At 43.5% G+C, this 72089-nt stretch overlaps 1 long non-coding RNA gene across 1 annotated transcript; it reads right to left on the bottom strand.

Annotated features, from left to right (window-relative positions):
- Nucleotides 1-54130: 54130 nt before the first annotated feature.
- On the bottom strand, nt 54131-61601 carry LOC115086223. The gene is made up of 4 exons (XR_003855171.1): nt 61440-61601; nt 61214-61271; nt 54964-55019; nt 54131-54843 (listed from the first exon to the last, which is right to left on the bottom strand). It is a non-coding gene; the product is annotated as an uncharacterized LOC115086223 (long non-coding RNA).
- Between the last annotated feature and the right edge of the window lie 10488 nt (nt 61602-72089).

The following is a 72089-nucleotide window of genomic DNA, read 5'->3' as shown; positions in this document are numbered from 1 at the left end:
TCCCTGTCCTCCAAAGCAATACAAAGCCAAAGAAATAGTCAAACTACCCTACTCTTAGTCCACTTCCATTCCTGTCTGGGATTTCCTCTCTGGGCAATCCACCTCCATATCCTCCTCCCCTTCCATGGGGCTGGTTGGTAATTTAAACTCCCCAACATCATTTTGAACTCCCTTCTCTATACTCAGGAGCTCATCTGTGTGTGACAAATCCCCCAAGGTTATGCCCCCTGGTGAATGGCTAGCCCTCTCTCTCTCTCTCTTCCCATTAGTCTCTCAGAGGCTCAAAGATCCTGGGAAATGTAGTTTCCCTCTTGGCTCTCTGAGGCCTTTGCTGTCTGGATTTGCATCTGGCTGTGCCTGGAGTCAGGTTTTCCCTGCTGGGCAAACTGTGAACATAAGAACATGCCATACTGGGTCAGACCAAGGGTCCATCAAGCCCAGCATCCTGTTTCCAACAGTGGCCAATCCAGGACATAAGAACCTGGCAAGTACCCAAAAACGAAGTCTATTCCATGTTATTGTTGCTAGTAATAGCAGTGGCTATTTTCTAAAGCCAACTTAGTTAATAGCAGGTAATGGACTTCTCTTCCAAGAACTTATCCAATCCTTTTTTAAACACAGCTGTACTAACTGCACTAACCACATCCTCTGGCAACAAATTCCAGAGTTTAATTGCGTGTTGAGTGAAAAAGAACTTTCTCCGATTAGTTTTAAATGTGCCACATGCTAACTTCATGCAAATGTAATAAAATGACCACATCCATACGTACGTACATGTGCACACACATGGCTGTTTCAAAGTTACTGTTCCTGTATGTAAATGAGCTTTTTAAAATTGTTACAATAATATGTTACATTTACATGTGGAATTCCTTTAAAAATTACTTCCATAATTTTTTTTACATTTATTTATTGAATTTTCAATGCTTACAAGTATCGCATCATTCAAAAACATGAAATACTATATGGGCCAACTGAAATATAGAAGAAAAAGAAAAAAATGTTAAAACAAGATAACAACAATTCGTTGGCGCAATGCATAGTTAATAATACAACTGAAAAGAGGACATAAACTTTGAGGAGAGAATCAAAAGGGAAACGTCAAATGAAAAGGCTTTACCTGCATGGAACTGCTATTGAATTAATTACTAGACACTTTGATACAATATTAGTAATATTGTATCAAATATATAATATTGTATCAAATATAGAGCCCAGTTGAGTAATATTAATATTACTCAACTGGGCTCTAGAATCTAAAAAAGCTCTTAGTTCTTCTTAGTTCTGGAATGAAGAAAATATAACAATCGTTATCTTTTTTGATGATATCTCAAAAGAAACATTGCACCTAAGTAAATTATTTCCTGTCTCATTGAAAGAAACTCTTTTCTCCTTTCCTGTGGTATCCTTGAAATATCAGGAAACTTTATTACAGTAGACCCATGAAAAGAAGAGTTTAAATGTCGGAAATAGTGAGGCATTAATTTATTAATATCATGTTCGGCTATCAAAGAAGCAAGTAGAGTAGGCTGGTCTATAACTTGCAGTCCAGATTGTCCAGGTTCTGCAAATCCAACGAAACCCCACTAGGATCCAGAGGAAAACACCTTTCTCCTGAAGAAATTGGTAAAAAGCAAACCTTATTTAGAGAAGGAAATTCAGCATCAGGCATAAGAAGGATCTCACACAGATATCTTTTAAAAGTGAACATAGGATTTTCCCCCATAAAAGGAGGTTCCCCTATAATTCTAGGAAAATTAGTAAGTCTGAGATTCAGATGACGTTTCCAGTTTTCCCAATGCTCAACCCTTCTGGATAATGCATTCCTGTCTTTGATAGTTGCCTCTTTAAACCCATGAAATTCCTGTATCTCTCCTTCCAATTTTCCAACAGAATTCTGAAAACTCTGTAAAAAGTTGTCACAAGGAAAACAATAGCCTGCACGAGTCAAGCAGTTAACTCCCATAAAATATCAAGTGTTACTACTGCTGGTTTGATAAGGGAGATGATAAGTTCACAGGGACTCCATCAGGAGGGGAAGTCATCGGGGGACCTCCATCGGCCACAAATCGATTTCCGGCATTCCTTCTCAGGCAGTATGAAGGACAAAACAGTTTCTTCCCTCTGTGCTCTCACTGTGTGCTCCCTCCTGCAGCGTCAAAGCGCTGACATCATTGGTCACCGAAGCTACGGTAGCAGCGAGCTTGGAGCAAAGTCCCTCCAAGCTGATGGCAGTCTAGTATTGGAGGGGCTGAGGAGAACTCATCCCCAGGTGAAGACAATGCTCCTCCATCACAATTAACAATGGGGTTAACCCCCTGAAATTTTCAGCTCCGGGAGCCAACGGTGGAAATCAGCAGCTGCTCTGCAATTTTTTTTTTTTTTTTAATCAAAAGTATGCATGTAAATCCCAGCCCTGCCCCAACTCTGCTCCCTGGAACACTTATCTTGTGCAAATAAAAATAAGCACATATCAGGTTTTTTGTGCATATTTATTTTTACATTATTATATTCTGCTACCTCCATTCAATTGTTTGAAGTGGATCACAAAATTCACACCACATGTTTAAAACACATATAAAGCTATTATACAATGAAACTAATAAAACAGTATAATAAGATTATAAAATCAGATGAGTCAACCTGTGCTTTATGTGCGTAAATAGTTTTGAAAATGACCCTCTAAGTGAATAGTATATTGTTTGTCATGCATGCACAATAACTGTTACGACTGTTAGTGAATCGGACCCAAAGAGATTGCCTTATACATTTTTCTTCCTCCTTCCTGCTTTGTCATGCTACTTCATTAAAATCCTTAAATTTGATTGCATTTTAGCATTTGATAAAAATGCTGTGCTGTATTCATTATATGAAGCAGACTTAATACAGGCATATTAAATATACAGAATCTTAGATTATGTTGAGAGGTGAATCAGAAAGGAGTGAAAAAGGGGATGGTGAAAATATTTTGTTACCTTCGCACAAAATATATCTTTAGCCACTGAAATTGTTTTGAAGCAACTTGTCTTGCAACTAATAGTGATTCCCATGATACATAATTTCCATAGCAACAATGCTTAGCATGAACAGTGAAGCCCAAATTGACTGAGCCATATGTAATAAATTATGATGCCAAAGGAAAGAGAGAAACCCATTGCCAGTAATATTTTTTTATATAATTACCAGCACAACCTATTTTAGTCTTTCTTAAAAAAGAGAGGATGACACCTATCATAACTTTCTAGTTTTGTTGTCTTAAAGTTTTGTTTTCTTAATTAAATTTAGAAATATGGTGTTCTTAAAAAAAACCCACCAACAAAAAAAAAAGAAAAGCAACTGATTCTCACATCTCTTTTATAGTATCCATAGTACAATATTAAGGCATAATGCTGATTAGAATGTTTATTGTTTTCAGTCCTTTGCCAATTATTGTATGCTTAGTTTGTATGCTTATTTTATCAAATTATGTATTTTCTTTCTCTGTAAATCACCTAGATCTTTATATAAGCAGTATATTAAGTCCAAATAAACATAAACATACATTGTAAACAATATTTTTAAAAATGTATTTTTTATCTATCCAAGCTATACATATCTTCTACAATAAAGCTTGGGATAAAATTCTTACTGTCTCATCAATAACATTTTTACATGCACATTAAAAAGTGACCTAACATGGCTGAATTGTAGAGAACAGTATTGGATATTCACATTATGCATGGTAGCAATTGGCATGAGGCTTTATAATAAAAGTCTGTCATTAGGGGCTTATGTTAGGATTGGCTGATTTAATATACTACAGCTGAAATGGTGTTGTTTCTTCTGCAAATCAAGAATATAATACTGGAGGAATATAATTGTCCCGAAAGTAGAGTAGTCTTCGAAACACTGGACAGTGTCGGGAATTATCAGTGATAAGAATGTTGAAGAGATAGGTTTACATTTTTTCATGATTTAATTTTGACTGAAAGAAAATTTTTCAAAAAAGAAAATATGATAAAGTCATAATTTATTTATTATTTATTTATTTCCTGGTTTTTCTAGACCGATGACGGTATAAACCTTCGCACCGGTTTACAATGTTTCTATACAATAAAATTCAACATAGCATACAATAATTCATAAAAACACTGAAAAGAATCATAAAATCTAACTTAAAACTAAATATACATTAAAACTCTAATTAAAAACTACACCAAGTATATGACTAATAACATAACATCTTAAAAATTAAAGTAAAATAACAATTTAAACATAATTAATAACATATTGTAATAGGTTACTAACTGGCTTCCACTTGGAATGCTTGTGTATATAGCCAGGTTTTCAGTGCTTTTTTGAACACTTTCATAATATTAAAAATACAGCCTTGCCCTTGAGAGCAGTGTGTGATTTGGTGGAGGATGGTCTCTTATTGGTCACAGTTAACTGTTCAAGAAGTTTGGTCTCTATACTGTTGCGCGTCCTGTCTGCGCTTGGCCCAAGCCTGGGACTGCTCACCTCACTAACTCATCCATGGGTCCTGGGTCGTCCTCTCCAGCTGCAGCTCCAGCTGCAGCAACGAGTACAGCCAGGGCGGTCGCCGGGCCTTCCACCTCCAGCCAGGCCTCACGGGCGGGGATCGGCGTCCTCCGTGGTGTCGGCCCTGCCATTAGGCACGTGCGTGCGAACTGCCCATTCCCTTAAAGGGCCAGGGCCATTCCCTTAAAGGGCCAGGGGCAGTTAACTGTGACCAATAAGAGACCATCCTCCACCAAATCATACACTGCTCTCAAGGGCAAGGCTGTATTATTAATATTATGAAAGTGTTCAAAAAAGCACTGAAAACCTGGCTATATACACAAGCATTCCAAGTGCCTGCCTGCACTTCCTTGCCTTGGCAATTGGGTCGATCACGTTGTGATATCAAGTTTGCCTCTGCATTTCCAGTCTTTGTCTCAGTCTCGTTTCAGCCTTGTTCCAATTTGTTCCAGTCCTGTTCCAGTCTCGTTCCAGTTCTTTTCCAGCATCCTTCTGTTCCTGCATCTCCCCAGGTAGTACCTCTCAGACTGTCCACTCGGTACTGACTTCTGCCTGTTCTTAACTATGTTTGATCGCCGCCTGGATTTGACCTTTGCCTGTTTCCTCGATCACATCTGCACACTGCCTAGAACCGACCTGTGCCTGACCCCTGACCATGTCTGACTGCTACCTGGAACCTGACCTCTGCTTTGGCTGACTACCCATGGACTGACCTTTGGAACTTGACCTCTGCTGTTGCTGACTATCCACGGACTGACCATTGGTGACTACGTTACTTTGACTCTGGCCTTGCCATATATTCAGAGACTCTTTTCTGGTCTGCTCTTGCTCCAAAGACTCAAAGCCTGAACATCAACCACGCACCCTTGATCGTGGTGGGTACACCCCTGAACTTTCTCTCAAGGAGATCCTATGACGCCCACCTAAGACCAGGCAGCCCAGGTAACCAAGGGCTTAACCCAATGGAACCTTAGGTTGCTAGTGGTGAAGCTCCAGCTAGCCTCTGTCTCCTCCTGTGCTCTGCCTCCTGGTGGCAGGCACTCTCTGGGTTCGACCAGGGAGCCTACCAATCCTGCACTAGGCCAAGGGTCCACCTCCCAGTGCAACAGGTTGCCAAGGCCATGGCTCGGCGGAGTCTCCCGCCTTACAGACCATTCTGGGCCTGGCTGTAACTATCCAAGAGCAACGACGAGCCATAGAGACTCTAGCCTCCTCTATAGTGAAACTCCGCTCTCAAAAATGCAGGATGCAGTGAGGCCTAATCCCACAAGCTTGACGTCTACCCTGTTACCAAGAGCATCACTGGCGCTGTCAGCTCCTCCCCACTTGAATGGGTATCCATGCCTCTGCCGAGGCTTCCTCAACCAGTGCAATTTGCCCTTCAGCCACCCTTGTTCCTGAAGGAATCAATGAAAATCACTTTCATCCTCTCTTGTCTAGAGGCAAAGGCCCTGGCATGGACTTCTCCACTTTGGGAGCGTTCCGACCCCATCCTCACTCAACTGTTCAAGTTCATCACTGCCTTCAAGCGGACCTTTGAAGATCCTGGTCATCAGGAGGTTGCAGGTCATCACCTTCTCCAGCTCCATAAAGGCTCAAAATCCCTCTTTGATTTTATGGTGGAGTTCTGGACCCTAGCCATGGAACTGGGATGGCAAGAGGACTGCCTCTGGGCACTCTAGAGGGTCTATCTCCCACTCTCAAAGATTAAATCACTGTCCGTGAGATTCCCATATCTCTAGAGGACCGGATTTCCCTCGCTGGGAAAATTGACCATCGCCTCTGGCAATAGCACCATGAAGTGAAAGCATCCCGGCCTCCTGCTCAACCCCCAGCTCATGCCCCAAGCCCTCAGCTGAAGGCTCTACTGGCACCACCTCCATCTATTGAAGAACCCATGCAAGTTAACCGTGGGCGGTTGTCTCCTGAAGAGCGTCTTCAGTGCAAAAAGCAGGGCCTTTGCCTTTACTGTGGTGCTTCGGGACACCTGAGGCAATCTTGTCCGGTCCGTCTGGAAAACTTCAAAGCCTAAGCCTGGCGGGGGTGCCGAGCTTGGGCGCTACTGTCATCAGCCCCCAACTGTTACTTCCAGTTTCCCTATCCATGGAATCCCATTCCTTTGCTACCATTGCTCTGATTAACACAGAAGCCAGTGACAGCTTCATCATGGACGACATCGTCAACCTCTTGAAAATTCCCATGCAACTCCTAGAGGTGCCTCTCCACATCGAACCCATCCAAGGGGAACATCTCCCCAGATGCATCACGCATCGCATGGTGGCCTTCCGCTGCACCGTGGGGACCCTCCACGAGGAAGAAATATCCTTGTATATTTTGAAACACTCTACACACCCAGTTATACTGGGCATCCCTTGGCTCCAAACGCATGGACCCCAATTCGACTGGCAATCACTCCAGCTGGTCCAGTGGGACCCAAAATGTCAGAAACATTGCTTAAAGCAAGTCTCCCCAACGGTATCCATCCTGAAGACTACTACCCTCACCAGCCTTCCGGCTCAGTACTCTGACTTCGAGGACGTCTTCTCAAAACAAAAGGTAGACACACTACCTCCACTCCGAAAGTATAATTGTCCTATCAAACTTCTCCCTGGCACTACACCTCCCAAGGGCAGGACCTATCCACTAGGGATGTGAATCGTTTATCTGACTATTGAAAATCTGACTATTGAAAATCTCGTCAGATATCGGGGGTTGCCCGATAGCGATAGGAAACCCATGATTAATTTTGTGGGTTCTCTTATCGTTATTGGGGGGAGTGGGAAGAAAGGGCACTTACAAAAACAGCCCAACCCTTTAAAATTAGTTCTTTAGTATCCCTCCACCCTCTGGACCCCTCCAATAAACCCCCCCCCCCAAAAAAATTTTTTAAGTACCTGGTGGTCCAGTGGGGGTCCCGGGAGCATTCTCCCGCTCGTGGGCTGTCGGCTGCCAGTAAACAAAATGGTGCCGATGGCCCTTTGCCCTTAGCATGTGACAGGGTATCCATGCCATTGGCCGGCCCCTGTCACATGGTAGGAGCACTGGCTGGCCCGCGCCATTTTTAAAGATGGCACCGGCCATCCATTGCTCCTACCATGTGACAGGGGTTATTTTTCCCTGCATGCATTACCTTGCACTTATCCACATTAAATTTCATCTACCATTTTGATGCCCAATTTTCCAGTCTTCCTGCAATTTATCACAATCTGCTTGTGAGTTAACTATTCTGAACAATTTTGTATCATCTGCAAATTTGATTACCTCACTTGTCGTATTTCTTTCCAGATCATTTATAAATATATTGAAAAATAAGGGTCCCAATACAGATCCCTGAGGCACTCCACTGTCCACTCCCTTCCACTAAGAAAATTGTCCATTTAATCCTACTCTCTGTTTCCTGTCTTTTAGCCAGTTTGTAATCCACAAAAGGACATCACCACCTATCCCAAGACTTTTTACTTTTCTTAAAAGCCTCTCATGAGGAACTTTGTCAAACATCTTCTAAAAATCCAAGTACAGTACATCCACCAGTTCACCTTTATCCACGTTTATTAACTCCTTCAAAAAAGTGAAGATTTGTGAGGCAAGACTTGCCTTGGGTAAAGCCATGCTGACTTTGTTCCATTAAACCATGTCTTTCTATATGTTCGGTGATTTTGATATTTAGAATACTTTCTACTAGGGATGTGAATCGTTTTTTGACGATTTAAAACAATCATCAGATATATTTAAATCGTCAAAAATCGTTAGAGTCGCGATACAATAACAATTCCCCCGATTTATCGTCAAAAATCGTAAATCGGGGGAGGGGGGAGGGCAGGAAAACCGGCACACCAAAACAACCCTAAAACCCACCCCGATCCTTTAAAAGAAATCCCCCACCCTCCCGACCCCCCCCCCAAATTGTTTTAAATTACCTGGGATCCAGTGGGGGGGTCCTGGCACGATCTCCCACTCTCGGGCCACGGCTGCGTTAAGAGAAATGGCGCCGGTGGCCCTTTTCCCTTACCATATGACAGGGCAAAGGTAGCGCCAGTGCCATTTTGGTTCCTGTGACCTGACGTCACGAGTGCAGGAGATCGCTCCCGGACCCCCGCTGGACCCCCAGGGACATTTGGCCAGCTTGGGGGGCCTCCTGACCCCCACAAGACTTGCGAAAAGTCCAGTGGGGGTCCGGGAGCGACCTTCTGCACTCGGGCCGATTTGCCAATATTCAAAATGGCGCCGGCGCTACCTTTGCCCTCACTATGTCGACATAGTAAGGGCAAAATGGCGCCGGCACTACCTTTGCCCTCACTATGTCGACATAGTGAGGGCAAAATGGCGCTGGCGCTACCTTTGCCCTCACTATGTCGACAGAAAGCCTGTGAGGGAGTCAGTTGGACCGTTACATGATCGAGGGGTTAAAGGGGCACTTAGAGAAGGTAAGGCCATCACAGAAAGATGAATTGATTTTTTTGCTTTGGTGTTTACTGAAGAGGATGTTGGGCAGGTACCCATACTGGAGAAGGTTTTCATGGGTAATGATTCATATGGACTGAACCAAATCACGGTGAACCTAGAAGATGTGGTAGACCTGATTGACAAACTGAAGAGTAGTAAATCACCTGGACCAGATGGTATACACTCCAGAGTTCTGAAGGAACTAAAAAATGAAATTTCAGACCTATTAGTAAAAAATTAAAATCATCCATTGTACCTGAAGACTGGAGGATAGCTAAAGTAACCCCAACATTTAAAAAGGGCTCCAGGGGCGATTCGGGAAACTACAGACCAGTTAGCCTGACTTCTGTGCCAGGAAAAATAGTAGAAAGTAGGGATGTGAATCGTGTGTTTTTGAGGGGGGTCTGGAGGGTGGGGGAAGCAAAGGGATTAGTTTTAAAGGGTCGGGGTGGGTTTTTTGTTTATCTACTCGGGTGCAGCCGATAAACAAAACCACGATTGGGCCCGATGGAAAAAAACCCACATGTGAATCGGAACCGGTATCCGAACCGATTCCGGTTCCGATTCACAACTCTAGTGCATTTAGTCTCATGCAGGATGTTTATCCTGTTGGACTCTATGCCATCCCAGACATAAAGCGCCACACCGCCTCCTGGGTGCTCCTCTCTGTCATTGCGATATAATTTGTACCCCGTTATAGCACTATCACATTGGTTGTCCTCCTTTCACCATGCCTCTGAGATGCCAATTAAGTCTATGTCATCATTCACTGCTAATTAATGTGCGGCAATCAATTAAACTGGACAATAATGTGGCATAAACAATTTAATAAGTGCACTCACCAATAGTGCACAAAATTTAGATACAAAACGTAAATACGTAGTTATACAAAGCCCCGATACGGCCGTGTTTCACGTCAGGCTGCGTCAGGGGGATGAATTCCAAAGTTCTTAAAAGGACTAAGGGTGAAGCTCTGGTTGCAGTGAAACCACTAAATATCAGATACTTCATAAACGGAGTCCCAAAATGTTTCATTCAGTAGCAAGCGTCTAAAGGATGAATTAAGTCCACCGGGGACATCGCGACAGGTTGTAGAAACTTCAAAGAATGGACCCGAAGGTCTCAAGCGCATGTAATTCTGCGAGGTACAAGCGCGGGTTGACAAGCGGTCAAAATATTCTGTGTTTGTGCTTGACATGGTGAAGGCGGCTTTACTTGAAGAAGTTGTAGACAGTGAAATCGCGATGGGGACATCTATATAAAAGAATCATTATTAAAATAAATAATATGTATGTGGCATGTTAAAAACAATGCCTACTAACTAAATAAAATAAACAAAATGAATCATATAAAAGAATCAAATAAAAATGTTGAAACAAGTAATGCACCTTAGTGTTGTGAATCAGAGAAAAAAAACCCTCCTATATCCCCAGTTGTGCTTAAATCAAAGTTAACTATAATCGCTTAAAAAGTGAAAGTGGGTGTCGGTTGTGAATTGTCAAAGGTGCACAGGCTAACAAATAGTAAGGTATTAATTATTTTATTTTATTTATTTATTTATTTAACATGTTTTGTATTCCGTCAGAAATTATGATTGAGTACCTTCTTTATGTAGCAGCCTGTGTGATCTGGACCATGTCAGTGCATTATCCAGCATGGGAAAATATGATCACATTATTTTGTTTCTATCTTCAGAGTTTAAATGCGTTTATGTTCCTTCTGATTGTTTGAGAAACTAAAAAATACGGGGTACATTTTAAAACATAGCGCGTGTGCGTACTTTTGTTCGCGCACCAGGAGCGAACAAAAGTACGCCGGATTTTAGAAGATACGCACGTAGCCGTGCATATCTTATAAAATCTGGGGTTGACGCGCGCAAGGGGGTGCAGATTTGTGCAACTCGCGTGTGCCGAGTCCTGCGCGCGCTGCCCGTTCCCTCCGAGGCCGCTCCGAATTCGGAGCGGCCTCGGAGGGAACTTTCCTTTCGCCTCCCCCCACCTTCCCCTCCCTTCCCCTACCTAACCCACCCCCCGGCCCTATCTAAACCCCCCCACCTCTGTCGCAAAAGTTACGCCTGCTCGAAGCAGGTGTTACTTTGCGTGTGCCAGGCCGGCTGCCGTGCGCCATGTTCCGGTCCGGGGGCTGGTCTGGAGGCCATGGCCATGCCCCTGGAATGCCCCAGGCCGAAACCCCGCCCGCGGCACCGCCCCCGGATGACGCGCCAGCCGTGTCACGCCCCCTGACATGCCCCCGATGATGCGTCGACTGCGTCATGCCCCCCCAACATGCCCACCCCAAGAAAGCCCCAGGACTTACACGCATCCCGGGGCTTTGCGCGTGCCGAAAGCCTATGCAATATAGGCTCGGCGCGCGCAGGGGCGTTTTAAAAGGGTTAAATGGTTACCTTATGCATGTAACCCTTTTAAAATCTGGCCCTAATTATGTGAAACGTTTACATAATAGATATATATTGAAGAATCTGTAATTAATTAAGTGGATAAATAAACCTAATGGTGGGAAAACATTGTGTAATGCTGTATACATTGTACACTCTCAGTGTTCAATAGAAATGACAACGGAATGCTGTGGAATTAATAAAAATATAAAAAAGTGAAGGTAAAACCGGACAGCTATAAAAAAACAACCAAATGAACTACTGTAGAAAAACCAGATTGAATATGAAATATATAGTGGAAAGAACCTCTACACTGATTGGGTAATGCTGTATACATTGTACACTCTCAGGGCCAGATTTTAAAAGGGTTACGCGCATAAGGTACATGCGCGGCTACGTGCGTATCTTATAAAATCCCGCGTACTTTTGTTCACGCCTGGTGGGCGAACAAAAGTACGCGCGCGCGTAGATTTGTAAAATCTACCCCTCAGTGTTCAATTGAAATGACACCGGAATGCTATGGAATTACCAAAAATATAAAAAAATGAAAGTAAAACCGGACTGCTATAAAAATACAACCACCCAAAAGGATCATTTTCAAAGGCTTATTGAGTAACGTTATCGTCCCCAGTAGCGCACCCAATAGCACCACCTTTCACGGTGTGGTTCACATGCGTTGAACCCCTGCATACACAATTCAGTTACTATGCTTGGATCTTTCCCCACGATTGAATTTAAGAGTTGATTTAGTTAGAGGTTGTTGGTATAGATATTTTATGTCCAAGCTGGCGACATGTAATATGTAGGTATTCGTCAACCCATTGGTGTTTATAGTAAGCATTTCCTGGCAGTTTTGCATTTTTGTAGCTTTGGTTTGGTTTTTATTAAAACAGTACAGAGGTTTCTTCCACTACATACTTCATATTCAATCTGGTTTTTCCACAGCAGTTGGGCCTGGATTCACCATTCTATCGCAGAATGGTGAATCCAGTGAAAATGGGGGGCGGGCCTACGAAAGCCGGCAGACTTCGCACCACCGCAGTGTTTTTGCTGCCAGCTTTTGCACCCAATAGCACCTTGGTTTGGTTGTATTTCACTTTTTATATTTTTAGTAATTCCATAGCGTTCTGGTGTCATTTCTATTGAACACTGAGAGTGTACAATGTATACAGCGTTACCCAATCAGTGTAGAGGTTCCTTCCACTACATATTTGATATTCAATATGGTTTTTCTCTAGTAGTTGGTTTGGTTGTATTTTTTATAGCAGTCTGGTTTTACCTTCACTTTTTTATATTTTAGTAATTCCATAGCGTTCCGGTGTCATTTCTATTGAACACTGAGAGTGTACAATGTATACAGCGTTACCCAGCAATGTAGAGGTTCCTTTCACTACATATTTCATATTCAATCCAGTTTTTCTACAGTAGTTGGTTTGGTTGTATTTTTTATAGCAGTCTGGTTTTACCTTCACTTTTTTATATTTTTACTAATTCCATAGCGTTCGGTGTCATTTCTATTGAACACTGAGAGTGTACATTGTATACAGCGTTACATATTATTTTCCCACCATTAGGTTTATTTATCCAGTATCCACTTAATTACAGATCCTTCAATATATATCTATAATGTAAATGTTTCACATATATATTTTTTAGTTTCTCAAACATACGGTTTGATATCATGTGATTTGTTGACACATTCCGATATTCAGTTTGAACTCTGTATTTTGTGTTCTCCTATATACCATTATGATGTCTTCACACATATACATGTTTTATGATTTAATTTGTCTGTGATGTTCAACATCCATGCATGTTGTCTATTTAGTTTTCATCTGTTTTTCTATGTGTTTTAATTTTATATTCAATTTTATTTTTAATTTTTAGTTGCCCCTGAGGCAACTCTTGTCAAAAGAGCGAAACTCGGCCAGAGTCGGGTTATTTTCAATAAAGGTCTTTTTTATACACCGATCTCCACTTTGTTTACTGCTATTTATAGATTTATAAATATAACAATAAAAAAATCACTTGTGACAGTGATTCTGCACACTGATAAAAACTGGTCTATGTATCCCTAATATTACATGTATGTCAAACAATATTTACAGATAAATGGCTGAATTAGTTTCAACCATTGAGCCATTTCTTTTTTTGTGGTAACCTGTGTCCAACATATGCCTGTTCACTTTTCTGTGTAAGCAAGGGGAAGGCGAGAAACATGAAAAAAGACAAAATCAAATAAAAATTCATTAACGGCCAAATTTTAAAATGGCCATTCAAAGCCTCCATCTCACCCTTCGCCACCCCTCCCCGCCCAAACCACACCCTCTTGCCCACCCCTTTTTCAGGGCTCAGCAATTGTGAGCAAATCAGCACTTAACGCGTGTGACCGGACCCTGCAGTGCCACTATGACTCACCCATACATGCTGGTACTATTAACAGCAGCTATCTCAATCATACAACTTACTGCATATAAATTTCACTCTCACCCCTTATTTATATTTATATCCATACCACCTCCACATTTCACCATTCATATCTTCTAATATATTTTTATTACAGCACAAAATATGCCATATAGAAACTATCAGCACACAAAGAAAATATAGTCACAATTATTAATTTATTAAAATGACATAAATACTGTAAGGCATTTCTTCACTGCTTCCATTGCTGGGCTCTAAGGGATTTCCATTGCTCGGTCCCTCCCAGATTTCTTGGGAATGCCACTGCTGCTGCTACTGCTGCTGGGGTAGTTTCTTTTGACAATGGCTGCTAAAAGTACCTACATGCTTGACACCTGTTATTTCTGTAGGTGGCAGAATGGCAAAACATTGCTCATAGATTTGAAAATTAAATCTGTGTGCATATTTTCCCCTCCCTCTTCCTATCACCACATCTGGGAAGGGCTTTTTTTTGTCATAAGTAAATATACTGACCTAGAGAAACTGCCTTTTTCTATTTCACACAGATAACTTAGATGATGGAATAATATATTTCAGTGAAGAGAAATCCATATAAGAAAAGGGAATATGATCTGACAAAGATGTCAGATCATATTTGTCTTAGCAAAGATGGATTTTTAATTGCTGTTCATGTTCATGTCCATGCAACTGATTCTCCTCTTTTATGAGCGTTGTAAGTAATATTAAGCCTCATGTAGAACAATCTTTTGGATAGGTTAAGGTTAAAAATTTTGCTCTACTGCCATCCATGTTATTCATCCCTGGCACCAACAAAAGGGTATTGCCTCACCAAACAAGCTTTTCTAGCATGGATATGCAGGCAAGCATTTTCATATATCACCATGATCCATAGGCTCTTCATCTATGGGGGTGCATTAAGCAACCATTATCCACCATAGAATGGGTGACCATGTCCAGTCCAGGTTTATGCTCTCTATCCTTTGTCCTTGGCCAGTGGTTCTCAACCCTGTCCTGGGGACCCCCCCAGCCAGTCGGGTTTTCAGGATACCCACAATGAATATGCATGAGAGAAAATTTGCATGTTATGGAGGCAGTGTATGCAAATTTTCTCTCATGCATATTCATTGTGGGTATCCTGAAAATCCGACTGGCTGGGGGGGTCCCCAGGACAGGGTTGAGAACCACTGTCCTTGGCCCTCTGAGAGGTGGGCTCCTGAAGTGTGTTGATGGTGTGGACTCAGTGGAAGTGGTGAACAAGGCGTTTGATAAGTGTAGGGTCTCAAATCCCTGGCATAGGTTGATGGCGAGGTCTGTGATAATTGTTGTAAGTCAGTTCTTCTCACATTGCTGCCAATCTGAGACTTCGTAAAAAGCCTTCATAATTCTGCAAATGTTCTACCCCCTGATTTTGAACATACAGATTCTTTCTAACTTTAAGTTTTGCAGAACAATATCATCCAACAACATTACTGGATGGCCAGCAAGTGGGGAGTAAGCGATGTTCTAGCTATCCATGCTGAGTGTTGGCAGATTCTGTCCAGGTATCAATGGAATATAATGGAGGGGGCTGGTGGCAGGCATTTCAGATGGAAGAAAGCCTACTGCTGATGACTCTTAATGATATTGGTTTCCTACTGGTATGGGTGTTTTCCATCTCGGCATCTGCAACAGTAGTTCTGGGAACAAGAAGTCAGCCTTTGCCTCTGATTTTCCAGGATTGCTGTGTTTGGGATCCTTGAATTTTGCAGACCTGGCAATGGTGTGAGTGGTGCATGCTTTCTAGATATTACTAGCAAAGTAGCAGGTAAGTATAGCTGTTATAGCACATTCATCATTTGATAAACTGAGATTTGACACATCCTTTCCTAGGGATGACATCCACATCTACAGATGATTCAACATTCAAAGTACCTAGATTTGAAATGTGTGTTCCCTAGGACACTGGACCTCATGTTAGAATTGTTGTATACACATCTGTTTTTCCACATGTAGTTCAACGACTTTGTCCAATAACCTCAGATATTCCAAAGATTACCCACATTACCATTCTGTTGAACAACCATATTTCCGTTCTTGTGAGACAATATGGATAAGGACGCCCTTCTCTTGTCTTCCTCTGGTGTGCCTGGATCCTTTCTGCCTTCTCCTGAATCGTCCACTTACATTCTTACATTAAATTGCTATTTTTTATTAGCATACCTGCTAAAAGTTTACCAAATGTTATTTTAACATTCACATGCTTTGCATCTCATTAATATAAAGACTAGGCTGCTCATGCCAATTTTGGAATGCATGTAAAAACAATATTTAGCACAGCCCTTAGGGACTTGACCCCCTAATATCTAAAGTTTGAAAATCTTTACTTTTAACAATTTTGTTAGTATGTAGGTCATGTATTGAAATATGAGTCAAATAACTTCTGTGCTGTCACTATTCAGAATTTATTTACAGTTATTATCCATGGCAACATGGAATGAAAACTAGAAATAGCATATTGAAAAGTCAGTACACAAATTCACCTTTCCTCAAAGCAAGTTTGAAAAGCCTGCCACTTTCACTAATGAAGATGTTAAATTCTAACCGTAATGAATTCAAACCAGAATAAATGATAGGGGATAGATCTATTGAACTGGCGTGAGCACAACACAACTTTAGGAACTCTTATGTTAGCTGTGCACTTGGACATTTTCTCACACCCCGACGGTAACTTTTAAAAAGGTGTGCAGGCTCCCACGTGTGTGCGTTCGTCGGCCCTTGCCCAGGGATGCGTCTATTTTATAACATAAGCCCTTAGATGTGCGCATGCTATAAAATGGCTTGACTGCGCGCACAAGTGCACATAATTTAAGTAAATGTGTGCTTATGCGTGCAAGTTCCACTTCTACCAAGTAAGTGGGGGGATTTTAGTGCACGCGGATGCTAACGCCATTTCCAGTTTTCCTATTTTGTTCCCAGGTAAGGGACAGGACTTCCAAACCCCCCTAGCTTAATAACCTCCCTTCTCCCCTTTTAGCCCCTACCTTTAAAACCATACTGATCTGCCTCTATCTTTTTGTTTTACTGCTTACGCTCTATCCATAGCAGATGTAAAGTTACACGGTAGGGGAAAATGTAGGAATGTCCATGCCATTGCCCAGACCACACCCCTTTTTCAGAACTTTTCATTTGTATGCATAGTGGCAAGTACAATCTTGTATATATGAACCACGTTTAATGAGATGCCAAAACAAAAAATATTTTTATAGCGACAATAACCCTCATACGGGAGCCAACTCTTAATATATTAGACGTGTTAATTTCATGGGATTTTTAACCCAATCCAAAGTGAATAGCTCACCATATAGATGTTGAATAATCATCGGGTTTGTCGCAGTGGACCCTAATTGTTTTTATCTTTTTCTTTTTCTTTCTTTTCTTTTCCCTTTTTTTTAAATATTATAGTTCTCAATAATCCTTTTATCTATAGAGTCCACAGTTTAACTTAATTATTCTTCAAAAATATGCATATATCCACAGATAAGAAAACACTTATCATGATGTTGAACTGTGTTGCAACTCCATGTGCCCTTCTTAAAACGCCCAGCTCTGTGCTGCAGTTCCGAACTTAAACTGCTTTCACCACAGCGCCCGACACAGCGTGTATTTCATGTAAAGAACTCGTCAGGGGCTTGGGCTTCAAATCAAATTTTTCTGCGGATAAACTTCCTCTCGGCGAGAGATATTTAGTGGCAAGTACACACATACATAGGCAATGTGGCACCTTTTAAAATTCACTCGGCGTGCACCAGCCCGACATTTTCATGAATCTCAGGGTTTTGTGCCAGGCTTATAAAATTCACCAAGAGGCCAACATTTGAAAGAAGCAAAATTGCATGTCATTTGCCTTTGAGTGGTTATTTGAATAAACTGTCTAAGATGCCCCACAAAATTGAAGCAAATGATTTTTGAACAAAATCTTAAAAATTTGGTGAATCAGGCCTTTGCTATATAAATGTCAGTCTGGGAGACCAGTTTATTCAAAGCAGTTTCCTTGAGGGGTGACGGATATCTGTCAATGATATAGAGAAACAGTAGCACAAAATTAAGAGATGGCAAAGCAAAAGTTAAACAGAAATTGCACAGTTACCAGATGAATAAAAAGGAAGCTTAAATTTGCAAGAATCATTAATTACCATTGAATAGCTGGAAATAAAAAATCTTACAGTTAGAACTGGTGGAACTTGTTGTTGGCATCGTTACCACCAGGACTCAGAGATGAATTTTGAATGAGTTACATGTCTATAAATGAATGTATACGTGCATAAGTAGCTTTTGCTTGTGTGATCGTTATATTGTAAACATTGAAAGTCTACCCATACTTAATACTTTACATTTCATGTGCACTTACAAGCACTATAAAGAGAGGCAGTCTAGGGACTTTTCTGGCATGGGGCTAACAGTTACACATGAAATTTGCTATTTTATAAGAGAACAATGTACATATATTTGGCAACTCACTCACACAATTTTACACTTGCTAATTACCTTGCATAATTGATATCAGGCATGTTTATGGTATACTATTTGCTGGGTGGGAGGTCTGGAAGAACTGGGAACAGGGGTTCAGGCTGCAGAACCAGGAGGGTCTTGAAAGACTAGGCAAACTGGTGAAGGAATCAGAAAACTGCTACTTACAATTATGCAAGCATTTTAAAAAATATACTGACTTCCGTGCGTACATCAGGCTTTACACAAGCAAGTCCTACGTTTTTCTTCATGCATAAAATATACTTGTGTATATTTTTTAAATTGGTAGGAAGAGTACACGTGTTCAATACATTAAAGTATTCATTTTCCATTTATTCCATGTATTTGTGCATATGTTGAAGGGTAGACATATGTGTATTTTATAACCTGTGGTATCTGATATGTGCAGGTTATAAAATACTATAAAAAATGACAAGCGGCAAGTGGTACTTTATAAACGCCAATTTTTGGAGGCATGAGCTTTCGAGGACAGATGTTTAGATGTTTGTATGTACTTTGGTATTTTACATAGGTTATATGCATGTCCATGCGCAAACACTTTTACACTTGCCATTTAATGCACTTTTACACTTGCCATTTTAATGCACTTTTACACTTGCCATTTTAATGCACTTTTACACTTGCCATTTAATGCACCATATTCAAACCTTCAATCGTAAATTGAGATGGCAGCTTGGTAGGAGTATAGGGAAAATGTCTGGGGTGCTAAATTTTAAATTGTTGCCCTTGCCCATAAGATATTTTGGCATGTCATATAGTTTTATTTTTGGCTCTATCCTTGTGTATGATCCAGGGTTTGCTTCAATTGTTTATGGGTTCTTTCAGTGGATGTCCCTGGATTTCTGCGAAAGCAAGACTGTGTATAAGTGGGGCTGACTGGGGCTGTTTGTGTATGTGTGGCTGGGGGTGAGGTGTGTGTGTCAGTGGGGCTGAATGGGGATGTATTTGTGTGTGTGAGAGAGTGCGGATGACTGGGGGTGGGTTGTGTGTGAGTGGGACTGACTGGGGCTAACTGGATGTGTGTGTGTGTGAGTGGGGCTGAGTAGGGCTGACTGTTAGTGTGGGTAAGTGGTGGAAAATTGACAGATAAAATAACTTTTATAAACTTATGGATAGTCCAGGAGCAATATTTGAGGAGAAGGAGAAGGAAGAGAGAAAATACAGAACTAGGTGCATGAAATTTTGGATTGTTTTGAGGAGAAAGGTTCAACAAGGAAACCAAAATAACCTATGCCAGCAGTTAGAAGAGGACATTTTACCAGTATATCTCAAGGTAACTACGGCCCTAAACTTTTTTTTTTTTTTTACCACCGGCACCTTCTAGACAAGGCAGGATAAGCCAGTTAGCCAATTTCCTATGTATAGACAATTTCTGGCAACATTTCTCAGGAAAACACATCAGTATATATCTGATCCATATAATAGACAGCAATACCAAATAATGTTTTGTGGCTATCGATCATACCCACATGGCTATAAGGGTTATACTTGGAGGCCCACTCGGCAAAGCCACAGACTGTTGCGTTCACCTGCACGGGATGCCGGGCATGGTCCCTCTCTCTGCGATTCGGGCACCTGCCATGGCTCTGCAACCCATGTGGCCAGACACTGGGCCCAGATTGCCTGCCATATTGTTGCCCTCCTGAGTGCTCTTATTTAAAGGACCAGTGGCGGGAACAGCCTGAGGGCACCTCCTGATGACGTCACTGCTTGGACCATATATAAAGCTCCTCCAGACACCCCTCCAGTGCCTCAGCAATAGGTTGTCTCTCTTTGAGAAGTGCTTTGCCACCATGTTCCTGTTCCTGACTTTTGTTCCTTGTACCTGTTCCTAAGTTCCTGTGTCTCATTCCTGTTCCTGATTGTCAGTCTGGTTCATCATGAGTTCTTGTCTTTGTGGTCAGTTTTCCTTTTCCATCTTCAGCATCTCCTGCTCCTGTGGTCCCTGTCCTCCTCTTGTTTCTCCTTCTCCTTGGATTGAACTTCTGGCTTGACCTCGGACTGGCTCTGACTTTGTCTTGGATTGGATTTATGGTTTGACCCTCAGAATGGACCATGATGCTGCTTGACCTCCACCTGCCTTTGACCACTGCCTTTTCAATGTCTCTTATTGAACTCTGCCTGCCTCAACCACTGCCTGGACCTCGACACTCTTCAAAATTCTGCCTGCCTCCAACCACAGCCTGAACTTGACCGTGTCTGACCGCTGCCTGCCCTGATCGCTGCTTGCCCAACTTTGCTTCTTTCTTCAAGATGGCCTGCAATGTCTCCCTCACAATGGATCATCACCTTCATAGAGGCCTGTATCTAAGACCAGCCAGCCCTGGCACCTGACTGCTCAACCTAAGGGGAACATGGCCTGTTATTGGAAAAGCTTCAGTTGGGCCTCTGCTCCAGCCAGCTCTGCCTGCTGAAGGTGGGGACCTGCAGGGCTCCTCCCTGCTGGTTGTGCCAACTCTGCTCTGTCCAAGGGTCCACATCCACAACAGATTGCCAAGGCCATGGATCCAGTGGATACCTCAGGCCTTCAGGTCATCCCGGGCCTAGCATAGAAGATTTACCAGCAGCAGCAATTTATTTATTTATTTATTTATTTAGAAACTTTTATATACCGGTATTTGTGGGGACATCATACCGGTTCACATAGTAACTGAAAAGATTGGAAAATACATTGCAACAGGGGAATGTAACTGGGCGGGGGGAAGAACAGAAAGGCAGTAGGAAGGATAGGAGAACAAGAAGGTAATAACCAAAACAATTTACAATGAGCTCTTGGCAAGTTCCATGGAGTGACTCAGCAACCGCCTGGATGCAGCGGCAGTGTTGGCCACTTTCTCACCTCCTACTGCCATCGCAGCCCCCCAAGCTGTACCTACTCCTCCCATAATTTGGCTACCAGCACTGCCCCAGTATGCTGAAGACCCAAAACAGTGCAGAGGGTTCTTGAACCAATATTTCATGCATTCTCTCTAGCTGACACTTTTCCCCAATGACTCTGTCAAGACAACCTTCATGCTCTTCCTGCTGGATGGTAAGGACTTAACCTAGGCCTCCCCATTATGGGAGAGAGCATATCATCTTCTCCAGGATATTCAACAATTTGTCAAGGCCTTCAAGCTCATCTTTGATTAACTTTGCTGGCTGGCTGGCCACAGTGGTTTATGACCTTCTATACCTTCGCCAGGATTCCTGAACACTGATGAACTATGCTATAGAATTTTGGACCATGGCTATGAAGCTAAACTGGGGAGGACAGCCTCCATAGAATATTCATGTAGGGACTGTTTTCACAGGTCAAGGATGAGTTAGCCGCCTGCGAGCTCCCAGAATCCCCGGATGGTTTTATTGATTTAGCTGGGAGAATTGACTGTCACCTCTAGCAATGGGTCCTGGAGTTCTACCTGCCATGCAGACCCATCGTGTTAGCTCCTAGATTTTAGTGCCCCCTCTCTCCCATTCCAACAGCAGCACCAGCCCAATCACTCCTGGAGGAACCAATGCAGCTTGGCCAGGAGTCTCTTACCTCTGAAGAAAGACTCTGCCGATGTCAGCTGGGGCTATCCTACTACTGCGCTGGGACCGGGCACCAGCTGGTGCACTGTCCACTGAAGCCAGGAAACTAACTAGACTAGGATCTAGTGGGGAGGTTTCAATGATGCTCTCAGTGACTATCACTGTGAATAACCAAGAATTTCCTATCCAGGCCTTGGTAGACTCTGGTGCCAGGGGGAATTTCATAATGAAAGCCCTTATTGACCAAATGCAGTTTCCCATGGTTACCAGAAAGACACCCCTAGTCATCTCCTTCATTCACAGGAATCTGCTCCTTGGCCAGATCATTCTAGCCACGGCACCCTTTACCCATGCTCCTTCTTCTCAGGAAACTTGTTCTCACAGAATGCAACTATGGGATCAGGGACAGAGAACTATTGGCCATCAAGCTTGCACTTGAGGAATGGCATCATTGGCTTGAAGGTGCTCAACATCGTACTACTATTTACAGCGATCACAAAAACTTAGAACATCTTCATCATGCTCAACAGCTAAATGTCTACCAAGCCTGTTGTTTGCATATTTTGACTTTGAGCTGAGGTACCAGCCAGCCACCAAAAACATCAGAGTGGACAACCTCTCCTGGTCCTTTCTGGTAGAGGACACCCTGGATTCATCCAGGCACATTATTGATCCATCCTGGATCCTTCTAGCCTCCATCATGACCTTCCCAACCCTGGAAGATGGTTGTCCCATGAAAACTCTGAAAAAAGGTGTTAAGATGGTCCCATGACTCCAATGTCTTAGGTCACCCTGGATGGACCTGAACTCTTGCTATGAACCAGCAAAAGTACTGGTGGTGCAAAAACATGTTTGGGCCTACATCGCCAACCCCGGCACCTGAGGGCTCAACCTAAGGGGAACATGGGCTGGTATTGGTGAAGCTCCAGTTAGGCCTATGCTCCAGCCAGCTTCACCTGCCAATGGTGGTGACCTGCAGGGCTTCTCCTTGCAGGTTGTGCCAACTCTACCTCATTCCAAGGGTCCACATCTGCAACAATAAGGTCACCTGCAGATAACAAGACCATATTCTGCAGCCACTATCAAAATCACCATAGCGCTCACTGGGATCCTTCCATACTTTAACCATGGTGGTGGTGTAGGGTGTAACCTAGTTCACTCTTAAAGGAGCTGTGTATGTCCATGAACCAAACAAAATGGATGCTATAGCAACGCATTGCACAAAAAAATTCTATTGTTCCATAAGCATGACCTTGTTCAAACTAACTGACATGGCTAGCTGGACATGAACTTGTTGAGACTGCAATGTCCTTCACAGAAAATAAGGTGAATTTTCAAAACTGGAGGTGCACCGAAATCGGGAGATGGTCATGTGCATGTTCACCTGATTTTATAAGATGACCAGATGTGCGCCCAAATGCCAATGCACAAATATCTCCCATTGGACAAAAAGGGGGTGGGGTGAGGATGGGGCATGGGCATTCCTGGGCATAGCATCTAAGAAGTGTTTGGTGGGTACTGGGTTAAAAGAGGGAAGTATAGGCTACTGAACCAGGGAGGTTTAGAGGACTTAGCTGAGCACTGGGATTACTGGTGACACACTGAAGAAATTGGTCATCGGCTGGACATGTGTCTGCTATAAAATACCCTCCATTGCGCAACATTAGGCAGACTGATGCTGCTGGGAGTGTATAACCTTAAAATTAGGTGCACATTTATGCATGCCTAGGCTATTGTATAACATGCACATGTTATGTGTGTGCATTTTATAAAATTGCAGTATACTGGTCATGTGACAACTCACACTTTTGAAAGTTACCATCCCTCTGTCTTGCATTCTGTCTTGCAGCATGCCGACTATCAGGTATATTTGCTGCTAAGGAAAAATCAACTTTTAATGACCGACCACTGAGGTGTATCCATGGACTGTGGCATATCTAGTCAGTGCCTATATTTGGTATCAGTTGGGCATTCACATCTAATCCAGTGGCCATTACAGTCTAGGGAGAAAGGAACTAACTAAGAAGAAGTAACATAAAGGAGGACAGGGTTTTTTCCCTGTTGATCTTTCTTTGAAAATCTGGTCTATGTTGCTGCTATAAGGTTCCTGAATGCAACATTGGTGTGCTCCCTGCCTTTCTGCACATGTTCAAAGTCAGACTAACTTCTAAAGTCTTATCATTACCATGGAACGGAGGATGGCTGCACGGCTCAGCGCACGCAGGCTGCCGATTTTGCGCAGCCTTGCATGTGCTGACCCTGTATTTTATAACATGCGTGCAGCACGGCATGCATGATATAAAATCGGGAGAAGATTTGTTTGCGCCGGGTTGCACGAACAAATCTACTCCCGCGCGCACCTTTTAAAATCTACCCCTAAGTCAACTTGATTAATAGCAGTTAATGGACTTCTCCTCCAGTAACTTATCCAAACTTTTTTTAAACACAGCTACACTAACTGCCCTAACCACATCCTCTGGCAACAAATTCCAGAGCTTAATTATGCATTGAGTGAAAAAGAATGTTCTCTGCTTTGTTTTAAATGTGCAACTTGCTAACTTCATGGAGTGCCCCCTAATCCTTCTATTATCGAAAAAGTAAATAACCAATTCACATTTGCCAATTCTAGACCTCTCATGATTTTATAGACCTCTATAATATCCCACCTCAGCAGTCTCTTCTCCAAGCTGAACAGCCCTATCCTCTTTAGCTTTTCCTCATAGAGGAGCTTTTCCTCACAGGGGAGCCATTCCATCCCCTTTATCATTCCTTAAGTCTACTTGGTTAATAACAGTTTATGGACTTGTCCCCCAGGAACTGGTCTAAATCTTTTTTAAACCCAACTACACTAAATGCCATAATCATATCCTCTGGCAATGAAGTCCAGATCTTAACTGTGAGTTTAGTGAAAAATGTTTCTGATTTGTTTTGCCTGTGCTACTTACTAACTTCATGAAGTATCCCCCTAGTCTTTGTATTTTTTAAAAGAGTAAATCTCTGATTTGCATTTACCTGTTCTATTCCACTCATGATTTTATAGACCTCTATCATATGTCTGCCTAAGCCATTTCTCTTCTCCAAGTTTAATAGACTCGTTATCCTTTTGGTCACCCAATCTGTACCTTTTCCAATGCAACTATATCTTTTTTGAGATGTGGCAACCAGAACTGCACATAGTATTCCAGGTGTGGCCTCACCATGGAATGATACAGATGCATTATGACATTAACTGTTTTATTCTCCATTCCTTTCTTAATAATTCCTAATATTCAGTATGCTTTTTTTTTCTGCCACCGCACACTAAACCAAAGATTTCAAAATATTTGCTCCAGGTCCTTTTCCTTGGTGCTAACTCCTAATATGGTACTTAGCATTGTATAACTACTGCATATGTTACTTTTCCCCATTTGCATCACTTTGCCCTTGCCTACATTAAATTTCATTTGCCATAAATGCACAGTATTCCAGTCTTACAAGATCCTCCTGCAATTTTTCACAATCCACTTTTGACTTAACAACTCAGAATAATTTTGATATCATTTGCACATTTGATCACCTCATTCCCCTTTCCAGATCATTTAGAAATATATTACAAAGCACCGGTCCCAGTATAGATCCTTGAGGCTCTCCACTGTTTACATTTATCCACTGAGAAAACTGACCATTTAGACTTACACTCTGTTTTCTATATTTTAACCACTTTGCAATCCACAATAGGACATTGCCTCCAATACTATGAATTTTTTATTTTCTCAGGAGTCTCTCATGGGGCACTTTGTCAAATGCCTTCTGAAAATCCAAATACATTACATCCACCATCACACCATTACCCACATGTTTATTAATCCCTTCAAAAAAATGTAACAGATTGAGGAAACAAGATTTCCCTTGTGTAAATCCATACTGGCTGTGTCCCATTAAACCTTGTCTATCTATATGTTCTGTGGTTTTGTTCTTTAGAATAGTTTCAATGATTTTTCCCAGCACTGAAGTCAGGCTCACCAGTCTATAATTTCCTGGATCACCTCTGGAACTTTTTTTCAAAATGGTATATGCGCAAACTTTATAAAATACCTGCCTCCATATTTAATTTTAATTTATTAGCACAATGTCATGATTATTTTGCATGCAAAAAATATGCATATATGTTTATAAAATGGGTATAGAAAGTATGCATTTTCTGGCTTTGGAAATATATGCTCATACTAAAACCTACATGTGTACTTTCGCAGAAGAAATAAGAGGTATTTTATAAATAGTGCAGCTCCAGCCATATAGTTCATAAAATACCAGCATTGATCTCCACATAATGTACTACAGATAGCTTTGAAAACTGGGCTCTAAGGAGGTATCTGAGTCAATAGGAGATAAAGAAAGTTGCATAAGGTCACAAGGAGAGTGAGTGGGGGAAGAGGGATTTGAACTCTTAATTTTATTCTTGTGTTTGGTCTAATATTATAACCAGTATCCCACCCCTCTGCCTAGTTGTACTAATCCCTGGAACAAGTGGGCAGCCGCACAAATTTCATTTCTTTTTTTCTTTTTTAGGGTATTTTTTCCCAGAGTACTATTTAATTTAATGATTATATTGTTCCAGTTCTTTTACTGAACCAAAATAACGATTACAGTTATCCAGGGTGAACATGTTCCCAGCTAACTTTAACCCTGCTACTTTGCATGTCTAGAGATAGTCTAAGTCTAATACCGATTCAGCTAACTCCAAACAGCAGAGCAAATGCAATAACTTATTCAGCTATCTCAGCTCCACTCCAGAACAGCCCCAAAAGACTACCATTTAACTGGATGCATTTATCTGGATAAATAATGCTGAGAAGTTGGCATTTACCTGAATAACATTTGAGTTATTTGGATAAATATCTTTGAATATCGACCTAAAGTAGGTTCAATTTAAGAAACACAAATATTGTTACACAGTTCTCTTCAAAAGAGAGGTATTGAAATATATTTCTTAAATTAGAACAAAAAAGAAAAAAAAACCCAAAACAAAGGATAAACCCACTAAGGCTAAGGCAGAACACAACATTTGTGTCAGGAATTGGAAAAAATAGTTGTGAAACTGAAATGAGACTGCTGAGTTGACCTTTAGGGAAAGGCAGGATGAGCAGAGTCCCAGCTTGCCACCATTAATATGATGATGGGATGGTTCCAGTCACCTTATCTGGGAGGGATTGCTTTTGTCTGCCCTTCCATTTCCCAGGTTGCTAAGCACTCTGCATCCTCATGGGAATTTCAAACATAGCATAGGTCTTAACAGCCCCTAGGGAGTTTTTGGTATGAAGTGCTCCTCCTCTCCTTTTAAGCAGCTCTCTGCTCCCATTCTTAGTCCTTTCCCCTTGGTCCTCTCTTTCCTCTTTTCCTTGGCCTTTCTTTTCCCTTTTTCCTACAGATATATTAGAGATGTGAAGGTCTCATGGTGGAAGAGGCTATGCTGTTTGGCAGGGTGCCAGCACTAGATGTGGGTTCTGCAGCCAACGAGGAAGCAAGAGATTCTGGCAAGCTGCATTCAGCTGGGACAATGCATTGCTTATTGGGCAGTGCTCCAGGGCGCTCTGTTGGGTCAAGAGGGCAGGGTGAGCAGGCCAGTGTCAGGCAGGCTGATGTAGTGAGGCTATGTGGGAGTGATAAGGGAGCACTGGCTACAGGTTGTGATGATGGCAACAGTATATACTGGGAAGGTGGGGGCCACAGGAGGCATGGATGCGATCATGAGGTCCATTGCAGGAAGAGTTCTGAACCAGGTGGGTCATCCTCATGAAGTGGTCTCCTTTCCTGGGGTAGGGCGGGCATGGCAGGCTGACTGCAAGAACGGGTGCTAGGGGATGTGGCGTGCCTTCATTGTACAGCCCCCAAACAGTAACCCTGACAGACGGAATGAGTATGGGAAAAGATCTTTGAAGGGACATTAAGGGGAAATGATGAGCAGGGGCAACTGGTAAGGGAAAGAGAGATGGAATCTCAGTCCTTGCTGAGGGTAGTATGTTGAATATGGGGCTGCCAGTTGTAGTGGTGCTTTCAGAGGCAGAAGATGTGGTATTGCATGAAGTATTGGCCACCCAGGCTTTAGATCAGGGTCTCTTGAAAAGGGATGTTTGATGCTTGGATGCTTGATACCCTGAACTGGATTCAGACAAGGCTTTGTGCAGGGCCCTGAAGTACAATTGTGGTGAGTGAGGATATGCTACACGATGGCAGGATTATATGATGAGAGGTGGGAGCAGGGGGTGGGGTGGGGAGTGGAATGTGGAATGGACTTCCCAGGGTGGCATGGGAAAAGTGATTATGGTTGGGGTGCAGTGGGGCCATGGTTGGATAGTAGGGTTATGCAATGGCTGGAATGGGTTTTGCGAGGGCAGGAATGGAACAGCAGGAGTTTCAATGAACAGTGATACAGGGTTGGAAGAGAGAGTTTTCTGGGTGGTTTGAATTATGGGGTTCATTTTGGATATAGTGGGAAAGGGAGGAGGGTGTTGGGGATTCTGGTCTGGCTTCTGTTTCAGGAACTGGTGAATCAGGTTTTCAGCTGGGGACATCTAGGCAAGAGGTATGGAGGGAGTGTTTTGCCTGCAGGAGGAGCCAAAGTAGGTTCCATTTCCTGGCAGAGTTTCAGAGTGTGCATCAGTGGCAGGACTCTCTGAAGTAGAGGATTATCCTAGTGGTTAAAGCAGTGGGCTATAAGCCAGGGTTCAAATCCTACTGGCACTCCTGGTGACCTTGAGAAGGTCACTTCACTCTTCATTGCTTCAGGTACAACATTACTGGGAGATGCATCAAGCCATTGAGGTGTTCTAACACAAAAAAACAATGGAAAGATACAGTACTGGAACTGAAATTCTTCTAAGCACAAAGGAAGAGTGGGATCTGGGGCTAACTGTATCTGATGAGCTTAAGATGGCCAAACAGGTGGATAAAATGACAGTAAAAGCCAGAACGTTACTTGGCTGCATACGGAGAGGAATGTCCAGTAGAAAAAGGGAGGTGATATTGTCCCTGGTGAGGCCTCACTTGGGGGCCGATGCAATACAGTGCACCCAGCCGAATGCACTGTATAACCTGCAGTCGGACACGGGTTAAATAGGCGCTAATCAATCATCTAATGCAATAAGGGGATTAGTGCCTATTCAACGTGCATCCAACACGGAGTGAATGTAATAGCGTTCATGGCATGCAAATGCATGTGAATGAGGCTATTAGGCATTCACTCTGATGCAAAAAAAAAATGTGCGTCTCCTATGCACATTTAGCGATCAGCTATTAAAGCTTGCATGGAGCAGGCATTAATAGCTCAGTGCATTTAAAACAAGTACAGAAAAGCAGAAAAAATGCTTTTCTGTACTTGTTTTAAATGCTTAAAGAAATGTTATTAAAAATAAACTAGTTTAAAAAAAAAACGAAAGTCGGGTGCAGGAAATGGACGCTCAACTGACAAGCGTCCGTTTCCTGAACCTCCGGCGTTGGTTTTCCTAACCGGCAGACAGCCGGTTAGGAAAACCGATTGGGGTCACGTTAGCAAGGAGGCACTAGGGGCGCGCAAGTGACCCTAGTGCCTCCTTGCTAATGCGACCCCCTAATTTAAATATTGCATGGTGCCCCCCTTGGGGGTGCCTGTGGCGCATTAAGAAAGTGGGTGCTGATTGTTCAGCGCCCAATTTCAATGCAAATTTATTGCATCGGCCCCTTGGAATACTGTGTACAATTCTGTGACCATACCTTCAAAAGGATATAAACAGGATGGAGTTGGTCCAGAGGGTGGCTACTAAAATGGTCAGTGGTCTTCATTCTAAAGCACATGGGGATAGACTTAAAATTCAAAACATGTATACCCTAGAAGAAAGGCAAGATTGGGCAGATATGATAGACACATTCAAATATCTCAATGGTTTCCATGCACAGGAGGTGAGCATTTTTCAATGGAAATGAGGCTCTAGAAAGAGGGGTCATGAGTTGAGGTTGAAAGAGGGTACGCTCAGGAATAATCTTAGGAAATATTTCTTTGCAGAGAGGGGTGGTTTATGTGTGGAACAGCCTCCCAGTGTAAGTGGTGGAGACAAAAACAATATCTGAAACCAAGAATGCATTCAAGTTGTTAATGGGTAGGAAGAGATCTCTAAATAATTGATGAGAATTATAATGATAAATTAATTGGATTAATGGGCAGACCACATGTTTCTATGTATGTCATGCGATAGAGCACTATCGCAGTGAGATTGTGTGATTTATGTGATAATTTGCATGGTCCTATTCACGTTTCCTCTCTTATTACAATTACCTGATTTGCATGCAAGTTACATGTATGAATAATGCAAATATATGCAAAGCAGGCCATTACTAGGCAACTTGATGCAAATATTTTATCGCAGCCATCTGAGAAATTGCAAATTGGTCAGCTATGATAAAATAACAACACCTCCTGGAGAATCAGTAAATGTAACATGGGAGCCCTATCACATGATAGGGGCAAGGTCAGATCTGTGCCCTTTTGGAAAATGGTGCCAACCAGGCTGGGTGCTAGGGGGATGCCCCGAGAGCCATCACGGAAGATTCTTCTCATTTTAAAGGTTTGGGGGTGTGGGAGAAGAGTATTGGGGGTATCCCCTGAACCCCAATGATTTTATTTGTTAACTTTGAGGGAAGGGGGAGGGAGAGCACTATATCCCTAACAATGTTTTGTCATTAGTGGGGTTGGGGGGAAAGGATGTTTTTGAATGCTGGGTTGGGAGGTGGCTGGGGGTGGGGTCATCAGTCTGCATGTATTTAAAACTTTTTTTTCTTACATTTGGGTGTTAGTGCGGCCTCCAGTGACCCCTCCATAACTTTTAGTTTTTGCCCATTGCATGGCCAGCCCTTTAGGGTGATGGTGGTCTCTTAAGTTTGGGGGCCTCCGTTGCTCCTACAGGGCTGCAAACCACATTGTTTGGTCCCGTGGTGTTTGGCCACAAGACAAAACAATGTGCGATAGAGCTGCAATGCTTTTTTGGGGGAGGGGGCCCCACTATTACAGCAACACCCCCCCTGCGAAACAACATCGTGGCTTAGTGGCTCTAGGCATTAGATTGTGAGCCCCTCTGGGGAGAGGGAAATACCTGTAGCACCTAAATATAATCTGCTTTGAAGTGCCTGCGAAAGTGGCAAATCAGATCATGCTCACAAAAAAGGGTTGGGAAGACAAAAATAGGACCTAGGCAAAGCATTCCTCTAACTCTGACTCTTCCTCATTATCTTCCTCATTTTTGTCACTTGAGGAGTTGGTCAGAGCAGGTCAGGGGGAACTGGCAGCTGGTGCAAGACAGAATATGGGTCATCCTATTTTGCTGGAGCTTTCAGAATTATGGGACGGCATTCTGAGATGGTTGAGGAGAATTAGAAAATGATTTACATCAATATATTCAAGTTGTTAGAGGGTGGAAGGGGTGATAAGAAGGATAACAAAAAGAGGAAATGTAAGAATAAAGAGGCTGGCTCCAGGAGGAAAGTGCTGACATATATATTAACTTTGGTATAATGCTTCCTTAGATTGGCCAGTGTGGTAGGGCATTACAACATTTCACATTATGGGGCGGATTTTAAAAGGATTACGCGTGCCGAGCCTATTTTGCATATGTCCCGGGGCTTGAAAAAGGGGCGGGGAGTGGGCGGGGTGGTCCGGGGGCAGGGTGGGGTGGGACCCAGGCCTCCGGCACAGAGGCCGTGCTGGGGGATCGCGCGCCAGCACTTGGCCAGCAACCTATGCCTGCCCAGAGGCAGGTTTATATAAGAAAATAAAGTTGGGGGGATTTAGGTAGGGCTGGGGGGCGGGTTAGATAGGGGAAGGGAGGGGAAGGTGGGGGGGAGCGGAAGGAATGTTCCCTCTGAGGCCGCTTCGATTTCGAAGGGAACGGGGAAAGCCATCGGGGCTCCTTTAGGGCTCAGCACACGCAAGGTGCACAAGTGTGCTCCCCCTTGCACGCTCCCACGGGGTCGGTGCGCGCATGTTATAAAATCTGGTGTAGATTTGTGTGAGCCGGGTTGCACGCACAAAGCTATGCCCACGCGTTCCTACTAAAATCTGGGCCAATGGTTCTTTGCTTGCCCGTGCCAATAGTATTTTAGGGGCATACAGTGATCATAAAAGATTCTCACAAGTTTAGGGGCATACAAAGTTTATGAAATGGTGTAATTTAGTCACTGGCGTTTTATTTATTATGAGTGACCTTTCAGAATTATGGGAGGGTATTCCGAGATGGTTGAGAAGAACTAGGAAGAGGCTTTACATCAATATATTCAAGTTGATAGAGGGTAGGAGGGGTGAGAAGAAGGATAGCAAAAAGAGGAAACATAAGAATAAAGATGCTGGCTCCAGGAAGAAAGTTCGACAAGTATATTAAATTGGGTGCAATAATTCCTTGGACTGGTCTGTGTTGTAGAGCATGACAAACCTTTGCAATTACAAACCTATGCAAAACCTTTATAAAATCTTTGCTCTCCTATGCCCATGGTTGAATTATGATGAAATGTTGAAATGTTTAGTTTTTGGGTTTTAGTTTTTGGGTACTTGCCAGGTTCTTATGGTCTGGATTGGCCACTGTTGGAAACAGGATGCTGGGCTTGATGGACCCTTGGTCTGACCCAGTATGGCATTTTCTTATGTTCTTATCATTTTATGTCCTGAAGTTCTCAGGACATTAATCTTTGGTTGACATGACTAATAATGGTAATGCGTTCACGGTTAATGCAGCACAGCAGAGTCAATCAGGGAATTCCTTTCATCCCACATAGGAGGCTGGAGTTTTTGGAAAAGCAGGAGCGCAGCTCATAGAGCATGGGGGAGGGAGACAGGTCATATGTAGGAGATTCAACAAGTCAAAAGAACATAATAACATGCCATGCTGGGTCAGACAAAGGGTCCATCAAGCCCAGCATTCTGTTTCCAACAGTGGCCAATCCAGGCTTCAAGTACCTGGCAAGAACCCCAAAACTAAGTATATCCCCGCTACTAATGCTAGTAATAGCAGACACAGTGGCTATTCTGTAAGACATTTTGATTAATAGCAGGTAATGGACTTCTCCAAGAACTTATCCAAATCTTTTTTAAACCCAGCTATACTAACTGCACTAATCACATCCTCTGGCAACAAATTCCAGAGTTTAATTGTGCGTTGAGTGAAAAAGAACTTTCTCTGATTAGTTTTAAATGTGCTACATGCTAACTTCATGGAGTGCCCCCTAGTCCTTCTATTATCTGAAGTCATCTTGCTTATTCCTTGACTGCAAGTTCAGGCATACTTGCTCTATTTATAAGGGTGATCATCTGGCCATTAAATGTGTCATTCATCCCCTGTCTGGGTCAAGTAATACATTTGAGGTAAGGGCTCAAACACTAATTAAATTGGAGGCAATGTGCATATGGTTGGCTGCTTACAAGAATAGAGTGGCAGCTAGAATTTTGGGTGACAGTTGTGATCAGTGTTTTAGGATACCAAAGTCCCTCATGAGAGGCTTCTAAGAAAGCTAAAAAGTCATGGGACAGGAGGCGATGTCCTTTCGTGGATTACAAACTGCTTAAAAGACAGGAAACAGAGTAGGATTAAATGGTCAATTTTCTCAGTGGAAAAGGGTAAACACTGGAGTGCCTCAGAGATCTGTATTTGGACCTGTGCTTTTCAATATATTTATAAATGATCTGGAAAGGAATACGATGAGTAAGGTTATCAAATTTGCAAATGATACAAAATTATTCATAGTAATTAAATCACAAGCGGATTGTGATAAATTGCAGGAGGACCTTGCGAGACTGAAAAATTGGGCATCCGAATGGCAGATGAAATTTAATGTGGACAAGTGCAAGGTGTTGCATATAGGGAAAAATAACCCTTGCTGTAGTTACACGATGTTAGGTTCCATATTAGGAGCTACCACCCAGGAAAAAGATCTAGGCATCATAGTGGATAATACTTTGAAATCATCAGCTCAGTGTGCTGAAGCAGTCAAAAAAGCAAACAGAATGTTAGGAATTATTAGGAAGAGAATGATTAATAAAATAGAAAATGTCATAATGCCTCTGTATCACTCCATGATGAGACCACACCTTGAATACTGTGTATAATTTTGGTTGCCACATCTCAAAAAAGATATAGTTGCGATGGAGAACGTACAAAGAAGGGCAACCAAAATGATAAAGGGGATGGAACAGCTCCCCTATGAGGAAAGGCTGAAGAGGTTAGGGCTGTTCAGCTTGGAGAAGACTGTTGAGGGGGGATATGATAGAGGTCTTTAAGATCATGAGAGGTCTTGAATGAGTAGATGTGACTCGGTTATTTACACTTTCAGATAATAGAAGGACTAGGGGGCACTCTATGAAGTTAGAAAATAGCACTTTTAAGACTAATCAGAGAAAATTCTTTTTCACTCAATGAACAATTAAGCTCTGGAATTTGTTGCCAGAGGATGTGGTTAGTGCAGTTAGTGTAGCTGGGTTTAAAAAAGGTTTGGATATGTTCTTGGAAGAGAAGTCCATTAACTTCTATTAATCAAGTTGACTTAGAGAATGGCCTCTGCTATTACTGGCATCAGTAGCATGGGATCTTCTTGATGTTTGGGTAATTGCCAGGTTCTTGTGGCCTGGTTTGGCCTCTGTTGGAAACAGGATGCTGGGCTTGGTGGACCCTTGATCTGACCCAGCATGGCAATTTCTTATGTTCTTAAGTTCTTATACCATAAGAACTCAAACTTCACAATTAATTTTTAAACAGGAAAAAAATACCTTAGAAGTGTTAACGTGCTGTAGTCTATAAAGCAACTAAGCACCCATGTTTTCCAATCATTGGTCACAAAAACCTCCATATACTTTATTTTAAAATGAAACGTATGTGGCTAAATCACACCATTTTTATGCATATGTGACAAATTCCATAAATTGTAATTCTTTATTATTTATAACTAGTTTAAAAAACACTTATCTGTGACTTACAATAAATCGACTGCTTAAAGAGCAAAAGCAACAAGCGAGAGCAGTACTCCAATTTGACAGATGATTTGGTAAAGAGGACATTGTAATATACTCAGCCTTGAAGACGTTAATGCTATTAAGTGCTGAAGCAGCTATACATGAAATGCTGGCCAACGTCAGCTTTTGTTTCAGTAGAACTGACATTCTTAAGCAGCCAAACAAGTGTTTTTCAAAGATCAGAGTACCTGCTGTGGTTCAAAGATTTGAAACTTGGGATATAATACAAGTATCTGTGGCATTGTGGACCTGGTCAGCTTATGCCAAGGGCAGAGATGCAGTATGTACTTTTTTGAGTGGTGCTGGGTCAGTGATCTGGTGCCATGCTGAGTTGTGCACACAAAGCAGTCAAGTTGTTCCCTGGCAACTTAAGGCCCCATATGTCTGGATTTTCCTTTTTTCAGAAACTCAAGGTTTTGAGAAACCACTAAATTTTCTGTTAGATGAATGTTAAGGGATTGGGAATGCTCAGGACACATGTCAGTGGACACATGGCATCCTTTATTTTTTAATGATTTGTTAGCGATGGTGAGGAGTTTTTTTTAAAGTTTGTTGGTCTGGATTCAAGGGGACTGTATTCAGAATGGGGGGGGGGGGCCTTGAGGAACAATGAATTAGTAGTGACATTGACTGCTAGGTCAGAATTAACAGGGTTGCTAGTGTCATTCTGCATATACATCTTTCCAAGGTGGATCGGGGGCAGGTAATTTGGTTATGGGCTTTGGCAAACAAGGCAGATTGTGTGCAGGCATTCATTAGAGCAGGGTTTCCCAAGCTTTCAGTGTGTGATCCCATTCTAGCACTTGAAAATTCACATGACCCCCCCCCCCCCCAAGGACAACCAAAACAAATTGGCAGAGGTGCACTCCCCCTCCAACAATCATTCCACTTGCACCCTCACCGTAGTCCAGATGATCCCCTCTGTCTATCTCCACCTCATCAAGATAATCTTCTCCCCTCCAGCCTGCCCCCTCTCAACATCTGCCCCCCTCCAGCTAATAACTTTTTACACCCCCAACTCCTCTCACTTCCACAGCCCACCCTCTTTCTTATCATCTTCAGCCCCTTTTGTATCTCTCAGCTGATTCTTTTATCACAAACCCTTCAAACAACTCCCAACTGATCATCTGTCATTCCCTACCCTCCCTCTTATCCTGTTCTCTCCTCACTCTCATCTTCATTCCCTCTCTTTCAGCTCCCAGCCTCACCTCTTCCCCTACAACCCCTGACTCATATCCCCACTAGCTGATCCCTTGTCACTACTCATCTCCTTTCTTACATTCCCCAAGTCAATATTTTTTCATTCCCCTTTCTCAACCTCCACAGTCAATCCCTTTCCAGTTGATCCAACCCTCAAACCCTTCCTGAATTTGATCCGTCCTATGAAAAAGTCCCTTCTCTAAACATTCCCCTGACTAGGTTCAGCGACAACATTATACTTTGGGCCTGGGCCAAAGATGGATGACAACTGGTGAGAAAAACGGGAAAGCTGATGACAGGATCAACATTTTTCTTTTGGATATGTTCAAGTGGTGGATGAGGAAAGAAGAACCGTGGCAACTTCCACTGGCCCATGCACACGCAGCCCTCCCCTCCCCTCATTGCCTATCCTAAGATTGATGGTGATGTACAAGAGGCTGCAGCATTAGTAATGAAAGTCAGCATGGAACCTGTGAAACACTGCAAGGTCACAGGCCCTTCAGTAACTCCAATCCTATCTAGTGTAGGGCATCCTTTTATCACAGAAATCCATGCAAGGGCAGTCCATTCAAGACCTTTGAGTGCTTGCTGGCTCACAGGCCCCTTGCCAATTTCCACTACTAAAGGTGCAGGTGCCTAAAGAATGCTATCTGTGATCCTAGCTGAAGGGTTTTTTGACCCCCATTTGGGGTCCCAATCCACAGTTTGGGAAGCCCTGCATTAGAGTGCATCCAATTGGGGCTTTGCAGTTTCTGATGGATGAGGACAGATCCCCTCTTACTTGTGATCAGTTCACTAAAGTTTTTAAGTGTGTCATTATGGTCTTGGGGCTGATTGAAGGTGATTATGGACTCACTTTTTTTGGATGTTTTGCTTCTTGTGTTGCCCAAGCTAGGATTCATATATTGGTTGGTGGCATTCAAGGACGTTTGTCAGTTACAGTAGACTTGAATTGGCAGTGTAGCAGGTGGGGCCATTATCATTTGTTAATTATTCTGGCTTTTCTTTCAGGATTTTGGGCTGATCGAGAGAGGATATGTCTGGGTTGCGGGACACTAGGCATTTCAGCCAGTTGAGATTCAATAACTTACAGGGAGCATTTCAGCTTGGTAGACAAGATTAAGTGACTTTGGTGGCTGGGAATTTGCAGTATACTGTGGGGTGGATTTTAAATGCCCTGCGCGCGTAAATCCGGGTGGATTTACGCGCCCAGGGCCCTCGCGCGCCGGCGCGCCTATTTTGTATAGGCCGCCGGTGCGCGCAGAGCCCCAGGATGCGCGTAAGTCCCGGGGTTTTTTAAAAGGGGCGGGAGGGGGCATGTCGGGGGCGTGGCTGAATGACATGGCGTTTCGGGGGCGTGACGCGGCGTTTTGGGGCGGTGACGCGGGCGTGGTTTCGGCCCAGGGGCGTTCTGGGGGCGTGGCCGCAGCCTCCGGACCAGCACCCGGGACCGGAACACGGAGTGGGGCAGCTGGCCAACGCGTGCAGATTTACGTCTGCTTTTCGCAGGCGTAAATCGTGGAATAAAGGTAAGGGGGAGTTTAGGGGGGTGGGTTAGGTAGGGGAAGGGAGGGGAAGGTGGGGGGAGGGTAAAGGAAAGTTCCCTCTGAGGCCGCTCCAAAATCGGAGCGGCCTCGGAGGGAACAGGCAGCGTGCGCTGGGCTCGGCGCGCGCAGGTTGCACAAATGTGCACCCCCTTGTGCACGCCGACCCCGGATTTTATAAGATACGCGCGGCTACACGATCACGCAATTTTTTAAAATCTACCCTTGTGTGTTCAGCTTTTTCCAATTATGCTGGAACAGCTGAGGCTGAAAGAAACACCGGACGCCATAGTGATTCATTTGGGAAGCAACAATTTGGGGTCCAGATCATTGTTCCCTCTAAGGTGAACATGTTTGTGTGTGCGCACACAGTTCATGAATCCTGCACACCCAGCAAAACATAAGGCCTGATTTTTAAAAGCATTTATATGCTTAAAACTGGATTTTACATGTGTAAATGCACTTTATCTGTGTAAGTGAGCTTTTCTAAATTGCTACAATATATGCCATTGAATTGTCTATAGGATTTATCCTTGTAAATGCACTTTTTGTGTGTAAATGGACTTTTGAAAATTGTTATGATAGTATGTTACATTTACACATGCAAATGATTTGTAAATTCACTTATATATGTGTAAAACCTTTTGAAAATTACCTCAATAGCCCTTCACAAAGTAGAGGGAACATTGGTCCAGATCTTGTCACGAGCTGGATACAATAGTGATAGTAATAGCATGCTGCTGAATGCTCTACCAGATAAGCGGTTTGGGTAATTCATCATAATTGGAAGGCATAAATTTGTGAATCAGCCTCTTTGGAGATGTTGTGTGAAAAAGATTAATAACCAGATTGGCTCTTGATTGTTGGCACAGGGAGAATTTTTGGATTTGGCATGAGCAGGGCAGGGATGAGTGTCCTGGACTTTACAAGCTAGATGGTATATATTTACCATACATTGATATTGACCATATCAATAATGCCATTCAGGAGGCTTTGGAACACGTTTTCTTTGATAGGTGTGAGGGCCGCAGTTTCTTAGGGGAATGAGGGTAATTAATTGCTTGCTCTCCTTTGTGGTATTTAACCAAAGCCTAGGTTTATTTTCAGGTATAAAATTGCTGCTCATATGTTGAGCATGTAGCTCTGTTTACTTATTGGGGGCAAGAGAAAAGCCACTGTTATTGAAGCAGAGGTGGTTGAGAGCAGTCATTGACCGGATCACTGGCCTCACCTGTTGAGATGTGGCAGAGAGGTCAAGGGGCATGCTGGAGGACTGGCATGGCAGTTTTGGAAGCTGGGGTTGGCTGTTGGTGGAATTGCTGGATTGAAGCTTTTCACCCCAAGGCTGCTGGGAGGTGCGGGGACATATTTCTAGTTCATCTGGGTTGATTATTGCTTGTATATTATAGGGCTCGGGTCAGGTTTGTATAGTGCTTACAATAAACTGTGGCTGTGCATAAATCCATTTTATGGTGTGGTGTATTAGGACTTGGGCTGATGGAGGGGAGGGGGGGAGGGGAAGCCAAGGTGTGTCATATGTTTATGTTATGCAATTTGTATTTAAATGGAAAAAGTTCTCTGATGAATAATGATCACATATATTTAATGCAATTGGAAATACTTCTTCAGTCAAGAAAGGTTACATGAATTTCAGATAGAATTATTTTATTTGTGTTATGTTTTTTTATGTGGTTATAAATATAATGACATAAAATATATAGACACAAAGTGTTGGGGAGTTCACCATTCAGGCCCTGTTAGGAGTGCGAAGGTGCGGTCCCATCTTAAGGGAGGATTGAGCCCTTAGATCATGGCGTGGCTCAGGGAGGAGCCCCAGGACATACCACGAGAGGTGAGCAGGTATGAACATGGGTGAAGTAGGAGCAAGGCTGGACTGAAGACGAGGAATATCCGGAACACGAACAAGGCAAGTTCAGCCCTCCACTGGACCTACATGTACCAATGAGACCCAGTAACGCAATGCTGGTCTCGAGAGTAGCCCTCCAGCCACTAGATAGCCCTTCTGGACACGCTGCTTGGGAACGACGAGTGCGTGAGGCCAGATGGAGGCTGAGGGCAGGAACACGAAGATTCAGACGAAGACTCAGGATACTCAGGAGACTCAGACTCAGACTTGGATACTCAGGAGATTCAGACTCAGACTTGGATACTCAGGAGATTCAGACGAAGACTTGGATACTCAGGAGACTCGGGCAAGGATTCAAGTTAGTCAGAAGGTCTCAGGCAAGGATTTAGGATTCAGACAAAAGTACTGGGTGAGGACTGCATTGCAGCGTGCCCTACACAGCCGGCCATGGCTGGTCACGGACCACGCTGAACGCGAAGCAGACTCCAGGCGAAGAAGTGGAACGAGACTGGTACATGATGAAGTTTCAGTAGAGGCCTTCACCGGGGTGCACCCTATATAAGCTGCCTGTGGCTGGTCGTGGACCACTCTGAAGTGGAGCAGGTTTAGGCAGAGTCTTAGGCATGGACAGAAGCAGGCACAAGGGACCCCGAAGACCAGGACAGAATTCAAGACTCAGGATTCTCAGAAGCAAGGCATTAAAAACAGAAGTCTTCTGGAGGCTTGCGCTGCAGACGAGAAGAAGGCCTTTTACCACGAGGCACACTACACAGCCCCCCATGGGTGGGTCACGGACCATGATGATGGCATGCCTGGAGAGGTGGACAGACGAGGGACCTGGGAACTAGACGAAGAGCTGAAGATGAGACGGATAGAGTCAGGACAGGAACATAAGACATCAGGAACATGGCACCTCAGGACACAGTACATCAGGATATCTGGACATGGAACAACAGGAACACAAGACAGGCAACGAGGGAGCTCCGATGAGGGATGAGACCAGGAACATCAAGGAGATGAGCTTCAGGAACATGGAGAACATGGAAGAAAAATCCATCAAGGCACAGGAAGACCATGGAGGACCTGGATCCAAAGAAGACCACAGATGCTGTGAAGACTGGATCCAAAGGCACTGAGGAACAGAATCAGGGCCCTTTTATAGGGATGATCCAGGAACAGGCTGATGATGTAATCACTGAGGGCCGTGGGGCTTTTCCCGCCGCTGGCCCTTTCAATATCGAGATGAGGCGTGCGCCCGCGCCTATGGTGAAACAGGAAGCAAGACTGCATTGGTTGCGTTCCTGCCGAGTGGGAGGCCCAGAGGACAGCGGCGTCGGCAGCCCTGCCGAGAAGAAAGGAAGCAGGCAGCAGCAGCTGCTCCATGCCACAGTGAAGATGAAGGAGGCATCAGGCTGGACGGCGGCGCTAGGACCGCGGAGACCACGACAACGTGGTGGCCTCGGGCCACGATAGGGAATGATGTCAGTGGCCTGGCTGGCTGTGGAAGGTAGGGGACTGCCTGCAGCTGTCGCGGGCAGGATCCCAACACAAAGTTGATATATATAGTATATGTATACCTAAAAACAATTTTATTTGTTTATTGGAAAATGTATTCATTATTGAGGGATATTCTTTTCAGTTGCTGAGTTGTTAATTTGGAGAATTATCCTCTTTTCTTTAGGATTCAAATATTTTTCTAATATGATCTGATAAGAATTTTGAAAAGTTTATAAACATACATAATTTTAAAAAGTGTAAAACTCACTTTGTCCTTATAATGAAGGATTACAAATTAATTCTGATCTAATCAAGCTCAAAGAAATTGAGCTCCATTTCACAGAATAATTTAAAAACTCTGTCTACTACAAATGAACATGCAATAAAGTGATACTGGTTGTGGATATATTTCCATTGTAAAATAGAACATTTAAAGCTGAAAGTAATAACAAACCTACTAAAAAGAATAAGCTTAATTGAAGTTATGAAGTTTGAAGAAAATGTAAATAAGATTGAACTAGGCTGGATTTGGTATTGGCATGGTATGACTGCTTCCCTGTGTCATTGCTCTCATTATCACTATTATATTGCATTAATGATTGGTTCTTAAAATAGTTTTCCAGCAGAAGATGGAAGTTAAATAAATCAGATTATCTAGGAGATAATGCTGTAATTTATGACTAATATTTTGACAAAATTCCTTATTTTTGGCTCAGCCTGAAAAGACTTGTACTAATGACCACAGTTGATTGCAAATGCCATTTTGATGTTGAAATAGTGCCTGATCAGGAACAAAATCCAGATTGAAACATATTAAGACAGTTTATACCTTGAAAAGCAATATTTGTTGCGCACCCTGTCCTCGCCCGGCCCACGCACGGGCCTGCTCACCTTGCTAGCTCCTTTGCAGGTCATGGGTCGGCCTCCACAGCGGCAGCCATGAGCTCCTCCAGGCCTCAGCGTCCAGCGGCGGCGGTCACCGGGCCTTCTAAAGAGCCCCCTTCTACTGCGCCCCTGCACCATGCCTCACAAGTCATCAGTGGCGTTGGCCACGCCCCTACGCGCACACACACGGACCCGCCCCTGGCCTCTTGTAGGGCCAGGGGCAGGTCCCTAGTTCCGGGGCACACCCTGATTGAACGTACGATATAAGGATGTCCCTGCCTGCACTCCCTTGCCTTGGCATTCGGGTTGGCACTGTAAGTGTACTAGTTTGCCGCCGCGTTCACAGTCTTGTTCCAGGCTTGTTCACAGTCTTGTTCTAGCGTCCTACTGTTCCAGCGTCTTTCTGTTCCAGCATCTGCCCGTCCTGTCTCCCCAGGTAGTACCCTCGGACTGTCACTCTGGTTCTGACCTCAGCCTGCTCCTTGACCATTCTGTTCACTGCCTGGATCCTGACCTCTGCCTGCCTTGTGACCTCGTCTGACCTCTGGAACCTGACCCCTGCTTCGTTGACAACTCCTCGGACTGATCCTCGGATTCTGACTCCGGCTGCCATTGACCATGTCTCCTGATTCTGGCTTTGTCCCTTGCATTGTCATCGCCTATGCTGTACTGGCCTTCCTTGCTTCTCCAGACCTACAGCCTAGTGACCGACCACGCTCCCTTGCTGCTTATGGGCATGCCTCTCTACTACCTCTCCAGGAGACCCTGCGAGGCCCACCTAAGTCCAAGCGGCCTGGGTCCCTACAGGTTCTACCCGGAGAGACTGCGGGCTTCCAGTGGTGAAGCTCATCCTAGCCTCTGTCTCCTCCTGTGCTTCGCCCCCTGGGGGCAGGTGCTTCCTGGTCTCTACCAGAGAGCCGTTCTCCACTGCTCCAGGACAAGGGTCCACCTCCAAGTGCAACAGGTTGCCAAGGCCATGGACTCGGCGGAGTCTCCTGCCTCCAGGGCTCTACCGGGTTTAGCCACCACAGTCCAAGAACTTTGCAGGGCTTTGGAATCGCTAGTCTCTTCGGTGGAAGAGCTTCGTTTCCAGCTGTGAGATACAGCTCTGGCCAATCTCATGGGCCTATCGGCCTCTATGCTACCCAAAGCATCATTGGCGCTCCCTGCACCTCCTCGATACAATGGGGATCCATGCTCCTGTCATGGCTTCCTCAATCAGTGCTTCATGCAATTTGCACTGCAACCCTCCTTGTTCCTGAAGGAAACCACTAAAGTGACATTCATCCTTTCCTGCCTAGAAGGGAAGGCTCTTGCATGGGCCTCTCCATTATGGGAATGCTCTGATCCCATGCTTTCCAAGTTTGTTGCTCTCTTCAAGCAGACCTTCGGAGACCCAGGCCGCCAAGCTGTAGCCAGCCATAATCTACTCCACCTCCATCAAGAGTCACGGATCCTCTTTGAGTATATGGTGGAATTCAAAACCCTGGCTACTGAGCTCGGGTGGCAAGAAGATTGTCTGCAAGCCATCTTTCTAGATGGACTCTCCAGCGCTCTCAAAGATGAACTCTCCGTCCTTGAGACTCCCACTTCTCTAGAGGACCTGATTTCCCTCACCAGGAAGATCGACCATCGACTCCGGCAAAGGTGCCTAGAAGTAAAGGCTGACCACTCTTCTACACCGCATCCCACCCATGTCCAGAGTCCTCCAGCCAAGACTCCATGACCACCACCTCCTCCCATGGTGGAACCCATGGAGGTGAACCGTGGGCGACTGTCTCCGATGTCTCTGTCGGAGGAAGGAGGGTCTTTGCCTTTACTGTGGTGCTTCCGGACATCAACGGCAGTCCTGTCCAGTCCATCTGGAAAACTGCAACACCTGAGCCCAGCGGGGGTCCCTAGCTTAGGCGGTAGTGTTACCAGCCCCAACTCCTGCTTCAAGTATCTCTGGGCATCGAGGCCCACTCCTTCACTACCACTGCTCTTGTCGATACAGGAGCAAGTGGCAGCTTTATCATGGATGACATTGTCAAGCTTCTGAACATTCCTCTCCAGCCATTAGATGTGAGCCTCCGCATCACTTCCATTCAAGGAGAACATCTTCCAAGGCTCATCACCCATCAAACAGTGGTTGTCCTTCTTACCATGGGCACTCTCCACAAGAAGGAGATGTCCTTATATGAGTTAAAACATTCCACCCATCCAGTCATCCTGGGGCTGCCCTGGCTCCAGGTCCACGAAACCCAGTTCGATTGACATTCCCTGAAGTTGGTGCAGTGGGGTTCCAAATGCCAGAAGAAATGTCTATGTCAAGTATCTCCAGCTGTCTCTGTCTTGAAGTCTACCACCCTATCTGGTTTGCCTACCCAGTATGCTGAGTTCGAAGACATCTTCTCGAAGCAGAAGACAGACACTTTGCCTCCACTATACAAGTTGAATTGTAGGGATGTGCAGACCAAAAGTTTATGTTCATAAGTCCATAAGTCGAAAGGGGGGGTCATTTGTGGTCAATATGGACATATGGAGAATTCCATAAGTTGAGTCTATGTCCATATGTGCAAATAAAAATTTAAACCTCTCACCCTCCTTAATCCCCCCCCCCAAGACTTACCAAAACTCCCTGGTGGTCCAGTGGGGAGTCAGGAGGCCATTTCTGAACTCCTTTGCGAGGAGCACGTGACGTCGGCGTCACGTCGGAGTGACGCGGCGTCACGTGATTCCCCGCGCGTTCGCTCCGGGACCCTCGTTCAACCCAAAAGGAACTTTTGGCCAGCTTGGGGGTGTCAGGAGGCCGTCCCTGATTGGAAGGGGCGCTACATAAATTTATCATTTTCACCAACTATAAGAAACTTGAGCACCTTAAAGAAGCTCAACTCTTGAATCCTATGAACAAAATCCTCCGAGACCCCTTGTACTCATTTGTAGTCATATTTCTTGACGACATCCTGATATTTTCCAAAGACCTTGAATCCCATCGAGATAATGTTCAGATCGTCCTCCAACGTCTAAGAGAAAGTCACCTTTATACCAAGTTAGAAAAGTGCCTCTTCAAGCGAAATCACTTACCCTTCCTAGGGTACATTGTATCTGATCGATGGATCAAGATAAAGTACAGGGGATCCAAGACTAGCCCCAGCCAGTAGGCCTACAGGCCCTACAATGTTTCCTTGGCTTTACTAATTATTACATGAGCTTCATTGCTAATTATTCTACCCTAGCTGCTCTGCTCACCTCCATGACCAAGAAAGGGCTAACACTTGTGTGAGGACTCCCAAAGCACAAGCCACCTTTCAGTCGCTAAAAGAAGCCTCCTGTTCCGGTCCTTGTCTTCAGCATCCAGACCCAAGATGCCCATTCGTCATCGAAGTCGATGCCTCTGCAATAGGAGCAGGAGCTGTCTTAAGTCAGTTTTTTCCAAAGGGTAAATTGATACCTTGTTCATTCTACTCACACAAGTTCTCTCCTACAGAGCAGTACTACACCGTTGCTGACCGAGAACTTCTAGCCATTAAGTTGGCACTCTAAGAGTGGCGTCCCTGATTGGAAGGGGCGCTACATAAATTTACCATTTTCACCAACCATAAGAAACTTGAGCACCTTAAAGAAGCTCAACTCTTGAATCCTAGACAAGCCCGATGGGCAGTCTTCTTTGAACGCTTCAATTTCATCCTATGTTATTGCCCAGCTTTGAAGAACCTCTGTGCTGATGCACCATCAAGATCCTTCGAAACAGATGATGTTCTTGATGTTCCCAGACACATCATAGATCCTGCCTGCATATCCCTTGCCATGACCACTACAGTTCCTGTTGGGAAAACCGTCATTCCACATAGATTACATGAACGAGTTCTGAAATGGGCCCATAATTCCAAGTTGGCAGGACACCCGGGTCGTACCAGGACCCTAGAGATGTTGCGGAGATATTACTGGTGGCCCAACAGGGTGCAAGGCTCTTGTAACTATGTAGATTCATGTCCCATCTGTGCCCAACAGAAGTCACCTACCGGATGGCCTTGGGGCCTACTCCAACCACTTCCAGCACCTACCAAGTCATGGTCCAGCATCTCAACGGACTTCATCACAGACCTGTCTCCATCCCAGAACAATACCGTAATCTGGGTCATTATCGACCGTTTTTCGAAAATGGGTCTCTTCATTCCCCTGTCGGGCCTCCCATCGGCACCAGAATTAGCCAAGTTGTTCCTGAAACACATTTTCTGTCTCCATGGACTCCCAAAGGAAATCATATCCGACCGAGGACCAAAGTTTGCCGCCAGGTACTGGCGCTCTCTATGCAAAAAGTTTAACATTGCCTTGAATTTCATGTCTGCCTATCACCCACAGGCCAATGGTCAAGCTGAAAGGACCAACTGGACCTTGAAAACATTCCTTTGTTCCTATGTGAATGACCAGCAGGACAACTGGTCTGATCTGTTACCCTGGGCTGAGCTGTCACATAATACCCATGTCGCTGCTGCCACTGATGTATCTCCATTCTCCGTGGGATTCAGACGACAGCCTTGGTTGCCTCTTCCAGTTCCTCTGACTGTTCCTTCTCCAGCCATGCAATTCATGGCCCACACCATTTGCCAGGTGTGGAATCAAGTCAAAGAACGCCTTACCCAGGCTGCTGAGCAAGTGCACTTCTGATGCCCATAGATGTCCCGCTCCACTCTTCTGTCCTGGTCAGAAGGTGTGGTTAAGCACCCGACACATAAGGTTAAGTCTCCCTTCTCATCGCCCGGCTCCCAAGTACATCGGCCTGTTTCCAGTGCTTCGAAGAGTGGGAGCAGTGTCTTATCAACTTCAGCTACCTCGTGCCATGGGCGTCCACAACACATTCCATGTCTCCCTTTTGAAGTCTTTGGTCCTCTCCTGGCCCTCTCGTAGAGATCCTTTACCTCTGCGGATCTCTACCGAATCAGATTCGTCACTCCAGGTAAGAGAGATCCTCGATGTCTGCCTGGGAGGGTTATGGGGCCGAGGAGAACTCATGGGAACCATCCCACAACTTTCTTGATAAAGAGCTCCTCAAGACTTTCCACAGAACCTATCCTGAAAAGCCACGACCACGTAGAGGGAGGCCCTAGAAGGGGGGTACTGTTGCACGCCCCGTCCATGCCCAGCCCACGCATGGGCTTGCTCAACTCGCTAGCTCCTCTGGAGTCCACGGGTCGGCCTCCCCATTGGCAGCCCCAAGCTCCTCCAGGCCTCGGCATCCTGCGATGGTGGTCGCTGGGCCTTCCACTGTGCACCAGGCCTCACATCAGAGTTCAGCGTCCTCAGTGGCCCCTATGCGCATGTGCGCAGACTGCCTGGCCTCTTGTAGGGCCAGGGGTGGGTCCTAGCTCAGTGGCGTGCCCTGATTGAACCTACGATATTGTTACGCTCTCCTCCTCCAGAGGGGAGGAGTTAGCAATCTGTTGTCGCTCACCCCGCCAGGAGGGCGGAGTTAGCAAACTGTTCTGCTTTTCTACTGAAAGGGGGAGGAGTAGCAATCTGTCATGATATGCTCCTCCAGAAAGGAGGAGTTAGCTATCTGTAGTGCTGACCCCGCCAGGAGGGCAGAGTTAGTAATCTGTTAGCAAACTGCTGTTAGATGCTCCTGTAAGGGAAGGAGGTAGCAATCTGTTATGGATCAACTCCCCAGGAAGAGGAGTTGGCAATCTGTTCTATGACACTCTTCTGAGGAGAGGAGCTAACAATAGGTATATTGTACTTCACTACTGAGATAGCAATTATCATGCCTCTGCTACGGAGTAGTAATCTGTTATATATAGGCTGCTGGCAAGTCCCATAGAAAGAGCAGGTAGCTATCTATATAATACTTCCGTAAGCGGTGTTAGTGGTCGGTAGTGGTTGGCTCGCACAGAGTGATAGTAGTGTAAGGAATGACCACTTGGAGGAAATGGTGAATCCCTGGGCCAATGGCAGATGACAGCGCCCTCAGGAGGAGATCCTGAAAGGAACCACCGGCTAGGCTAGAATATGAGATAAACACAAATAGTTTTTTATTAGGCTGGAAGCTGGACCACCAGTGGTGGCAGTAGTGAGTCGATGTGTTCAGCAGGGCTGAAGTCCTTCTGATACTGGAATATAATCTATGGGTCGCTGAGCTGTAGAGAGAGACTAGAAGGAGTGAGTAGACAGGGTATACTGGATACAAGATGTTACACTCACAATCGTAGATGTCTGCAATGGTCTCTATGCCACAGAGAATCTTCAGTATATTCAGAAACAGGAGCCATAGGCGAGCACTGGTTCCCACAAACAGTGTAATAAGAACTCACAATAGCTGTATATGAAATGGCTTCTAGAGTAGAAGAGAGTCTGTAAAGGATTCTAGGAACATGGGCCCTCGTGGAGCGAGTACCGGTTCCTATCTGCAATCTTGCCAATGTAACTCTCGATCTCCATACCTGCGATAGCATCTTGGACGGCAGGGAGTCTTCAGAGCTATAGGAATGTAGGCCCTCGTGGAGCGAGTACCGATTCCTATCTACAACAGAACTCACTGTGTTCATGTCCGCGATCGCTTCCAGGCAATGAGGAGTCTTCTGAGTATTCCAGCAATCTGAAATCAAGAAGAGGGAGCAGAGCCCCCATGGAGCGCGTACTCCTGGTAAGTTTGAAAAGGCCGAGCAGTGGAGAAGGATTTTCCGGGCCTACTCGGATCGTTGATGCAAGTATCATGGACTGTCGAAGCAAGTCCTGTTGGAGTTCCTTGCTAGCTCATTAGAGGTTAGCAAACAAAGACCTTTTAAAGTGGAAATGGATGACATCACTACGGGGGAATGCCCCTAAGATTCGCACCCTTGCTGGTACAAAGTCTGGAGCGCGTGCATACCCTTTCGTCATCAGGAACATGGCGGATCCGTAGCTTCAACCCAGCCTGGGGATACCGAGACCAAGAGGCAGGGAGAAGCCGTGGCTGCATCTGTCCGTCAGAGCCGAAGGGAGTCGCTCCCAAGGTAGAGAGGGTGGAGCGAGGGGCGAGAAGAGGCACGAACACAACAGTACCCCCTTTCAAAGATGCTCATCAGTTCCACCTCGCGTACCAGAGATACGCGAGGTGGAACTGATGAGCATCTCTTATCCAATAGGTCTAAGGATCCCAAAGATGGTTCTGGGGTCGAAGCCTTTTCAGACAAACAAAGTTCAGTCTCTGTTCAAACATCCAAGGTCTCAAAATCTTGAGTTCAAGTTCGTATAACACAGATAGATGTAGATTTGAAGAATCTGTAGAATGAAATGATGTCAGCAGCAATGAGAGGGCTGTCGTGGACATCACTGAGGTTTCAGTGGAAGTGGTGATGTAGAAATTGGTCCAATATCCACTTCTGATGTAGCTTTTCCGCAGGATGCTGGAAGAGAGATGATAATACCAGCAAAACAAACAGGCTGATGGATGGATAAATCTTCATCCTCGGAATTAAACAGTGCTGTAAACCTCCAGCATGACTTCCGAATGATCCAACGAAGTTGATGAGAAGAGACATCTGCTTCTTTCCTCGGAATCAACCAGTGCCATAAGTTATGGCACGACTTCCGAGTAATCCTTAAGTAAGGTTGGTGAACAGAGATATCTTCTTCGGAATCAAACCGTGCTGTAACCCCAGCATGACTTCCGAGTAGGCCAATTGCAATACTGGTAGCTAGGAATGTCTTCTTTCTTCAGAATCAGCAGTGCTATAAACCTCCGCATGACCTCCGAGTGGACCAACACAAAATTGAAAGGTAGGGATGACTTCTACTTTGGAATCAACAATGCTGTAGTCCTTCAGCACGACTTCCAAGTAGGTAGAATGTAGTAATATTCTCAATTTGTAATCCAAGAAGACATAGTAGATGAAGAGCGCCACCTAGCTAAGGCATGCATAGCAACTGCTATGACTACCAGCAGGATTTAGAAAAACTGCTGGTGATGTTGATAAGATCCTCAAAAGAAGTGATGGTGAAAAGAATCGTCCAAGGCCCACATCATAGTGTGATACATTATTGGATCTTCAAGTTTACTGCATGGACTCCTCAGGTATTCCACAAAACATCTGAGATGGTGGTCGTCTCTTGCCCCTGAGTCCTTCAGGGCAGAGGTTCGAACCATCACTGGTTCAGGGTTCATCGAGACTGGATGAGAGAGTGGAGGAGATATTGCTGTATAGCCCAAGATCAGTCCTCCCGCGGGACTCAGGCTTGTCAGTTTTCTGGATGACTAGGGAAGACAAAAACATCATGGCCTGGCTGACCACAGTACACGCACAGGTCGTTCTTCCTTCTATATCTTCTCTCTTTAGACGTCAAATGACCACAACCAGATTCCTTCGGTTCCTTCTTCTCTACAGCAGGAGGTGCTGTTCCCCTTGTTAGTGCAGGAGCACTGGTTGATTTTAACCCAGGTAACACCTTAGGTTGGAGTTCCTTCATCTTGTGTCGGAGCTGCCAGTCAATCCGAGTGGCTAAGGATATCAATTCTTCCAGTGAGTCAGGTGTCTGACGAGCAGCCAGCTCATCCTTTAAGCAAGTGACCAGGCCTCTGCAAAAGAGTGTCTTCAGACATCTGGGGTCCCAGCGCAGCTCTGCTGCTAGAGTTTTAAATTCAATGGCAAATTTGCAAGGGATCTGTTGCCTTGCTTTAAGTCCACCAAAGCAAATCCAGCAAAAGACATACGAGCAGGGTCATCAAAGACGGATTTAAAAAAGTCCATAAATCCTTCTATGTCCTGCAAGATAGGGTCCTTCTGTGTATAAAGCTGGTGAAAGGCTGCGGTAAGTTTCTCCAGGGTTTCTTGCTGTTCTGAAAGGTGTTGAGCCAGGCCCAGTATAGCCTGCAATGCAGAAAGGTGATCCGGGTCCTTGGGCTACAAACATCTAATACCTTGAGCTGAATCCCCAGTAGTACTGCTTCTCCAATTCTTTCGTTGAAAGCTGGCTTCAATTTTAGGCTTCTCCAATTCTTTACTTGAAGGCAAAATTCACTGGAGTTAAAGGTAACAAACTGAAGCCAGATACTGAAGTTAGTGTTTCAAATTTACAGCCGAATTCACTGGAGTTAGCAATCTGTTACACTCTCCTCCTCCAGAGGGGAGGAGTTAGCAATCTGTTGTCTCTCACCCCGCCAGGAGGGCGGAGTTAGCAAATTGTTCTGCTTTCTCCTGAAAGGGGTGGAGTAGAAATCTGTCTTGATCTGTCATGGAGCATGTACTCCTGGTAAGTTTGAAAAGGCCAAGCAGTGGAGAAGGATTCCCCAGGCAGACTCGGATCGTTGATGCAAGTATCGTGGACTGCCGAAGCAAGTCCTGTTGGAGTTCCTTGCTAACTCGCTAGAGGTTAGCAAACAAAGGCCTTTTAAAGTGGAAATGGATGACGTCACTACGGGGGGACGCCCCCGAGATTCACGCCCTTGCTGGTACAAAGTCTGGAGCATTCCTTACATCATCAGGAACATGGCGGATCCGTAGCATCAAGCCAGTCCGGGGACACCGGGGCCAAGAGGCAGGGAGAAGCCCCGTCTGCATCTGTCCTTCAGAGCAGAAGGGAGTCACTCCCAAGGTAGAGAGGGTAGAATGTGGGGCAAGAAGAGGCAAGAACGCAACAGATATAAGGAAGTCCCTGCATGCACTTCCTTGCCTTGGCATTCGGGTCAGCACTATAAGTGTACTAGTTTGCGTCCGCGTTCACAGTCTTGTTCCAGGCTTGTTCCAGCCTTGTTCCATCATCCTACTGTTCCAGCGTCCTTCTGTTTCAGCATCTGTCTTTCCTGTCTCCCCAGGTAGTACCCTCGGACTGTCTGTCTGGTACTGACCTCGGCCTGCTCCTTAACCATTCTGTTCACTGCCTGGATCCTGACCTCTGCCTGCCTTGTGACCTTGTTTGACCTCTAGAACCAGATCCCTGCTTTGTTGACTACTCCTTGGACTGATCCTTGGATTCTGACCCCGGCTGCCATTGACCATGTCTCCTGATTCTGGCTTTGTCCCTTGCCTTGTCATCGCCTATGCTGTACTGGCCTTCCTTGCTTCTCCAGACCTACAGCCTAGTGACCGACCGTGCTCCCTTGCTGCTAATGGGCACGCCTCTCTACTACCTCTCTGGGAGACCCTGCGAGGCCCACCTAAGTCCAAGCGGCCCGGGTCCCTATGGGCTCTACCTGGGGGGACCGCGGGCTTCTAGTGGTGAAGCTCATCCTAGCCTCTGTCTCCTCCTGTGCTCTGCCCCCTGGGGGCAGGTGCTTCCTGGTCTCTACCAAGGAGCCATTCTCCACTGCTCCAGGTCAATGGTCCACCTCCAAGTCAACAATATTTGCATCTACAATTGCTCAGCAACCATACAGTTTCCTTTCATATCTCACTTGCTATTCATGTGTATGTAAAAAGTAGAATGAGTTGCATGGGCAAACAACATTAGCAGAAAATTATAATGAGCTCATAATTCCAAGGACTGTGAAAATACTACAGTAAGCAAATTTGCGCCTCAGTCAAACAGAAGCATTTTTTTACCAGCTTTGCAAAGCAGACTTCTAAGGTTTCTGTAGAATTCTAATAGAATTCTAAGTTAGAGGGTAAAAAAAAACATGAGATATTCCACTTTTGAAACAAAACGCTATTGCTTAGGGACCAATGTATTAAAATTTAGTAACATATTTGCCACATAATAAACACTTTGCCTTATGTATTAGTCATTTATCACGTCTCTTAGAAACATTCAAATGTCTAGCAGGCTACAATAATGGACAGTAAGGTGTAATTCTACATAGAGAAAGAAATTCAAGGACAAAGAGTCATGACATGAAGCTAGAAGGGGAGGCTCAAAGGAAACATGGAAAAATGTTAACTTTACTGAGAAGCTGATAGATTCATAAAATATTAAATAACCAAACTGCAGGAGATGTGGAAACTAATACTGTGACAGGATGTCTGATTGCATAGAGCAGGTTGAGAAGGGACAGGGTTGAGAAGTTTGTGGATAAGGCGGCCCTTTAAGTATAGGAACTTAAAGATCAATTTTCAAAAACCATATATGTGGATAAAACCCTATTTGCCTAAGCAAAAGGATGTTTGGAACATTTCCCACCCTTCCTGCTGGTAAAAGTATGTGTTCCATAAACCAAGTATCTTTACCTGCATTCAGTGGAAGCATTCCTAGAGATGGGTTAGGGTGGGCAATGCAACAAAACATTATTTTGAAGGGAAAATGTATCCGCAGAACAAGTAGGGGCAAATCTTAGCGGGTATTTTGTCCCTATTCAATTTTCAAAGGGAAATTACATCTTCTTTTTCCCCCTTTGAGAACTGGTATAAAATCTGCAGGTAAAAGTACAAATGGACTTTGCACCACTATGGTTAATTATAAAAAATTACCCCCTTATTGATCATCTACTCAGAATGGTGAGGATCAAAAAAACTCACTTTGTTAAGGCATTATATCTGGAAAACAGTAGGGCAACTTTTACCCAGGATTGTTGGAAACAAAATTATACTGTATAATGGATTATTTATGTATTTATTTAAATCACATTCATTGCTCAACTTTCCAATGACATTCAAGGCAAGTTACAATAAATTAACATTAAATAAAATAAACCAATATAATACACTACACATATAACTATAAACACAATAAATCAACATGTTCATCTACCATAAAAGAGAAAATAAAAATTTTAAAACAGTATGATAACAATTGTTATCAAACACTGAAATATATCATAGCTCTTAATGGAAGTTTATTTCCTCTCTCCCCCATGGCCTCCTACTTCTACTCCCACTCTCTGGCTCAACCTAGCCCCTGTCTAGGGGTCAGTCAGCACCATTTTCTGGTACAGCCATATGTTTGAACAGCCATTCAAGAAAACCGTCCTTGAGAATGGTGCCATTTTGAAGTCACCTTGATGCTGGTCTCAAGGCCAATCTGCACTATTTTAAAGAGGTGACCGAGGGAACAGCAGGTGAGTAGGCATCCCTACTACTCTTTTTACTGCCCAGGACCCCCATAGATGGGCTAAGTGAGGGCAAGGATGGTTGGGTCCCAAGGGCTCCCTTTCCTTTCACTTTTTTTTGCATGTTGGGTATTTGTTAACCTGTCTATTTTTGAAATATATAGTCAATAAAACAAAGCTAGTTGTAAAAACCAATCAGTCAACCAGGTATCCTGGCTTGATCCCCTACCCCGCACTCCAGTGAAAGCAAGACTGGACTGCTAGCTGACCCCCTCCCCAAGACTCCAAAAAATGTAGAATAATGTTGTGGGCCTATAGGCCCAAAAATTATCCCTCCATTCTCTTGCCCCCAAAAGTCAATAATTATTTAAAACACAGTTCAGCAGAAGGAGGGCACTTTCCCCTATTCCTTCCCTCCTCTATGAACCCCACGCTAACCTTCTAGGCCTATGCAGAATCCCCCTAACCTCATTCAGTGATCAGAACAATGGATAATTTTATTCATTGATATTTAACAGGTAATTTTACCCACTGAATATCCTAGATATCCATCAAATTTTAGTCAGATAAGTTATCCATTTTAGTGGATTTTTGAATACTGGCCTTACTCGAGTCTAGTCTATAGCTCATTGATAACCCTACATGTTACTACAGGAGAGATTTTTCACCTTTGGGACAGTGTTTCAAATTCATGCCATTCAGGTTGTGACTGATAAAGGTGTTTTGAAAACCCATGCAATATGAATTAGTCATCTCTTGACCAGTTTCCATCAGACAAGGATCCAGTTTACAAACTGGTAAACAAGATGTTAATATCTCCAAGAGGTGTGTCATAGAATGGACATGAATGCAGAAGTACACATTTCCCATGAAGGCATTACCTGAAGACATGGGTCCTCTATATAAGACAAGTACTGTATAGCATAAACAGTAGTTCAGATTTCCTTATCTGGTCCTTCCAATGTTCCTCAATTCTGCTTTGGAGTAACCACCAATGAAGATGAGGGGGTAGTTTAGTCTTCCTGCTTTTGCACTCTTCGACTGCTCTTCTGAGACTATAAAAATGGTGCTATAGTATTTGGTGCTGATCTGTGAATTATTTTAAAGTATGAACACATATTAATTTGGAACTAGACAGAGCTACCAGCTAATTTTATAATTGCCACCAAACAGATTCCAGATGGTAAATTACATTCATTTGCTACTGACCTGCGATTAGCTTGAACATGCATTTCAGTTTTGCTCTTCAATTTATTCTAACAAATCTGAAAGGAATTTAGAGTTTGTCAGCAAATAAATGAATTTCAGCTGACGGAAATGTTGTCATATGAGGATAACAGGAGACATTTTGTTATGGAAAAGTTGTTGTGTGTTATTCATTGGCTCTTACAGACCAGCAGATTTTTTCACTATGTCTTAAGTATATGATATAGCATATTTGTAGCATTAAAGATATACTGATTTTAATTTGTATTCATATGAAATGCATACAATAAATAAAATCATGTAAATAAAATGAGACAGAGTGAGACAAAAAATAATCTGTTGAGAAAGTTGAGAATAAATCAATACTATTCTTTGAAATGCATTGTTTGATATAACATATGGCCTTATAGCTAAATAGTCATGGAGTCAGCTTTCTGGTTATTAATGCTATACCATGATAGTTTTAAATACTAAGTATTTATATGAGAAGGATTTTAGTAATTCAGAGAAAGCCTTAAAATGTAAACAGGAACTTACATCGTTATTATTGGTTACAAGCACTTGTTTTATAGGTCAATAATGCAATAACTTGTCTAAGCACAGAATTAGGCTATTGCCAATTAAGCATAGAATTATGCTATTGCCAAGTGCAAATACATCTTCCGGTCAACAATCTGAAAAACAGTAGGATGTAAAAGAATATGCAGTTTTCAATTATTATTAATAATAGTCATATGACAAGAAGCTGTTTTCAAAGAACAAATGATGCTATTCTAACCAGTCATTTCTTGAGATACAGAAATAATTAATTGGCAGGTAATTGGGTCAGATCTGTATCAGGGTTACCTGCATTTATTTGTTAGAAAACATTTAACCCTTACCAGAAAATCTAAATATCTTAATATTTAACCTTCACTATGGTATGCTTTTCAGAAAGACATTGGTCTGCTTAGTGATACTGGTTCCAGATGTTTGGGTCCAGAACAAAAGAATGCATGGTTATGGAGGGATTAATAATACTCTGCAAATCAGTTGATAGAAGGAATCCGTACTTCAAAATGTTAAACATTTTAATAGCATTTAACAGCAAACTTCTGCCAAATTCAGCTTTTCAAAAAATGGCCTTACACATCTGAACCTTACTTATTTTCAACTAACGGCCTTAGTTATTTTGTGGCTACAACAAATAAAACTATTCATATCATGCCTTAAAAAATGATTCAGAAAAGTGTCACAAATATTAATATTTTGTATAAATAGTGGCTGATTTTTAGACAAGACACCACTCTAGGCAAAAGAAAACAATTTTTAGGCTTGTTATGAAGACTCCTTCTCTCGCTAGTCTTTTTTAAATGAAAGGCCAATTTTCAAACTGTCCAAGTTGGACCTAAGTCTGCAAGTACTTTCTGCCAATTTTCAAAAGCATCGCCTTTCTGAGCAGATACTTTTCATGGAAAATAACTCATCTGGATTTGAAAATTCAATGTACATGTCTTTATCTTACCTGACCTAGGGGTAGATTTTAAAAAGGTGCGCGCAGGCATACATGTGCGCGCGCTACCCGGTGCGCACACATGTACACCCAATTTTATAACTTGTGCACGCAGGTGCACACAAGTTATAAAATCAGGGGTTGGTGCGCGCAAGGGGGTGCACAATTGTGTACCTTGCATGCGCCGAGTCGTGCTGCCTTCTCCCATTCCCTCCCAGATCGCTCCGAAATCGGAGTGCCCTGGAAGGGAACTTCCCTTCCTCCTAACCAGACCTTCCCACCCCTTCCCCTAACCTTTTCTCCCCCTAGCCCTACTCTAACCCCCTCAAAAGTTTTATTTTACCTTTTGCGCCTACCTCTGGGCAGGTGCAAGTTGCGCACGCCAGCAGGCTACCGACACATAATCCTTCGACACAGTGGTAATGGCCGCCATGTTGCAGGCCTCTGGCCCTGCCTCCACCTCGCCCGGACCGCCCCTTTAGTAAAACCCCGGGACTTACATGCGTCCTGGGGCTTTATGCGCGGACCTGGGCTGCTGCTGAGAGATTGCCAGATAAGAACATAAGAACATAAGAAAATTCCATACTGGGTCAGACCAAGGGTCCATCAAGCACAGCATCCTGTTTCCAACAGTGGCCAATCCAGGTCATAAGAACCTGGCAAGTACCCAAAAACTAAGTCTATTCCATGTAACCATTGCTAATGGCAGTGGCTATTCTCTAAGTGAACTTAATAGCAGGTAATGGACTTCTCCTCCAAGAACCTATCCAATCCTTTTTTAAACACAGCTATACTAACTACACAAACCACATCCTCTGGCAACAAATTCCAGAGTTTAATTGTGCGTTGAGTAAAAAAGAACTTTCTCCGATTAGTTTTAAATGTGCCCCATGCTAACTTCATGGAGTGCCCCCTAGTCTTTCTACTATCCGAAAGAGTAAATAACCAATTCACATCTACCCGTTCAAGACCTCTCATAATTTTAAACATCTCTATCATATCCCCCCTCAGCCTTCTCTTCTCCAAGCTGAAAAGTCCTAACCTCTTTAGTCTTTCCTCATAGGGGAGCTGTTCCATTCCCCTTATCATTTTGGTAGCCCTTCTCTGTACCTTCTCCATTGCAATTATATCTTTTTTGAGATGCGGCGACCAGAATTGTACACAGTATTCAAGGTGCAGTCTCACCATGGAGCGATACAGAGGCATTATGACATTTCCCGTTTTATTCACCATTCCCTTTCTAATAATTCCCAACATTCTGTTTGCTTTTTTGACTGCCGCAGCACACTGAACCGACAATTTCAATGTGTTATCCACTATGACGCCTAGATCTCTTTCGTGGGTTGTAGCACCTAATATGGAACCCAACATTGTGTAATTATTGCATGGGTTATTTTTCCCTATATGCATCACCTTGCACTTATCCACATTAAATTTCATCTGCCATTTGGATGCCCAATTTTCCAGTCTCACAAGGTCTTCCTGCAATTTATCACAATCTGCTTGTGATTTAACTACTTTGAACAATTTTATGTCATCTGCAAATTTGATTATCTCACTCGTCGTATTTCTTTCCAGATCATTTATAAATATATTGAAAAGTAAGGGTCCCAATACAGATCCCTGAGGCACTTCATTGTCCACTCCCTTCCACTGAGAAAATTGTCCATTTAATCCTACTCTCTGTTTCCTGTCTTTTAGCAAGTTTGCAATCCACAAAAGGACATCGCCACCTATCCCATGACTTTTTACTTTTCCTAGAAGCCTCTCATGAGGAACTTTGTCAAATGCCTTCTGAAAATCCAAGTATTCTATATCTACCGGTTCACCTTTATCCACATGTTTATTAACACCTTCAAAAAAGTGAAGCAGATTTGTGAGGCAAGACTTGCCTTGGGTAAAGCCATGCTGACTTTGTTCCATTAAACCATGTCTTTCTATATGTTCTGTGATTTTGATGTTTAGAACACTTTCCACTATTTTTCCTGGCACTGAAGTCAGGCTAACCGGTCTGTAGTTTCCCGGATCTTCCCTGGAGCCCTTTTTAAATATTGGGGTTACATTTGCTATCCTCCAGTCTTCAGGTACAATGGATGATTTTAATGATAGGTTATAAATTTTTACTAATAGGTCTGAAATTTCATTTTTTAGTTCCTTCAGAACTCTGGGGTGTATACCATCTGGTCCAGGTGATTTAATACTCTTCAGTTTGTCAATCAGGCCTACCACATCTTCTAGGTTCACCGTGATTTGATTCAGTCCATCTGAATCATTACCCATGAAAACCTTCTCCATTACGGGTACCTCCCCAACATTCTCTTCAGTAAACACCGAAGCAAAGAAATCATTTAATCTTTCTGCGATGGCCTTATCTTCTCTAAGTGCCCCTTTAACCCCTCGATCATCTAACGGTCCAACTGACTTTCTCACAGGCTTTCTTCTTCGGTTATATTTTAAAAAGTTTTTACTGTGAGTTTTTGCCTCTACAGCCAACTTCTTTTCAAATTCTCTCTTAGCCTGTCTTATCAATGTCTTACATTTCATTTGCCAACGTTTATGCTTTATCCTATTTTCTTCTGTTTAATCCTTCTTCCAATTTTTGAATGAAGATCTTTTGGCTAAAATAGCTTCTTTCACCTCCCCTTTTAACCATGCCTGTAATCATTTTGCCTTCTTTCCACCTTTCTTAATGTGTGGAATACATCTAGACTGTGCTTCTAGAATGGTATTTTTTAACAATGATCACGCCTCTTGGACATTTTTTACTTTTGTAGCTGCTCCTTTCAGTTTTTTTCTAACAATTTTTCTCATTTTATCAAAGTTTCCCTTTTGAAAGTTTAGCACAAGAGCCTTGGATTTGCACACTGTTCCTCTTCCAGTCATTAAATCAAATTTGATCATAGTATGATCACTATTGCCAAGCGGCCCCACCACCGTTACCTCTCTCACCAAGTCCTGTGCTCCACTGAGAATTAGATCTAAAATTGCTCCCTCTCTCGTCGGTTCCTGAACCAATTTCTCCATAAAACTATCATTTATTCCATCCAGGAACATTATCCCTGTAGCGTGTCCCGAAGATACATTTACCCAGTCAATATTTGGGTAATTGAAGTCTCCCATTATTACTGCACTACCAATTTGGTTAGCTTCCCTAATTTCTCTTACCATGTCACTGTCCGTCTCACCATCTTGACCAGGTGGACGGTAGTATACCCCTATCACTATAGTCTTCTTCGACACACAAGGGATTTCTACCCATAAAGATTCAATTTTGTATTTAGTCTCATGCTGGATGTTTATCCTGTTGGACTCTATGCCATCCCGGACATAAAGCACCACACCTCCTCCCGGGCGCTCCTCTCTGTCATTGTGATATAATTTGTACCCCGGTATAGCACTGTCCCATTGGTTATCCTCTTTCCACCATGTCTCTGAGATGCCAATTAAGTCTATGTCATCATTCACTGCTATACATTCTAATTCTCCCATCTTACTTCTTAGACTTCTGGTATTAGCATACAGACATTTCAAAGTTTGTTTTTTGTTTGTATTTTCATTCTGCTTTTTAATTGATAGGAATAAGTTAGAATTTTTTAGCTCAGGTGAGTTTTTAGTTACAGGCACTTGGACTATTTTCCTAATTATTGGAACCTCACTATCGGGATGCCCTAATTCTAATGCATCATTAGTATCCTTTGAAGATACCTCTCTCCGAACCATGCGCTGCTGAGCGTCTGTCGTCTTTCCCCTTTGTTCTAGTTTAAAAGCTGCTCTATCTCCTTTTTAAAGGTTAGCGCCAGCAGTCTGGTTCCACCCTGGTTAATGTGGAGCCCATCCCTTCAGAAGAGACTCCCCCTTCCCCAAAAGGTTCCCCAGTTCCTAACAAAACTGAATTCCTCTTCCTTGCACCATCGTCTCATCTACGCATTGAGACTCCGGAGCTCTGCCTGCCTCTGGTGACCTGCTCGTGGAACAGGGAGCATTTCAGAGAATGCTACCCTGGAGGTTCTGGATTTAAGTTTTCTACCTAAGAGCCTAAATTTGGCTTCCAGAACCTATGTAGGCTTCCAGAACCTATGTAGGCATTATTTGTATGTAGGCCTGAAGCGATGGCAGTTGTAAAATAAGGATGCTAGATTATTGATGGGTCAAAAAAAGAACTATCATGTTATCCTGATTTTGCATGGGCTACATGACTCTCTACAATTTAAGTTTCTGTTTTGATTCATAGATGTTTTTATTTAGGGACTCAGAAATATTTGGCAGATTGTGTGAAGGCTTATCAGCCTTTGAAGCAATTATGTTCTTCACAGCAGAAGCTGTTAATGATCCCGTCTTTAAAATTAGCACATTTGAGCTGTGCAAGGGAACAGATCTTTAGTTGTATAGGCCCCATATAGAGTTGTATAGGCCCCATATAGAGGAATCTGCTTCCTGTGGAATAATGGAAGGAAGGCCCATACTTGAAATTTAGGAAATAAAGGCAGGCTTTTAGAGAATTTTGGGGGGAAGCAGCGAATGGCATGGCATGGTTTGGAGTCATTGGGGTGCAGAATAAAAGGATGATGTTGGGGATGATTTATTGGAGGGATGGGGAGGGAAGGTGGTAGTGTGGTGTAAGGTTTTTAAACTAGAATTGTGTATTCTTTTTACTGTACTCTACCTTAATATCTCTGTTGGTGATGAAAAACAAATGATCACATTTCATTACATCAGTAAAGTTTGTCATATCAGGTGTTTTTGTTGTAAATTGATTGTTACCTTGTTTTTTTAAGTTGTATGTTGATCATGATCATCTGGAATTGTACTACAACGTGAGCTATTTTGGAAGATGAAAAAAATGAAATAAGTATCTAAGCTTTGCAGAAAGCAAGTTGTTAAAATTAATCAAAATTGCTTGTGACATACTATTCTACCAATTAAATCTGCTCAGCATTTATTTATTACATTGTTATCAAAATACAATCTCCTTAGCAATTGAGGTTACCTCTGGGAGGGAAGACAAGAATGTCAAGGGTCTTTCTGTACCATGTTACTCGTTTGGCTTTGGAGCTTTCTTCTGTACATGATGTAGGATCTCCTCACTGGCAGTTTTGTGTTTGCAGTTACTCAGCTGCTTGTTCTGTTGTTTTTTCTTCTCCATCTGTCAGTTGACATCAGAGTTCTAGTAATAAACAACAGTTGCTGTAGTAACATGCATAGCTCTTGTTCCTTTAGTATCTACTGTATACATACACTCATGTACAGTAGAGTTTGCTCATACACTGAGGATCATTTGCAGTAATAATGTCTGACTTTTAATGATAAGGCTCCATTACCTAACACCACAAGTGAAATATCATGGAAAAAATGTCACCCAGTGAGCAAAATTACATTTCAATGAAAATTCCTTAGATCCTAAAGAATAATTTTGTCCTACAATTGAGTTTGTCTCTCTGCTATTCGCAAGGGCTATCTCCAGCTTTCATTCTGTTTTCATTTCATGCAGCCTATGTGATACAATGAAAGCAATAAAAATACACATTACCACAAGACAGGAGATGTGAAAAAGGGCTGCAAAACAATCTGCTGCAGCCGTAAACATTTCCAACAGCATAGAATTATATCAACAAATCTTTTTTTTTTTTAAGAAAATCTGCTCTTATGGCAAAATCTACTTTGGATTTGCAATAGATCTGAAGCAGATTTGAGGGCATTCAAACAGAGCTCTTTGAACCAGCAGATTTGCTTCAGAATTTAATTTATCCAGTTTCCCAAATCTACTGGAAAAAATTCAAATACTTCCAGCCAATCTTGGGAAAAATCAGAAATTTTGATCAAAATCAAACAATGTTGAAATCCTCTTGGTTGGAATTTGGCTTTGAATTGTTCATTCTTCCTTATACAATATTTTGGAATACACAGTAGCAGAGACTGAAATTGAAAAAAAAGATGAAGTATTAATGTACATGTATTTAAAAAATCTCAGAAAAAAATTACATTGAATAATGTTTAAAGGGCCAATTGTACACAGTCATTATTATCCCATATACTAACAATTGTGGTATTTACTAATGAGATTCCACAGGTAGAAAGGGGTGGTCTAGGGAGATGCCCTTGTGGAGTGAGGAGATGTGATGGTCAGTTTTCTTGGGACAGGGGTTATTAGGAGTAGACAGATTAGTCTTGTGTTGGAGAACCATGAAGGGTAGAAGGTCGGTATTCTTTTGAGAGCTATTAGGGGTGGGGGTTTCTGATGGCTGCCAAAAGAGTGATCAAGGGTGAGGCAGCTCAGCATCTTCCACTTCCTAATACATTTCTTCTCAGACTGTGGCATGATTTTTTTCGCTGGGTTAACAGGCCCTTTGGTTTTGGAACAGTTAGTATAGGGATATTGTAAAAGTTAATTATAGTCAAAGAACAACTGTACTCTTCCTACAATAATCTTTGTGAATCTACAAATATGAATATTATTATTTTCATATTTACCGTATTTTTCGCTCCATAAGACGCACTTTTTTTCCCCCAAAGGTGGGGGGAAAATGTATGTGCGTCTTATGGAGCGAATATAAAAAAAAAACCAAACAAAAATCTAACAAACACCCCCCCCGACTCCCCCAAGACCTGCCGACTTAATTTCCTACAACCCCCCCCCCAAGACCTGACAAATTAATTTCCTGCAACCCCCCAAGACCTGCCAAACGTCCCTGGTGGTCCAGCGGGGGTCCGGGAATGATCTCCTGGGTGTGGGCCGTCGGCTGCCAGTAAACAAAATGGCGCCGACGGCCCTATGCCCTCACTATGTCACTGAGACCGACCGCTGCTATTGGTCGGTCTCAGTGACATAGTGAGGGCATAGGGCCGTCGGCGCCATTTTGTTTACTGGCAGCCGACGGCCCTATGCCCTCACTATGTCACTGAGACCGATCGCTGCTATTGGTCGGTCTCAGTGACATAGTGAGGGCATAGGGCCGTCGGCTGCCAGTAAACAAAATGGCGCCGACGGCCCTATGCCCTCACTATGTCACTGAGACCGACCAATAGCAGCGGTCGGTCTCACTGACATAGTGAGGGCATAGGGCCGTCGGCGCCATTTTGTTTACTGGCAGCCGACGGCTCACGCCCAGGAGATCGTTCCCGGACCGCTCCTGGACCCCCGCTGGACCACCAGGGACGTTTGGCAGGTCTTGGGGGGGGGGTCAGGAGGGTGGGGGGTTGCAGGAAATTAATTCGGCAGGTCTTGGGGGGGTCAGGAGGGTGGGGGGTTGCAGGAAATTAATTCGGCAGGTCTTGGGGTGGTCAGGGGGGTGGAGGTTGTTAATTTAAAGGGTTGGGATGGGGGGGGTTTTGGGGGTTCCCACAGAAAGAAAAATTTTCTGATCTGGGGAGTGGACCGAAATGGCCCTCCCCAGACCCGAAAACAAAATGGGGAGAAAAAAAAAACTATGCACTCCCCTAATTTGCTCCATAAGACGCCCAGACGCAGAGCCGGTTTAGCACAATTTTTTTTTTTTTTTTAATTTTCCCCCTCTGAATCCTAGGTGCGTCTTATGGTCAGGTGCGTCTTATGGAGCGAAAAATACGGCATATGACAAATTTTAGAGGGAGATTTACACAATATCAGGACTTAGAACAATTTGCAGTTGGAAGATATTCCTCTATATAAGTGAATATAAATAATCTCATTCTGTGTTAAAAAAAAACATGGCTCACAACTTATCAGAGAAGTTTAATAAAGATTATTATTATTATTTAATTTGATCTGGTTTCTTCCTGCTTCTTTTGGGCTTTAAGTCCAATGTGAACTAGCTTCCACTGGGACTATAGTGTCATGAGTCTTCATTCACATGTATATTATTATTATTTATTGATGTTTATGTTTTATTTTTATTACCCACTTTGAAAATATTTTTGTAAAATGTGGAATACAAATATTTTAAATAAATAAATACATAAATAAAATAACGGTATCATTTGTATAGAGTATACTACAGATATTCAGAGCTGTGTAGAGGCACATAATAGTTAATCTCTGTTCCTTGGGATTACCAACTAGTCAAGACCAACAAGACAAAACACACAACACATAACAAATAAGAGGTTTTGAATTAGGGCAGCAAAGGCATTACTAAAAAATAAAATGCACCCTTATAGGTGGGATTCAACTGAGGATCACAATGGTGGCACATATATATCATAACTGATCTACTTGGTTTTAATTAGTGTAAACAGTCACAGAATACCATTAATACATTAAGACATTTACTCTCCAGCCAGCATTGACAAAATCTTTTCCATGAGCAGGAAGAATTAAGATTTAAGTAGTAAAAGCAACCTTGAAGAGATGAGTTTTCAGGCTCGAAACTGAATTTGGTTGGAGAGGAATCTTGGCACATACATTTATGAAAGATATTCCAGGTATCCAGTGTGGCAAGGTGGAAGGGCAGAGATAAGGCTTGGTGATGAGGGAGAAAGGCACAGAAAGGGGCATCCTTAGCTTTAGGTACACAGGGTGCCCTGAGACTGCTCAACAGTGCTCAGTGCCCTGAATCTCAGCTGCTCCTATTTGTATTTCACCTACTTTAGGATTGTAAGGGGGAAAAATGAGCCAGTCTTGGCCTTAAGTCAGGGTTTGTGGTCTGCCCATGAACCACAGGATGGTTCTATTATTTACAGCCAAGTAAGCTGAGAAGGCTTGCATACCTGCTTCCAGCCCAACACCCTGTGATCCTACTCTGGAGGACTCTGATTGGTCTTTAGGAGTTCATAATGGATCAGTAGGGACATCCCAGTTTTCCTGGCAATTTGGGGGCTATATATTGTGCTGTGAACCCTGGTTTGAGGAAGATATGTAACCCTGAGCATCTGTGAAGCAGCCCTGCTGAACCTGTTTGTAGTGTTTGTAATATATGTGAAAGCTACGAGGAAGCAGGTAAAAAGCACTGACACTGCTTTCCTCCTGCTGATGGAAGGGGGAGTAAGGGCCTAAGGCCCTCATCTTTTAAGTACCTAGCAATGCCTCTGGGCACAGATAAGAATAGCCTGCCTGAGGAACAAGTTTGGGAAGAGGAGCATAAGGGGAAAGAAGAAATGAGAGGTAATGAAGAGCTGCAGAGTGAACTCACTTGTAGGCAAGTGCACAACATTAGAATTTTATGTGGAAGTAGATGGAGAGCCAGAGTCATAATATGAGAAGAGGAGTTAGATGTGTTTTTCTAAAATTGAATGGATGCTGTATTTTGTAAACTGCTTAGATTTGTAATTTTTAAATAAATAAATAAATAAATAAATAAATATATAAAAAAATAAATATGAGGTTCCTTCCCCAATTTTAAACCTCCCCACCCCCTAAAGATGTTACATGGAGAAACAGAGTACCTCCTTCCTACTTCTTCAATCTCCTTTCTTTCTTCCTTTCACTGATTCAAGCTCAGGAAGGATTATACCACTTCATACTTCCTTTTCTCATTCTGTTCAGGGAAGGAGCTCAGTAAATCAGAAAAAACAACTTTATTGTTTTCCCATTATTTTGCCTTTACGCTTCTCATTTTTAAATTTTTTTCTAAATCTTTTCCATCTCTAATTCAATTTACTCCTAACCTGTTCTCTTTTCATCCCTGTCAAACTTTAATCTCTCATTTTAAGTGCCAACACAGTAGATGTGCAATCGATTTAAATAAATGAGTAAAACATAAAATACCATATGACAAAATCACCTCAAAATTTTCAGATATTTCCATCTTCATGTAATTAAAAAAAAACATAAGCCTCTGGCATGACAAGGCTAAGTTCTGGTTCTATCACTGATGTCTATACCTGATGCTAGGACATGGACAGAGGTCAGATCCCACCATTGAGGCCTAAGCCTAACACTGAGGCCTGGCCAAGGATGAATCCCATCACCAAGGCCCAGGCTGGATGCTGTGGACCAGCCTGAGGCTGGATTTAGTAATAGAGACCTGGACCTAGGCCTAGACCTGAAGCTGGGGCTTGGCACGAGGCCAGGTCCTGTTACTGAGATCCAGGTCTGACACTAGAGTCTGGTCTAAGTGCAAGACCTGTTACCAAGGCTTAGACATACACACAAGCCCGAGGCTGCGGTCCATTGCTGAGGCCAGACCCAATGCCTGGGCCTAAGGTCTAGACTGGAAGTAGGGGGCCCATAACATATCCAGATGTTATGGCCAAGACCCAAGCCTAGACTATCTCCAACACTAGGGTATGACGCTAGGCTGAGTCCCATCACCAAGTCCTAGGCCTCAGCCTTAGAAGAGTCCAGACAACAGGACTCAGCCTGAGGTTGGTTTTAATCAGTGAGGCCCAGGCTTAGGTCCTGGTATGATACCAGTAGCAGGCTTGAGCCTGGGCCTAGGAACAGACCTGATGATAAGGGCTGGCTAGAGCCTGTGTCCTGTTTCCAAGGCTCAGGCCTAAGCCAGACCTAGGCCTAGGCTTAATGCTGGGGCTTTGCCCAAGGCTGGGTCCTGTCACTGATGCCCAGTCCTATGCCCAGTTCCAACACTGGGGCCCAGATGAGACTGGGTCCCAGTACTGAAGCCCTGGCCTGAGGCTGTATCCAAAGCTGAGGCCAAAGCAAAAGCCTAGGCCCGATGCTGGAGCCCAACCAGAGGATGGGTCCCATCGCTGCTTCTTGGGCTTGGGCCAAGGCCTAGGTCTAATGCTTTGGCCTGACTCAAGACTGGGACTATCACCAAGACCCAGTTCTGGAGGTCCAAAACCTGGCTTTTCACCATCTTCTTTCTTTTGATGACTAAAAATGATGCTATCCACCAAAGGATGCAACACATTGATGCCACTGCAGCACCATTCTCCCAAGGTACAGAACCATTTTGAGGTAAGATGGGTATGGGGAGTAGATATGCTTGGTCCAGTAGGGCTGCTTACAATAGGTTGGGAGGGAGTCATCATTCGGGCTGCTAGACCCTCAAGCTTCAACTTTTTTTTTTTTTGAGAGTTGCAGCAACATTAACTGGTTATTTTCTTTGAATTCAGCTAGCTAAGGCTAAACTTTTCCGGCTAAACATAGCTGGATAACTTTACATCCAATGGCGATATTGAAAAATGCTGTGTATATCTGGTTTAAAGTTATCAGGCTTTTATTAGACAGATAATTCAAGTACAGATATTTAGTGGGACAATTACCACACTGAATAATATCTTAGATAATTTATTTGGCTAACTTTAGCTGGACAGGTTCTCAGTTATTTGGGTTTTTGAATATTGGGCTAAATATTTGTAGGTCAGCCATATCATCTACATGGATTTTTAACTGCCAGAAAATACATATGTACTATTAGCTGCACAGAAAAAACACATTCCTGTGAGTATTTTGGAGGTGTGGTTGGAAACTGTGCAAATATTTCAGTGTATAAAACTTACATACCTAGTGGGTGTGCCACTAAGGTGTAATTTCTAACATTGTTTAACAGCTAAAGAACAAGCTGATATTCAAACACATGTGCCTGGTGTTTGAAAATTGGTTGGGTTTGTGTGAGCTGAAAAACACACATATGCTTCCTATTGAAAATGTTTCCTAAATTGAGTAAAATGTGTTCCTTGGGTCTGCTGTGACTCCCTCTTGCTTCAGTACGTTGGAGGCAGGGCAAGGCAGCCAAGGAATACATATCCAACCAGGATTTGGAGCAACACAGTGGTTTTATTGACAGCTATTTACAATGATCACAAGCTGGTCTCAGAACCCCATGCAGGGTACTGGCCCTTTAAACAGAACTTTCAAATTAAAAAAAAACAGCAACAACAATGAAAATCCTAGCTCCATCTGGAGCCTCGGTAACACAGAAACTGTTGTTTTGTTTTGTTTTGTTTTTTTCAAAAGGAAATGGCACAGAACTTCTTCTCAGCAATATAGTGCCCAGCTAAGTTGGAACTGTAATTCTTTCACACAGAAAGAAAATCACTTTTCTTACTAGCAGCTTTTCCCAGCAGCATATACGCCATCTCTACTGTGATCTTTCCAACCTCTTCTCCCTTCTACTTCTTCTAGGACAGCTTCTATAAGGTGAGCAAGCTCCTTTCACCAGACTGTACCCAACCAATTCCTTAATTTTCAATAGCTGCTATGTTACACAATCTGTACTATTCTGGTAACAGGAATAGTCTCTTTGCTACATGCTCTAATCATTATTTTATTAATAAAGAATGTGAGTTTTTTGTTTATTCTCTCAGAAGGAAAGGAAGAAATATAAAAAGAAAGTAAATACATCTGTAGTACCCCTTGGGTCAGCCACTAGATGGCCTAAGTCCTTGCTTAGAAACCTCAACCCTGTGAGCCTTCCATCCTCCTCAGCCCTCCCAACCTGGAGGACTGGGATTGGTTGCTCAGCCTATGTACTGCAGCTAGTGTAGTAGGCAGTGTGTCTTCCCCCTGGTGAGGCATCCCTGCCTCATCAGGAAATTTAGTTTGGAGGAGATTTCTCACTCTACACTCCCTGCCAATGGATCTCCCTCATATTTTTTGCAGTGAGCTAGATTTTCGCCAGATTGCCTTTGGGAACTCCCATAAGGGGCTGAAGAAATGTGAACCTCTCTCTACTTTCTAGGTGAGGCAAACACCAGTGACTGTACCCTCAATGCGAGATTTTTTTATGGCTGGGATAACCTGGTTTCCGATTCCTAAGACTTTTCCTGTAAGAGAAGTCACAGGCATCAAGCCCAAGAAGTAAGGACCAAGATACCTGGAGATTCCCAGCTGGATCTCCACCCTATGGGACCAGGACAGGCTGGGTGACTGTGAATAGTCTGGACTCAGGCACAATATTTTGTGTTTGAGGGGACTTCACTAATAGGATTCCCTATTCCCTGGGAGAGTTTTGTGCACTTTAAAATCACCATCAGAAGCTTTACTCAGATATCTGAGACAAAGGACATCTACCCAGAAGAAATAAATTGCCTCTGTACATCAGTCAGCTATAGTTTCACTTTTATGGATAAATGATCTTTAATTTAATTGCTAAAGAATAAGTAAACTTTTAATATAACGCCCATAGCCTTACCCTGCACCTTACCCCTTGGGATGCAGCATCTAACAGTACACACAGAAAGGAACACACCACTGCCTGAGCCATTAGTAAGAGCTTCACCCCACAAAATGATTCCACCCTTGGGAGAAAGAGTAAGGTTATGGAAGAAGCACTAGCCAGGGCAGTCTCGAAGGAATAAATTAATTTGTGTGCCCTTGGGACTTAAACTTCCCCAACAAAGGGTTATTCATCCAAGAAAGGATAAAACAGAGAAACCAAGGCAAAGCCAAAAGCTAGAAATTCCTTGCCTAGAACTATCCAGAATTCCTGTTCCAAGATCGTGCTGCCATCTGAGATCTTGATTAAAACGACATGTCAAGAATTTGCCTGATTTCAAGGAAAACATAACTTTGAAGACAAGAATACATTATTTGGCAGAAACTACAAAGGGTAAGAACATGAGAACATAAGAACATGCCATACTGGGTCAGACCAAGGGTCCAGCATCCTGTTTCCAACAGTGGCCAATCCAGGCCATAAGAACCTGACAAGTACCCAAACACTAAGTCTATTCCATGTTACCGTTGCTAGTAATAGCGTTGGTTATTATCTAAGTCAACTTAATTGATAGCAGGTAATGGACTTCTCCTCCAAGAACTTATCCAATCCTTTTTTAAACACAGCTATACTAACTGTACTAACCACATCTTCTGGCAATAAATTCCAGAGTTTAATTGTGCGTTGAGTGAAAAAGAACTTTCTTGATTAGTTTTAAATGTGCCCCATGCTAACTTCATGGAGTGCCCCCTAGTCTTTCTATTATCTGAAAGAGTAAAAAACCAATTCACATCTACCTGTTCTAGACCTCTCATGATTTTAAACATCTCTATCATATCCCCCCTCAGCCGTCTCTTCTCCAAGCTGAAAAGTCCTAACCTTTTCAGCCTTTCCTCATAGGGGAGCTGTTTCATTCCCTTTATCATTTTGGTCGCCCTTCTCTGTACCTTCTCCATCGCAATTATATCTTTTTTGAGATGCGGCGACCAGAATTGTACACAGTATTCAAGGTGTGGTTTCACCATGGAGCAATACAGAGGCATTATGATATTTTCCGTTTTATTCACCATTCCCTTTCTAATAATTCCCAACATTCTGTTTGCTTTTTTGACTGCTGCAGCACACTGATAAGCCAGCCGCGGCCATCCAGTCTTTGCCTTGCAACGGGTCAGCTTCCTGATTTCCTGTTGTGCTGTGCCCCGGAGTGACTCGCCTTGCTCCGTTCCTGCTACAGTACCTGCTTGGTTCCTGCCTGCCTGCTATAGTACCTGCTGGTCCCTGCTTGCTTGCTACAGTACCTGCTGGTTCCTGCTCACTTGCTACAGTACCTGCTGGTTCATGCTTGCTTGCTACAGTACCTGCTGGTTCCTGCTCTCTTGCTACAGTACCTGCTGGTTTGTGCCTGCCTGCTCAGTACCAGTTTGGTTCCTGCCAGCCTGCTACAGTACTCGATTGGTCCCAGTCCGCCTGCTACAGTTCTTGCCTGGTTCCAGTACCTGAATCCTGCTACAGCCCCTGCCTGGTCCCAGTATCCGGTGCCTGCTGCTGTTCCTGCCTGGTTCCAGTACCCAAATCCTGCCACAGTTCCTGCCTGGTTCCAGTACCCGAGTCTCGCTACAGTTCCTGTCTGGTTCCAGAACCCGAACCCAGTTACAGTATTGCTACTGTCTTAGTCTGGTTCCAGTTACCTGTCCTGATCCACAACCCACCTAAGTCCCAGCGGCCGGGCCCCTACAGGCTCCTCCTGGGGGGGCTTCGGCTTCCAAGGGTGAAGCCACCTAAGTCCCAGTGGTTGGGCTCCTACGGGCTCCTCCCGGGGGAGTACCAGCTTCCAGGGTGAAGAGCATGTACGTCCTGCCTGAATATCTGCCTCCCGGCCTGCTACTCACTAGAGACTTTGACCATCTTGCCCCATCTCCAGCAGGTCGGCCCAAGGGTCCACTAAACAGAGACTCCCATAACATTTATTAACTCCTTCAAAAAAGTGAAGCAGATTTGTGAGGCAAGACTTGCCTTGGGTAAAGCCATGCTGACTTTGTTCCATTAAACCATGTCTTTCTATGTGTTCTGTGATTTTGATGTTTAGAATACTTTCCACTATTTTTCCTGGCACTGAAGTCAGGCTAACCGGTCTGTAGTTTCCCATATCGCCCCTGGAGCCCTTTTTAAATATGGGGGTTACATTAGCTATCCTCCAGTCTGCAGGTACAATGGATGATTTTAATGACAGTTTACAAATTTTTACTAATAGGTCTGAAATTTCATTTTTTAGTTCCTTCAGAACTCTGGGGTATATACCATCCGGTCTAGGTGATTTACTACTCTTAAGTTTGTCAATCAGGTCTGCCACATCTTCTAGGTTCACCGTGATTTGGTTCAGTCCATCTGAATCATTACCCATGAAAACCTTCTCCAGTACGGGTACCTCCCCAACATCATTTTCAGTAAACACCGAAGAAAAGAAATCATTTAATCTTTCCGTGATGGCCTTATCTTCTCTAAGTGCCCCTTTAACCCCTCAATCATCTAACAGTCCAACTGATTCCCTCACAGGCTTTCTGCTTCGGATATATTTTAAAACGTTTTTACTGTGAGTTTTT

The sequence above is a fragment of the Rhinatrema bivittatum genome, chromosome 2, assembly GCF_901001135.1.
Source record: "Rhinatrema bivittatum chromosome 2, aRhiBiv1.1, whole genome shotgun sequence".
Lineage (NCBI taxonomy): Eukaryota > Metazoa > Chordata > Amphibia > Gymnophiona > Rhinatrematidae > Rhinatrema > Rhinatrema bivittatum.
Note: the sequence above shows the minus strand (reverse complement) of the source record. Positions and strands in the feature narration are given on the sequence as shown.